Source organism: Vanellus vanellus (genome assembly GCF_965231255.1).
Source record: "Vanellus vanellus genome assembly, chromosome: 2".
Taxonomy (NCBI): domain Eukaryota; kingdom Metazoa; phylum Chordata; class Aves; order Charadriiformes; family Charadriidae; genus Vanellus; species Vanellus vanellus.
The window spans coordinates 128287414-128359502 of record NC_138906.1 but is presented as its reverse complement, the minus strand read 5'-3'; the positions used below and the strand labels follow the sequence as shown (position 1 = coordinate 128359502).

Below are 72089 nucleotides of genomic sequence, written 5' to 3'. Positions count from 1 at the left end.
TGTGGCCTTGTTCATCCCCATTTTGTGGCCATGTGCCCAGTCCTGACCCTTTGACAGAGCTTTGGGGCAAATGGTCTTACAGAGCAACTGCTGGGAGAGAGAATCCAGGACCAACACCGTAATCTGGACTTGGACCAGATCCTGGTCGAGCGATGTCCGTGCACTTATTTTAAATGTACTCCTGGAGGAGGAGAATTTCCTGGAGGTGCGCAGTTGTCCTGTTAGCTGCAAAATGGACAACACATATAGCAATCTCTCAGACAGAAAAATCTCACATAAACATGTGGGATCCTGGAAAGGCTGTACAGCGGGTAAAGCAGGGGGGAAAAGAGGCAGAAGAAGTGGCAACAAATACTGATTTATTAACAGCTGATTTATTAACCTCATTGTGTTTTTCAGTTTGCCAACCAGGAACAATTTTCTATCTTTATGCTTTCATTTACAAAGCTATCATTTACAAACAATTAATATATTAAAGGAGTGCCATATTAAAAATATTACATTTGCATAAAGTCTTCAAGATAAGTCTTTGGTGTTTTGGATGTCAGACCATGGTAGTCAGCAACTCTGCAACTGCTGTAGCTGCAAATGTATGCAATTGAAACAATTACTGGTTTTTATTAAAGTAACAGAAGCTTGGACTTATTTTAGCAGGCATACTTTTGTTTCTAATTTTCATTAGTCTGGAAAAATTATCATTAGTGTAGCAGGATTTCATGCTGTTTATTAAATGTAAACAAATTATCATGTATACAGAAAGAATCTTTTCCTCCTCACAAACAATGCTAAAATGATGAGTAAATCTGAAATACAACGTAGATAAGGCCCTAATGCACAAAAGCTGAGGCTTCAAAGTTCTGTTTCTCAGAGAATTATTAACACCATTTTCTCTCCTTGTCACATGCAGTTCTGTATTTCTGTTGTCTTTAACCAGTGAGTGGGATTATTGAAGCCCTTCCATGTGCAAGCAAATGTTTACACTCATTGCCAATCAAAAAAGCACTTCAACATGTTCCAAGACCCCACAGAAGAGATGAGGTTTCAAGGTCCATATATCTGCAGAGTTCAATGCATTGGAAATAAATCCTACATCAGTTGGGTGTATATCCCCTGAAACAGCTGTATGTATTTATTTTACAGAAAAACCTTTGATTGACCCAAGTTATGGACACAATTACAAGGTAGGTAGTAGGAACCAATTCAGGTAAACTACTGAATATATCAGCCTCTTTGATGACCTGGCCAAGGAAATGCTGTTTCAACTCTTCTAAAAACTATGGAATCAACAACACCATGAGTAGAATCAATCCTGAAATGGAAAATGTGTCCTGGTCTTAATCATTCTCGTCCTTGCTTTGAAGGAACCTAACAATTTTTAAAATGTGATCCAGTGCTGAAGAACTGAGCTCCCCAGTGCTCTCCATGGGTCATGGAGCCGCCTCTCAGCTCTGCCAGCTGGTGGGCATGTGCTTGTGGGGCTGAAGAAACAGAGAGCAAAGCCTCCTGCCAGGGTGGACATCTCTTGCACCCACTGCTCACCCCGTACAAGGCAGAGGACAGGCAGCACAGGACTTAGCGCTGCCCTCGCACACGAGGTGTCCTCTGATAGACTTTTTCCCTTTCACAGGGGGCTGGGTCTGAGGGTGGTGCAGGGATGCTCTGGAGTGGTGGGAGCAGCAGGAGTGCTCAGCCCCGGCAGCTGGTGGGCAGGGGCCCCATGGCGCCCATTTTGGTCCATCGCAGTCCTGTCTGAATGTAATCCACCAGCAAGAGCAGCAGGGCATGGGATTCTCTTCTCTTCTCTTCTCTTCTCTTCTCTTCTCTTCTCTTCTCTTCTCTTCTCTTCTCTTCTCTTCTCTTCTCTTCTCTTCTCTTCTCTTCTCTTCTCTTCTCTTCTCTTCTCTTCTCTTCTCTTCTCTTCTCTTCTCTTCTCTTCTCTTCTCTTCTCTTCTCTTCTCTTCTCTTCTCTTCTCTTCTCTTCTCTTCTCTTCTCTTCTCTTCTCTTCTCTTCTCTTCTCTTCTCTTCTCTTCTCTTCTCTTCTCTTCTCTTCTCTTCTCTTCTCTTCTCTTCTCTTCTCTTCTCTTCTCTTCTCTTCTCTTCTCTTCTCTTCTCTTCTCTTCTCTTCTCCTTCTCTTCTCTTCTCTTCTCTTCTCTTCTCTTCTCTTCTCTTCTCTTCTCTTCTCTTCTCTTCTCTTCTCTCTCTCTCCACACCTCACCTCACCTCACCTCTACCATAAAGGCACTGGGGCCACATCGCACCCCTGGTAGCCCAGGAGTCAAACACAGCTCAGTCACCCACTAGTAAAAATAAATCTGCACGTACAATGATAGAGTCAGAAAGGACTGACAGGATCATAAAGGCAGGAATAGGTGTGATTTTGTCCCGCTTTCTTTGAGAAATACAATGTAAAAGGAATTGTTTATAGCACAGAAGAGAGAACTCCTGCTGGCAGTTGACTACGGCATTGCTTCGGCCCCTTCTAAACAAGTGTGATAACCTCAGAGAACTGCAGGTATACACAGATTTATAAGGCTCCTTTGCAAGGCTCAAGAGGCAGCCCCAGGGTAGCTATCATGTCGTCATTTCCAAAACCTGAGCAGCAGCATCCCCCACTGTCCCTTTCTGGCAACCCAGGGTTAGAGGCACATCACACTCCCTCGGGCAGAGCTGCCGAGCTGGCCAGGACCGCGCTGCTTCCAGGACTTGTCTCCTCCTTTCTGCAAAACACCATGCCGAGCAGTCTGGTTTGATCTCTTTGCACTGAGCCAACCTGGACTGCTTTGCTCTTGTGGGCAGTGCAGAGAAAAAATACAAAGGTACCAGACTAGATTCCTTCTGTGTAGGGCATAGACAGTTTTGTCTTTTTTCCCCCTCCTTTTTTTTTTTTCTTCTCTTTCTAAATTATCTCAGGGGAAAGATGACTTTTTAAGGAAAGATGATTTTTTAAGGAGTGCCAATATCTTCATGTCTGAAGCTACTTGGAGGAAATCCTTGCTGTGTATTTTGGATTCAGATAATACAAGCCAATGTTAGGATTGCCAACTGACATGAACAAAAAAGGGAGGCTTTGCCTCTTTATTAAGGGAGCAGGTCAAGGAGCTAAAACTTGTGGTTCTTGTGACCTTGCGATGGTGTCTGCTTACCTTTGGACAAGCAGAGCTTCAACAAGTGCAAAGTTAAGACTGCAAAATTTGGAGCAGTATTTTTATCGAGACACATATTTTCTCCCAAACGCAGATGTATGTTTCCTATCTGGGGCCATCCTTGTGCAGCGTAGAAATGTTTCCTATAGTTAGAGTAGTATTTTAAAGGTGAAAAGCAGAGTCTGTTACACACGTGGGCTTCTTGTTCTTCTCAACCTTCTTGGATCTTTTCAATTGCCAACCCCTGAAAGGTTCTATTTCTCTCTTTCTCCTTCTCTTGTCTGGTTGGCTTTCACTCCCCTCTTCACAGGTCTGTTTTCTCTTGCTGTTTGTTTGGGTTTTGTTTCCCTGAGAAGGGCCTCCAAACCTTTCCATGCAATAGTATTATTAGTTAGGTAAAGCCCTGATAAACTTGAATCAATTCTTCTTTTAATCAAAGCTAACTCATTCTACCTTCCTTCCTCTAACAAGCTCTCCAGCTGTTCAAAGCACAGGAGCACATCTACCATGCTTTCTGGAGTGACTGCAGTCAAAGCTACAGGCACCTACAATGAAAACGCTGAAGTTAACAGGTGGCAAGGGACTACCTGGAGTAGTAAGCTACTGTGTGCTAAATTTCCACCTCACTCTTAACAGCAGAACATTTGGATTGATTTGCATTATCCACATTTCACACAGTCGCTGACCCTGGAATAGACTCCTTGAAGCTCTGATGAAGCAGGATCTCAGCTAAACTTTTTTGAAGGTGACAGCTACTGACAGGACAGCTCAGCTGAGCAATTTCTAAAGGGATCATGACACAAAATGCAACAGCAAACCTGCACCAGCCTTACTCTGAACTTCAGGAGAGCTGCAGACTGATGGGTGACCTTGCTTGCCCTTTCAGAGGATTTTAGTCCTCAGACAGAATGAAGTCATGTCTTAAAAGACCTTCTCTGAAGAGGATCACCCGTTTCTCGCTTTCGAACACAATTTTTACATGTGGAGCATGAGCTGTGGGAGGCGCTGGGAAAGGAGAGGAGAGGAAGGAAAGTCTTGCCAGCTTCTTTCTGCCAGGATTTCTTCTGCTCTCGTGAGAAATATTTCTGTGGATATCCCTTTGGCAGCAGTACCACCTTCTGGGGTGAGAGGCTTCTCTTTTGAAATCTGCCTTTTCCTGTGTGATGTCTTGTAGGTATTTCATGTGATTCAGCACATGCCCAATGCACCTGACAATCATTCTTTCCATTTTTCCTTATGATGTATCATTCAGGGGACGGGGGGAAGGGAGAACCCTAAACACACAACTGAGCTAATGGCATAAAGAGGCACTCTTTGGACTCTGTTTCTGCTGGATCCTGTGTTCACAGCAGAGAGAACTATGTCTCAGCATAGGAATTTCTGCTGAGAAAAGGAAAGCCATTGCTTACACACAAGCAAGCACTGGCCTGCTTTTTGCAGACACTGTAGACACTGGGGCAGATTTATTTTCTGTTCCTGGTGAGGAGAAGACCCTATACATAAGAAACTACCCTCATGCATGAGACAGGTTGTTACAGTGTTTGTGGACCTGACATACCTCTGCTGTTTCAGTTTCCACTACCGTATCTACCCCTGCTCCTTGGAGAAGAGCTGGTGGTACTACCTAAAGTGCTTTGGCTTGCTGCTCCCTACCTTCTTCTCCTTCTTCTCCTTAGCTCTTCCAAATGCAGCTCTAGAAAGCAAAGCAGGTGCAGCAAATTGACTTCTTGGAAGCGAAAAACAACTAAAGCAAAACACATCTTAAGCCCTAAACCAGTTTTCTTCTCGGCCCTTGGATGCTATGTCTGTTGCACTGAGTGGAGAAGATCTGGAAAAGGACATCTCAGCCAGCAGGCTTCAGCTCATCTTGAGGAGTAAACCATTCCTGCCCTGAGATGCAGTGACCAAACACAGACTTCGTGACAAGCCAGGCTGAGGAAACAACAGTCTATGTCCAGCCCCACCAGAAATGATGTTGAGGTAGGAGCATTGCTCTGGAAACATCTGCTTGATGAGTAAGTGAAGGGAAGATGTAGAACAGAGGCCATAACATTTGCTTTGTGTGAATCCTGTCACTCTGAATGTGTAGGAAGCCTTCTGGTAGGAATACACCTCTGTCAAATCTCGAGCCCTCAGCAGCTCTCACTATTTGCACAGGTGCCCAGCAGGAACACACTAAGAAACAGGACCAGAAGCCTGAGACAGTCCTCAGTCCATCCTCACACTTGTGGAGCTGGCAACGGGTGCTGATGACTCCTTGGCTGAGGGACTGAGAGGGCCAGCTATCTTCTCCTTCAAGATTTGCCTGCAGTTCTCCATGAAAAACTTCTTCTCAATGAAAACCAGTTCCTTCACCTGCACACATCAAACCATTGGTTTCAACCCAGGTGGCTGAAAAGCGACTAAACGGCGTTTCCCATTCCTGACCCTTGCTTTTGCACAGAAAGCTGCAACTGTGAGGCTGCTCTTCCAGGAAGCTACTCCACAAGCATTTTCTCGAGATAGGAGACAGTAAGGTATCTCTGAACAGCAAACCCTGGATGGGTCGGGAAAGCCGTAGCCTGAATATCCCCTTGATGGACAGTCCGTACTCCTGCAGGGTAGCCAGCAGGTCCCGCAGGGGACATAGGAGGGCAGTTGCTTGGCTGAAGACAGACCTGGGGCAGGTGAACCTTCCTTAGAGACAGGAGCATGAGTGGACAGCTCTGCTTTCCCTGGGGCAGGATGGAGGGGTGGCTGCAGTTAGGTGACATGGCACGTAAGGAGGAGCCAGCTTTGGCCCCGTTTAGCACTGGATTGGTGAACCCAGGGTGCTTCTGCTGGGGACACGGGATCCCCTCACCAGGCTCATTTACCTGGAGGGGCTGGGGCAGTGTGCTGTCCTTCCTGAGCAGAGCTGCCAGGGGCTGACCCCTCCATAGCCAGACCCTGACTGCCCAGGCACCTCTGAGGTAGCCAAGGCCTCCACAGTGCAAAGGACCAGGGCAGTTATCTCCTCCTCCTCTCGGTCCCACCTGCTGCAAAAGAAAACAGAACAAAAATTTGTGGATGACAAGCACCAGGTGAGCCCTCTCAGACTGTCCCAGCGCTGTCCTCCTGCTGCTGAGGGACACTGGGTCCCCGAGGACTCTGCTCTCTCCTGCTGCAGCAGAGGGATAAGGACAGATGTGCCCTGCGGGAAGGGCGGCAGCAGCAGTCCCAGTGCAGCAGAAGTGACTGCCTGCAAGAGGGGGAAAAGCCTTTCCTACCTCTCTTCTCAAAACTTACTTGCCCAGTGGCCAACCCCGCCATCATTGACAGATGGGACCAGTGGAGGCCACTGCTTGGGACCAGCCAGCAAGAATCACACTGTGCTTACTGAGCAGCCCCGCAGCAGAAAGAGCCACCATCAAGATGCATCGATCAAGATGCATCGACCACCTGGCAACCTGCGAGAGGTAAGGACAGGTGAGACTGGTGGCCAGGGATTTGCCACAACTCCCCAGTACGTCCTTGTCTCTCTTGTACTGAGGCTTAAGTATCATCTGGTCTGATCCTGTTGCACCTGATCTAACCTGATCCTCTGTCACTAAAGGTAAATCTTCTTTGCTCCAGACTTTCCCCCTGGTCTCCAGGGTGTGGGACTTGTGCAGGCTGGTCTTGCTAGGACCATCATTCCCCAGGAGGACTGGCAGCATCTAGATCAGCCTGAAGTACTGGCATAGCCTCGTGAAGGCCAAGAGAGTTTTGAGTCGGAGCAAAATAAGTTCACAAATGCATGATGGGTTTTCGTGGCGATGGGGAACTGGGCATTGCAACTGTTTGAGCTGCCTCGCCCTATGTTCGCTCCTGTCTTCCAGTGTGCAGTAGGGAGGGTCTTTCGCAAAATTCTGGAAAGCAAACTAGCAATGTAACGAGTTGTAATGCCATGTTTTGTTGACTTCCATATGCCAACAGATTTAGCTGAATTTTCACATAGACAGTACTTGGAGATAAAGGCAAGAACTTTTATATGACATTGCCTGTCATGGAAGTTTTAGAATGTAGGGGGAAAATCCATATTTTTAGTTATGTGTATCACACTTTCCTATAAGCTATTAAAAGGCACTCAAACAGTTTCATTTTTCATTTGAATGTCACACCTCTTCATATTGCTGATGTTATGTGTAACATCAGATCAGGTTTTACTCTCACATAGATTATTAGACAGCAGATATCGTAGGTTATCAGAGAGTAGATTATCTGCATTAATTGTGCTAATAGCAGTGAAAGGCGTTTGCATTTAGCACCTCAGCCAAAGGACAAAGATCTATCTATTGAACTCAGTGGGCTATTGATCAGCAGATTTAATTCACCATGTTAAAAAAAAAAGCTATATGAGAAAGGCATATTCTATCTTGTCTACTACAATGCGTGTTTTAGGAGGGGAAAAGACAAAAAAAAAATATAAAATGTTAGAGGAAAAAGATTCAACTTCGAGTACAATGGGGCTTTTATTTGTCAAGCAAATTTCCCTATATTATTCCCATTCAATAAACCACTTTTTCTGACATTCTGCCTCTCGCCAATAGCGATATGGGACACTTCCAGGAAAAAAACTAAACAAAGCAAAAACAGCCATTTGCCGTTTTCCCATGCTGTGCTATGGAAGATGTAGAAATACTCCCTCATCCAGATTTTTTCACTTACGTTTTACTTGACAATCTCCAGGAGTTTCTCTCATGCACGTGTGACAACAGAGTGGTTGGCAACTCCGCTTCAAAGTCAAGAAAGGCTGTGATTAAGCTTCTCTGTGTGGCCTTCGTGAAGCCTCTTTCTATGCACTTTTTATGACATTGTCTCTCATTTCTCATTTATATACAGTTCTTTTCAGAGGGCAAGAGTGTGCTCTGTGCCTCGGATTAGCAGTGACCGCTGACAGAGGAATTATTTCACGTTTTGCACTTTCTGCATTGCTCAGTGTGCATCACACATTTACTGCATCACACCAAATCACAGAGCATCTCTTCACTGCCCGTTCCAGTCTGTTCTCCCCATCCCTTATCTCATCCATCCCTGGCCCCACCTGTTAGTCTTCTCATCTTAGCCTCAATTTTCTCAGCCAGGCTCAGCCTTATCTGGTCTCCAACTCCCATACGCCCATTCCAGGTTGATCAACAATACAGTTGCTTCTGCAGATGGAGCCTTTGTTAACACAGCCAAGCTAGCTTTACACTAATTAACATAGGTAGCGTTAAGAGTGAAACTGGGACTGAAAACTTGCTAAGGCACTGAGTAAACACTTAGCAGACACCTTGGGCTGAACCCCATGTCACCACAGGGTTCAATGCTGATATGGCACTGCAATGTCTGCGGACTGCCTTTCCCATTTCCACTGCCAACTGCTCCCAGGTTCCCTCTCCACACCTATTTTCTCTTCCAATGATCAAATCAGCTTCGGTCTCCTCTGCATATGAACCCAGGATTTCCTTTTCCTCAGTGCCCTCTGGATGTCATCATGGGAGGTCCTGAGACATCCTTTTCTAGACAGCAGCAGCAATGGCAGTAATATTGCTATTCATCTCTGTGTCTCCAAAACAGCTCTGATCTCCCTTTATAGCAGGGTTTCCATTTTGTCTCAAGAGCAGAAACATCGATATGTTCAGTTTAGGTAATATTCACACATGCTGGACCCCAGACACTAGCTAAAAGTCAAAACCCAAGCTGTTGCATGACCTTGCCTTGACATTTTGTGGGATGCCAATGCAGAAAGGAGACACTTGCAAGAGCCCATCCATCAGAGAATGGACTCAGACTGTCTTATCTCAGACTGCCTCCAAGCCTGCAGCTCCGAGCGCTGCCCAGCTAAGAGACACATGCAGGGGCCTTCTGCAAAAATGCAGTGGAAAGGGGAAAGCTTGGTGCAAACGAACACGATACTCAGCATCACTGCAGTAAATGCTTATATTCAGGATGACATAAGCTCATTTTATGTTTGCTTACCCAGGATTTACTGTGTCAAAAAAAATCCCCAAAATACAACATTTTCTTCAGCTTTTTCATAAAGTTTAATTTCGATCTCCAGCTTTTATTACTTTGCAATTAGTCATGCACGTTGCTTTCATAAAAGCTATATCCGGGGAGAAAAACTCCCTAAATAATCCCTAATTTAGTCCCTCAAAAGGAATTTGGCAACCACCTCTGATGATTAAAGGGTGATTAAGCAGCTGCCTAAAACAGAGAAGCAAGATGCTGCTCTGCGGTCTCTGAAGTTTTCTGGTAAAGAGCTGAGACTTGTGTTATCCCTGTTACCCAGGGAGAAAGTCAATCATCTGCTGCATGGTGCATGGTGGAAAGATGACTCCACACTTCCCTTATTTTCCTGTCTTGCAAATGCGAAGTACGTCTGGCTCCATGTTTTATTGCTTTTGCTCTCACCCTGTAAAGAGCCCTCAGGCCTTATGCCTCTTCCCCACCATGTGTTACTGTGCAGCCGGGGCCAATGGGCGGTTCAAGGAGAAGCTACTACCCTGGTGGGTTGCCTGAGCCTATTCTCACCAGAAGACTTAACTTGAAAAGTTTCCATCAATCTGTTTATCAGATTTGGGATTCAATTAGCACTTTCATTTGAAGTATCTGCTTCACTCAAAACTGGGGTTTGTTTGTTTATGTTTTTCTTGTGGTTAGAAAAGTTTTTGGCAGGTTTCAGCCAAGCTTTGGGGGAAATTTTTCAGAAGCTTCTAGCCAGATATACATACATATGTCTAAACCTGCTGGTTTGTTGTTTTGTTTGTTTTTTTTTCAGGAGGAAACTGATAATGACTTTTGCATTCAGCAAGACACTGCGTGGGGTCCAGGGTATGGGGCTTTCCCAACAATTTTTATTCCCACAAAATACGGCTTTCTCCATCTCTAATTTGCAAGTTGATATGCTGTTAACTGTATTGAAATTGCTGTTGTGTGCTCCAATTTGTGCTTGACCTGATGTACGCAGCTGGGCTTCCCGATTTTTCCCCAATAAACCCACCAGGACTTTGCGAGGGACTGTCAGCATGGGTTCCAGCTCCACGGATAAGGCAACAAGATCAGAAACTTATTGCCAAGGGAAATGCAGGGTCTACCTAAAGACTAACCTACCCATACTTAACGAACAGCATGATACAAAACCTCCTCTGCCTCATGAAACCAAGCTTCCTCCTTTCCAAATTTTGGCAGTCCAGCTGACAAAAAAAAAAAACCACCAGACGCAAGAAGAGGAGAAGAGTAACTCAAGCCACCTGTGTGCATGCAGTCATGATGTCCTGGGCAGCCTGGGAGCTATCTACAAGGACTTTTTTAGTTATGATGTAGTTAGTATTGATGTTTCATCAGCTCCCTGATACATATAAGGAAGTTTTAACTTGCTACTGGAATTGTATTAAATGCTATGGCATAATCGTTATTTAATAACTGCATGATGTGAGAGGTTATTTGTGATCTCAGGCACAAGGTAATGCAGACAGAAGTATACACTTACCCAGAAAAGGAGTTCTACTAACAGTTAAATGCTCAAATATCTGTTTATGATTTTCAGAGTTCTATTCACTGACAATTATTTTTTAATTGCTAAACACGAGCTAGCTGTCTTCACACTATGAACTCCCTCTGCAGGGAGATAGAGGTTTCACATACAATAGAACAGATAATCTAAACACGATGTATAATGAGGACACCAATCATTCATAGCAAACTCAGACTCAGTTTCTTTAATTCCCTATGCATGAACTTTACCACTGCAGGTTGTTCCTGTCCTTAAGCAAGCAAAATGTTGATCTGAGAAGGAAGTAATAAAAGAAGACGTAATTACATTTCAATGGACATGAAATACAAAAGATTTACATACGGTCTGTAATCAGACATCAAGCACCTAAAAGCCAAATAAATAGGCCTCCTACACCGTTTTGGTTGACTGTTCTGTTTTTAATCTGGACAGGCTTCGCGAGGAAAATCCTTGTGGCCTTGGTTTCTCTGCTGAATTCAGGAGCAAAGATGCTATACTGAGGCCAGTTATAAATGTGACTTTTTCCACCACTACCAAACCTGCCAGGCCACTAGACGCGAGTCAGCAACATCTACTAGACAGCATGTAAGTGAGTGTAATTGATAGGAAAACACTCATTCAGGTACATGTGCTAGCTCTCACATGAAATCTTGTTCCCCTATTCTCTGGGATTCTCATTCTGGGATGAGAATGATGCTTGTTTGCTGCTGTGCCTTCTGCACCCCGGGCTGGGGGGGCAGCAAGCAGACACAGCCAGTGGGCAGCGGGAGGCTCTGGGGTCAGGGACACGGCCAGGGTCTGTCACTGCAGCAGTGACTTCTATGGGTTTCATGGGAGAAAGGGTCTCCAAGGTTTCCAGGCAGGTTGAATGAATTAGCCGGATTTTAGTTCTGCTCCTTTTTGGAAATTACCTTCAAAGAGCAGTTGTTTTGCTTTTTCTTTCGGGGTTAGAGGTGTGGAAAAGAGAAAGCAAAACTGGAGGAAATGGACCCAGCCTGCAAAAAAAAAAAAAAAAAAAAAAAGGGCAACTTTATTTTTACATCTTTGCACTTAGCACGCTTCACCAAGAAGATGGGAGGGGTTTTGTTCTAGTTTAGACTTTCTGTCCTAAAACAGCTTGCGGAGACGGAGAACCTTTTGGCTGATCCCTTCATAGAAAAGGTGGTGCAGTTCTACCTCAAAGTTCTGGCTGATGCAGGATCCCTCACAAACAGTTTAATACTTTTTGTATAATGATGTGAAGGAAAGATATCGAGGCAGTGGGTGGGTACATTTTTCCTTAGGGATGTGGTATAATGTGAGCAAAATACATTTCAACTGACATTAGCTATGTAAGAGCTAGCTTGTCCTCTGGGCTGCCTGTATAGTCAATAGAGGAAAAACAAGTTGCTTGAGAGAACAATTCACTTTATCTGATGAGCAGATAAATGCAGTCCAGAGGTTTCACTGTGCTTCCACTGACTATAGATAGAGCCTAATTACTGGGAATTACAAAGGTAGGTGAGATGAATCCCACACAAGCTGTCTCAACTTGAAAAATGTACATGGATTTGATACAGCTCTCCAAAATGTAAGTTGCATCATCAGGCTGCAGGGTGGTGAATGCAGGCACGTTACTGCACTTTTTCAAAATATACAGTCTGCTTCCTGGAAAACTGAGTGCAAAATCCTTGCCTGTTATAAAATTTCTATGCTTAACTGCCTCTGTAATATATGAAGCTCTCAGTCCTGACTGTCTCTTGCTATCTACAAAAAGCTTGGCTTTAGGATAAAGCATATAAGCGCCATTTGTCTCTGAAACAGTCTTCCATTCCCAAAGCAGTGATGGCCCTTGGAATTAGTGCTAGGCAATTTGGGAGATGTGTGAAAGGGAGCAAACAAAAACACGCCTTACAGCTGCAATCAGCCAGGATGCTTTCAAGCAGCTCAACCCAACAGCAACTTTCAGCCCAGTTCTTCCCACCCCCCTTATAATATCGGCCCAGATACCACTACATTCTTCTGCTGCGCGCTTTTCTCATCCCCCAGCTCACCCACTGCAATGTTCATCTGCTATTACTTAGTGGCAGTGCTGGCAAAGCCCTGTGCTGAACAACTCCCCCTTGGCATGGGGGACCCTCCTCCCCATGCTCTGCTCCCCAGTTGCTTTGAAATGACAAAAATTATAGACTTGGCTGAACCACACACAAAGAATTCCAGCAGTTTGGGGGGCTCAAAATAGAAAATATTTCAACAAGACTGCTACATCTCAAAAGCATATTAAACACAAATGACTTTCCACAACGTAACATCACTGATAGTCTTCCCTGAGCTGGTCTTCTCTGCCTGAGACACATCAGCATTACTTAATAAGAATGAGAAAGTTCCATGACATCAAAATCATACTTTCCAATCTCAGATTCTGTTCTGACTGAAGGTGGCACATATCTAAAGTAATTTCATTGCTATAATTATTCTAGGTTCAAGGCAGTGTACTAGGGAAAAAATATTTTCCAGCACTGCTAGTCCTTCACTTTAACAACACATTTAAATTTTATGAAGAATTTTAACTAATGCAATTTAAAGCGGAAGATGGAAGTAGAGTGTGGAAATAAGTCACTTTCAAATGAATGCATGTATAACGGCTCCCTGTGAAGCAGCTTGCAAGCAATGCAACTGCTCATCCAGAACAGGGTTATTTTTTTAATTTTAGCTAATGTTGATTTAAATACCATTTTAATGGCTGTGAAAGAAATTTAACACTTGATTCATTTTTATTGTGATTAATTATTCTAATATTTCTTAAGCTTGTTGTGTTAGATTCTGATGTCACTTACATTTTGTTTTCCATTAATTTCATTAAGCCCCTATGAAATTATTCCAGATTTTTGTCAGGATAACTTGGAACAAACATAGGCCTTACATAATTTTAAAAAATCATTAAAAAGTACATAATACAACTATTATTCACACCTCCTTTTATTTATTCTGAAAACAGGAAAAAAATAGTAACTCCAAGCTGCTGAACAGTATGCAAAGTGTGATTTAAACACTACTAAAATGCAGGTCTAAAGACGTGACTTTAATGCAATTAATTTTCTCTTTTATTGGGTAAACTGTTGAACAGCCAGCCCGAGAGACGCCATCAGGACAAGTCTGTTCAAAAGAGGCTTCCAGGGGGCTGGGTTAAGGCTTGACCTGCAACCCCGGAATCACGTAATTCCATTAGAATCTTAAGAAAATAAAAGGTTAAATCATAAAAATGCATAAACAAGGACTGAACATAGTGAGTACTTGGAGATGTCCCCGATTCTGCAGCCTGCATTTACAGCTCCAAGACCTATCAGCTACTGAGCAAGGGGACTCCTTCACCTCAGCAAAGGTGCTGAGTTAAGCCTCCACAAGTAAGACTTGTTTTCTCAGGAGTGAATAACTCTTTTCTCAGGAGTAAGTCTCTCCAAAATGTCCAGATGGAAACATTACCTAAGTAACATTCTGGAGTGATGCTAAATTTGCAAGGTGCCCACGGCAAGGGATACGTAGAGATGTCTGCATTTCAATGATACTTCACCAATAGTTAGAACTATCAGCAATAACAAAACAGGAAAAATAATGGTCCCTTGTGGATATAGCTTACCACATCTCTCACTGATAATATATTGACATCCAGTCTTTACTAAATGAATATTCTAGATGCAATCTGAACATCCCTACACCTCTCACAAATTAGTGATGTCCTGTAAGGGCTCAGGAAGCGAAGCACGATTAAGTCAGATGGGAAATGCAAACATCTCAGTTATGATCGCAGAGCTCCAGTGACTGATTTCAGACCTGTGAAAACACATGTGACAGACAAGAACACAGTGAGAAGTCGGGCTGGACTGCAGGAGGAGACTTTCTCAAAGAGCCAGAAATGTCCAGCCACACTTGAACTTGCTCAGTAAAGCATATAACACAATTTCTAAGCTCGTGGTGTCTACACTTGCAGTTTAGAGCTCCTTGATTTTTCAATGTACTGGTTAACAGCCACATGACATTCTGGATTGGTAAATCCCAAAAGGTTTTGCTGCCATATTATTTCATAATATATATTTATCTCTATGTACGCATGGAGATATTTCTCTGACTCAGAGCATATAAAATAAGACTGAAATTATGCATTACTGTAAGACAAGTGAAGAACTGAATAACTGAGCCCCAGAATCAGTTGTTCAGGCTCGCTAAAGCAACTCATGCAACCCAGGCAAACGGGAGTAATGGTGATGCAGCAGCTGTCTGTAACACCTCAGTGAATCCAGCACAGGCAAGCAGCAGAAGTTGGTTTGCACCTTGTAGGTACAACCACCAGAAACAAACATCTCACCCTTGCTAGAAAGTGACCTGTTCAAATATGACCAGCTGTCAACATACATTATTTAAAATGTATCTTTCTGCAGCTAGAAGCTATACCAGGCATGCTTTAAGGCTTGCAAAGTGTCTGTACCTGCTAATGGGCATGGCTGCAAAAGAAAAAGGAAAGATTTCTGCTTCCCCCAGCAGAGTTTCTCTACGCAAGCAGCAATTCTCTAGTAGCCCCTCTGGCAGGATCAGTTCCTTAGTGCCAGGAAAACAGGAAAGGATTAGACCTTAAGGACTGAGTTCAATGCATAAGATCACTCTGCCCTCGAGTGTGAATGTCTGGGATGTTCCAGCAGTCACTAACACAGAACCCCTCCAATGCATAAACTGATCTGTTCCATTTCTCTGACAGGTATTTTTCAAAAACACCGAACATCTGTATATACGAAATAATGGGCACAGGTCCCCTTTTCTTTGGATTCATTTTCCAGTCTGACCTCCAGTCATTCAACCCAGATTTATTTCTGTTTCTGGATTTCTCTAGCAATTCCATTTCCAATCAAATAGAGCTCTTACATACATCATTAATAATAGAAGGGCTAGTTATGTTGCACAAGGAAAGAAGTAAATTTATTGAACAATGGTAACAAAAAACCCCATTCAGTTTACCTCTTCAGTCATTTTAGCACCTGTCTTTACTGAAGTGCCATTAATTTACAGCCTGTGATTCTCTTAGTTTTGCTAATCCTTTTGCTGCTTGTGAAGGGTTTTAGCATTCACCGCAGTATGGGATTGTTAATGCACCCATCTTTTCACTGTTTTCAATCCACCTCAACTACCAGATGCTTCAGAGGATATTTCCACTAACAGATTCCACTAGTATTGACTGTTTCCCACATCAAATGCTTAATGTGCACTGTCAGATTTAATCATGTGTTTGCTTGAACAAGATCCATTATTGTCTTTGTGTCTAGTGCAAAGAGCCAGCTTAGTAAGGTTCCTCACTTCACAGACTATTGAATCTTTTTGATGAACTGTGCTGTTCGTAGCCTAATAACTATAAGCTTTCAGTTATTAAGAATCTTGAAGAATTCTGAATGGTACAAGATAAAGGCTTTTCAGTCAGCACTTTGGACTCTGACTTGCTCCAGCATCTCTTGCCTGCCCTATGGAGCAAGTCTGACTACACAATGAATATAAGCATCAACTATTGTCTCTGTAATGCATACATACATACATACATATAGAGAGAGAGATCCCTGAAGCACCAGCTAAACCAGTTTTGGCTTAGGCAATGTAGTGTGACAAATTTACACATGGACATTTGCTTTAAACACTTTCTAGACAAATTCACCTCTGTTGAGCTCCGTCACCAGTATGTTAAAGTGCTTGTTAAGATTGCATGTAGCCCTCTGGTGACTGTGTTGATGGATAATAGCTTTCTACTGTGGGAAGAGATCGAGTGCCTAGGGCTGATTCTTTCACATGTGTTAGCTTTTTTTTTTTTTGACCATGAAGTTTTGTTCATATGCCAGTATCCTAGCAACGGCAGACAGTCTGATTCAAGTAAATTCACTGTTCCCTCCCTGGGAAATTAATACAATGATGACATCCCAGTTTAATCTTCTATTCCACTGCCTTCTGGGGTATAGAAGATCAATTTATTTAGTGCTGTGCACTACAAAGAAACAGCTCCGGGAGCAATCAGCCCAGAAAGGGTCTGAATAATGTTGCTGTGATAGGATAAGCAATCATTAAACCAGAAATATAGCATCAGTAACACATAGCTCTTTGGCAGACTGGTAACTCTGCAACCTAGGTGTTTTAATTTCCTAAAATTAGGGACCAACAATAACAAGGTAACATGCAACTTGATGAAATATACAGTGCAATATCTTGAAGTGCATCTGCAAAAAATTAAAAGTTCATAGAAATAATGTATTACTTACACTACAGTGGAAGAGAAATAAACTCTGTGGGAGGTTATACATGTACAGCAGTAGGACTGCAGCCACGTTTGGCAAAGTACTATTTGAATTGTTTGGAAGACAGCATTCATCTATATATCTCCACCTATTTTGTGCTTAAGCAAAGATTAGAAACCAAGCATAAGGCTCCATTTCCTTCTGACACTGCTGGCTCTTCAATCGAAGGGTATCTCTTACCGCATGGGAAGGCACTGCTAAAGTTAAAAGGAAGAATAACATGACTTATTTTAACTGCTTGTTCCTAGATGTCAATCTAAATATTTAACATTAAAAAAAAAAAAGAGTTGAGTAGTATAGCTGAATAAGCCTGTCTTTAAGGTCCTGCTTTAAGACAAAGTTTTTTCCCTACCTCTTTGTCATCAATATCCAAAAGTTTGAGGTTATGCTGTAAGGTATGCTTTGAGAGCCCAGTTCTGCAGCCCCTATTAACAAGAGCAGTCCTGAGGATGAAAGCTGAGCAGTATATCTGTGAGTGGTGCTGGTCTCACATACACAAGATAGGCAAAAAAAAAACAACCCAGGTATTGATTCCAGGCTGACAGGTTCTTGTTCAAACAAGAATATGGTGTATAATGTGCTTTTAATATCTGAACAGCACTGTCAGTGTGTCTCCATCTCCTCTTGTTCAGATTTTCCAGATGCATCTAGAGTCCGGAGCCACATATTTGGTCTTACTCAGTTTCTAACACACCCTAACATTTTTGTGCGAGTTTCAACAACGCTACACCTGTCTGATGTAAATGCAAGAATCTGGCTGGTTAGAGGCTTGCCCAGTAGGCACTAACCGACCACAGTGAACTTGTATGGGGAACCTGAGCAGCATCAGCCACATGAAAGCCAGTCTCTCACCTTCTGAAACTACGAGACACATTTCACAGCTCCCTGACTGTTAATTTGCTTCTAAACTCAACATTTGCACACTGTGATTGAAAAGCAATCACAAGAGGCCTTCCTAGCGCTCTGGCAATGTTTTAAAATTGGAAATCTGAAGAATTAAATGTTTTCTTGGTCATGAGACCACACGCTGAGGAAAGGATTAGCATGAGATGCAAACTGTTTTAACACTGGTGGTTGTATATAGATTTTAACTTTCAGAGAAGTGTCTTGCTCTCCAGAAAACATTCACTTGCAAGAAAAAAGGTGGCAAAAGATGGGGGGGGAATCTTTACTGCATTGGATTCAATGTGCTTGAGGCCTTGGCTCTCTAAGTGCCTTGGAAGACACTCAATTTATTCCAGAGAAACATTGTCATTAGCAGAAAACTAGCCAAATTTTGTTTGCAGACAGTTATTCTTAGAAGTAAAATCAGATTAACATGAGGTGATTGCAGAAAAATAACTAAGACAATAGCAAAATAAGGAATACATTTTTATGAGGAATAATTTTTTTTTAAAATATACTTTTAAAGCTCTAATGTCAAAATACATGTATCGGCCAATAGTACATTCTTTGTCTAAACAGGAAAAATTGTGTAAGACATCAAATTTTAGTCTATCTAAAAAATATTCTTACTGCTCACAAGAATATTATTAATAAAACCCCATATTCTTATTCTAGAATATTTTGTGAGGATCATAACTACATGTAAAGATAAAATGCCAGACTGTAATGTTCAAAAAAACCATAGTTGTTTAGGAGCAATTTTTCAACTAATATCTAAAGATACTTTGAAAAAACATCCACTTGACTGATGTGATCCCTGCATGTAGTTCTACTCTGCTTAACAGAATATTTTATATGAATACATTAATATGCATTTTTATGGGCATGAGAACATTGCCTCATGTCTGAGAGCACTTTTTTTTTTACTTCTGTGGGGAATGGAAGCCTGAGTTTGTGCTGCTCCTATCCTTAGCCTACTATTTCCAAAAATCTTCATGGAACAACGTTTCACATTCAAAAAACAACAGTCAGGCAGGCAACAGTTTGACTCTTTTTGAGGCAAAGGTAGACAAACAAGAACCCCTTTGTTTACAGACGTTTCATTGATGTGAAGATACCATGACAGTGCACTGTTTTCTTTTAGAAATGGGGAGCAAGGCACTGCCTACACAATACTAGTAAAAACCAAAAGGACACCATTCTTAACAGAGCTCCACAATTAGGCATGCATTACAATAACAATATTAGTACAAGCAGAAGGATAACATTTTTAACAGAGTGGCCCTTATTTACTTAGGATTGTTTCAGCAAAATGTTTGTCACAACTTCTAATGATACCTACAGAGACAAATAAAGTTTCCCATAAATACTTGAGAACAGCACGCACTGCTACTTTACACTTTTCATCCTTCAGCTAACATGCTCCTCTCTTCCCGCTGCTCCTTTTCATCTGCCTAGTCTTACAGCTAGAAAAGTATTAAAAGGACAAAACAGCAATTATTCTTTCAGTTATGCCTTCTCAGGTAGTCTTTAAATCTCGCCTGTGATCTAATTTTCCTAATTAAAGTCATAAGACTGTGATTTAAAAACATATTTTGGAAATTAAGTATTCTAATCAGGATCATATTAGAAAAATAGTCAGAGATAAACATAAATATTTCACACCGTCAGGACCAAAACTAGCATTATTAATGTTATTAACAACAAGGTAAACCAGCGAGGACTTGATTAGGGGAGTTAGAAGATAAGAAACGAGAAACAGGCGTGGCTGAAGGATAAAGCCAAAAGCAACTAATTACCATGGGTTTCAAAAAGAGAATTATAATGGGATTAAGCTCGTGATCACTTAATCTTACTTCTTCCTTTGTAAATATACCCTTGCAGCTCTTTATAATCAGTATGAAACCCCTTGTGGAATATAGAGAAGAGAAGAATGGAAACTTTATCTTGAGCCTCTTCTTTAACCATTAGCTGGATCTCTGTCATACTGATCATCTTCAATTCACATCAAAACCAACAGGCAATGACAGAGCTGCGGAGACACGCTGCGTATGAGGCCTTGTGCAGGGAACACGGACAGGTATTTCTGATATGGCACTGCAAATAGAGTCAAAGACACCCATTTGATGACAGTCCCATATCACCACCTAAAGCCCCATCAGCTGTCCGTGGAAAAAGATTGAAATCCAAACCCAGGCACCAGCTCCGGATACTGAGCTGCTGGACACCTAGACCTCAAGCAGCTCTTTCAGTTCATAATTGCTGTAAGCCCTGTGGGCCATTTGCACGGGAAATCCTGGTTACTATATAGAAGATCTGGGGCCATCCCACATGGAAGAGTACTCCAAACTACATGGAACCACAGAATCATAGAATGGTTAGAGCTGGAAAGGACTTGAAAGATCAACTAGTTCCAACTCCCCTGCCATGGGCAGGGACACCTCCCACTAGACCAGTTGCTCAAAACCCCATCCAACCTGGCCAGAGCAGAAACCTCTGCTAGTGCAGGCAGAGTATCCACTCAACCCTTGTGCAATTCTCATAAAAGACACTTCATGTGTAACCTGTAAATAAGCAAGGAAAAACAGCAATATCTTCCACGCTAAAGAAACCTTTATAGATGAGCAAAGAGACCAGCCAGTAGCCATGAGACCTATTGCTCTTGGCAAGTTAAGAATGAAACACTGGCTTTTCCCCTTTAAAAAGTATGTGGTGCACAAGCACCAGCTTCTGTCTGCAAACAAGTCTATCTTTGTGTTTCTCCTGGCACTAGCCAGCATATGAGCTGGATCTCCAGCCTACCTCAGCAGCCGTATTAAGTAAGAGTAAACTAGAGTCTGTGAAATCATCACGCCAGTTCCTCTCTCGCTCCTTCTCAGATATCCCTATAGTCATTTCTGAATATGGACTTCTGTTTGCTGAACCACGTGATCCATGCTGGCTGTCCCCACACTGCCTGAATCCTCCTTGTGCCTGAATTCCTGATGTGGTGAGCCAGTGTTTGCTCCACACTCAAGCCAATCTCAATTAACATGGAAGCTGCATGAAGACTTGGAGAGCACGCACTCAAGTGCAGAGCTGATGTCTCTGCTGACCTGATACACATATATAAGCTGGGCAGAGAAGAACCTAATGAGGTTCAACAAAACCAAGTGCAAGGTCCTGCACCTGGGGTGGAAGAATGCAAAGCACCAGTACAGGTTAGGGGCGGACCTGCTGGGAAGCAGCTTGGAGGAGAGGGATCTGGGGGTTGTGGTAGACAGTAAATTATCCATGAGCCAGCAATGTGCCCTTGTTGCCAAAAAGGCCAATGGAATCCTGGGCTGCATAGGGAAGAGTGTGGCCAGTAGGTCAAGGGAGGTCATTCTCCCCCTCTACTCTGCACTGGTGAGGCCACAACTGGAATAGTGTCCAGTTTTGGGCTCCCCAGTTCAAGAGGGACAGGGAACTGCTGGAGCGAGTCCAGCAAAGGGCAACTAAGATGATTAAGGGATTGGAGCATCTCCCTTATGAGGAAAGGCTGAGAGAGCTGGGACTCTTTAGCCTGGAGAAGAAAAGGCTGAGGGGAGACCTTATTATGGCGTACAAGTATCTAAAGGGTGGGTTGAAGGAGGATGGAGCCAGGCTCTTTTCAATGGTTCCAAGTGACAGGACGAGGGGCAATGGGCACAAGTTAGAACATAGGAAGTTCCATTCAAATACACGGAAAAACTTCTTTACGGTGAGGGTGACAGAGCACTGGAACAGGCTGCCCAGGGAGGTTGTGGAGTCCCCTTCCCTGGAGATTTTCAAGACCCGCCTGGATGCAGTCCTGAGTAATGTGCTCTGGGCAATCCTGCTTTAGCAGGGGAGTTGGACTAGATGATCTCTAGAGGTCCCTTCCAACTCTGATGATTCTGTGATTCTGTGATTTTGAGAGTGATGCCAGACCATTAGGGAAGTGGAATTCAGACCCAGGAAAGAATTAAATCCATTGTCAATATTTAGAATAATACTTCTGTATAAGGGGGCTGACTTGCTCATAGAAAATATTATCAATATAATAGAACCTGCTATACACAAACTATAAATCATTGCGTAAGTTTAATATAATAGTTATGTTTAAGTCATTGTTACTTACATGAAAGTGAAAAGGATACAATTTTCTTGAATAGTTGGCAAACCAGTACCTGTAGAAATATCACCTTCCCCCAAATAATCTCACAAATACTCTCATCAATTTTCACAGGATCCAAGAATGGAAACTAAATAATATTGATTCATCCAATTTTTGAATGGGAAGGCAATCCCTTCTTAAAAATGTGATCCTGTCACATAAAATTTTGTTCCCAACAGCCCTGATGCTACTTTCCAGTTAGCAGAATAGCAGCAGGAGCAGCAGAGTAAAGACAGAAGCTATGAGATATTCAAAGGAGCCAAAGGAAATACAGTGCTGCATAGTTTCCATCAAATCTTAGTGCCAGCTGGCTGTCTATTGTCTCTAGGCACACAGGATTTCAAGGTGAGCACAGACTGGTATACAGCAGCCAAGGGAAGCAATTTTGTGCAGGCTAGTTTAACATTCCTATATTTAACAACCTTCTCATTAAAGCCAAGACTATCAAGTTTATTAGTCAGTTAAGAACAGTCTACAGAATAAAAAATAAATAAATAAACCTTAGAAGTAGTAGATGGCATATTAACTGTTATACTGTTATCCCTGTCTACAGTCTCATGCAATATTGTTAGATTTTGTACTAGTGGAAACTCCGGATTGTAAATTACTTAAGAAATTAATTTAATTTTAATTGATGTATATAGGATAGACGCTTGTCCTCAGCTTTTGACTGAGAATATATAAAAAAAATCATCTTCTACTTAATACATTTGCTTGATATTGTTCTGTAATGTTACTACTAGATCAGTGATTGGATGAGGAATGGTTACTGAGATCAGTGAAACTGAGTAATTATCAGTAACATCTGAGTTCCCCCACAACAACCTAGTAAGGTCTCCATTTGAGTTTCCTCTAAATCCCAAAACTAGACTGTTGGCCAGTTAAAGGTTATAAAAGTTTATAAGTATTAAGTAGGAAAAGCATTACAGCATTAAGTATTAAAAGTTATAGGTTGAAAATTATTTTGAAACAACTACCATAAAATCATAATTTTTTCAACAGTGTCCTCCACAATCAAAGGTAAAAATAATTATTTTATTTCAACATTTGTTACCCAAATAAAGCTAGCACCTCAGTATACCAAAGTAAACATCCCTGAAGGTGGTGTTGTAAAGCAAGTTTAAAAGAGAAGACACACACACACAAAAAAAAAAGGCAGCTAGAGTAGAAGACCCAAAGAATTGCTCATTGCCACAAACTAGAGAGATGCTTCAGGGAATAATGGAGTTTGTCCAAGCTCCTGAACTTTCAAAGTAAAATTTCCCTAAATTCTGTTATATTACCCCTTCATAAAAAATTCCTAGGCAAAGTTTGCTGGGAGTCTTTCGGACAGTATCTTCTCCCCAGAGGAATATCCACAACCAGGAGGCACTTGCCACTCAGGTGTTTCTCATCAAGCGCAAAGCATGAGTATCCTGAAACCAGATGTTAATTTTGAGGGCTGAGGTCAGGAGTGCTGATCCTGAGATCAGGTGTTAATTTTGAGGGCTGAGGCCCGGACTGCTGAAGTAGCCTGGACTTCAAATCTGCCTTCTTCAAATGCATTAACTGAGGGAAGACCTGGGTTTTATTACTTCCTTTTGAGGTAACCATCCTCAGATGTTCAAAGAGCACAGGCACTTTTCTTAAGGGTATTCACACTCTTTCACAAAGCTATTTTGGAGCTGCAATAGGAAGCACAGGAGGCAGCTTCGCAACACGGGACTGCAGAGATGATACTCAGCAGCCTGAAAGTGTTCTTGATCCTCGCTCCCAGCCCATGGCATGACATCCAGTTCCTCAGGACATAGCAACTTCAATCGGGAAAAAAATCAATTTTGCCATCCAAAAGAGCAGCGTAACACTCGATGTCTGTGCCATGCCCAATGCTTTCTGTTTGTTTTGCAGGGTTAGTTTTCAGATGGATGAGCTCCCTGGCCCAGCTCCCTGTGTGGCTTCACTTAAACTAGCCTGCGCGGAGGTGCACACACAGCTGGGGACTGTGGGGAGAGCAGGTAGGTTTGGGCTTGCACCAAGTTAAAAAGCTCGGGTGGGCAGTGCCAAACAGGGACATAAAACTGCTTTAACTCTGGCTCAGTTCACTGTCCCATTTTGCAGGAGAGATTCTTGAATAGCTGTGCTGGTACAACTGGGGGAAGACGAGGAATGTGGGGCCAGAAATGAGCAGTATGACTGGATGGAAACTGAGGACCAAAACCACCCTTCAGCTGTGATTGCCTGAACTACTGAACAATTGATAGCACCCAGTGTAATTTCTGAAGCCTTCTGCAGTGGTGGAAGCAAGAGGACACGCTATCCTGTTTTGGTTGGACCGGAAATCTGTGAATAAACATGACAGCTCTGAGAAGTGACTCTGTAAACCAATGTGGTGTTAAAATGAAGTTCTGCCTAGCTGAGGGGATTTTACCACCATAACCCTTTCTGGGTGAGCCTGTTAGAGTCCATCAGCAATTAAACCTCTCAGGCGATATATAATAGACTTTTAAAGGAGACTCTCCACAAAGCTGTGAAATAGGATATTTCACTGCCTTGTACTTACATAGTCATCTATTCCTTTATAAGTTGAATGGGTATTTCACTTTAATGGATATTTCCAATTCATATGTAAATGCCGTTGTAATTTGATAGCATTTTTACTCATTTTACTGACTTGAGGACTTTGTATTTAGGACCAGAAATGACTATCAGGTCTTTTAATATCATCTCTTTATCTCAGACCCCTAAAATTTACTCAACGCTAAGCTGTTTGTTTGATTGAAGTGTAGGTTTGGCTTGACAGCTGCCACAAACTCCCTTAATATTCCTGCAGTTCAGTGTCTTCCCTGCTGTTTTATCATCACAGCAGTTTCCTTACTGCCACCAGCAGATTATCCTGGTTTTCCTGATTTTTGCAACACTCTCTCAGGCTGCTCTGTACAGCTTCAATGCACTTTTCCTGTGCTGGAGTGCCGGGCATTTCCTAAGCTGAAATGCCAGTGCACTGTGGTTCAGATTGTCCACAGCCTTGGAGCTCAGTTACCAGTGAAATCACATTTAACTCTCAAGCTGTTTACAATCCAAACAAAAGGATTTCTCTGTACAGCATCCAAAACTGACAAAGTTACAAGTGCCTAAGCTTTTTCCACCAAGATCAAATAAAAAAAAAAATCTCCCTCCTTATATTTCCTGTGGTTGCAGTCTTCTGCATACCATACAGCTTAGGCTATATCTACAGAGCCTCTTTTTATGTATTACATAAGCTTTTACAGATAAGCTTGCTCTTCTAATCCTCTAAGGGTTCCATACAAATTCAGTCTTTTCCATTCTAAACTTCTTAATTTCTTACTTATTCTATTTCTACACTTGACTTCTTAAAAGACTTTTTTATTTCCTTGGAGATACAGTAATTTTTTTCTGCAGAGTAGCTGTTAAGCTCTGTACCTAACTGTCCTATTATCAAATTTGTGACTCAACAAGGTAGTAAAATTCTACCCTTTCCCCTTATCCTAAACCAGGTTTGACTGTACCCATAAGATGGCATAAGGTCACGAAGAAGCACATTGAAACTTCGGCAGTCAGATGAGTGCTGATCTGATTTATAAACACTGTGTCCATTAAAAGTTGTTCCAGACATTTTAGCAAACCAGTTTTGTATCAGATCAAGAAGCAGGTGCCTATATCAGAATTCCCCAGACCACCCACAGGTCCTTTCAGGCCCCTTCTCATTCCCTTCCCACTCCTTGATTCCTGAGCTCACGGCACCTGGCTGCAGCTGCTCTTCCACAAATGCAGGCTTGGACCATACTCTTTCTTCCTGGAGCCTCACCATAGTCAGCTCTCTCTGTCACACTTTGCATGCCACTTTGCATCTGTCTTTCGCCTTGGATGCCCTCTCTTGGACCAAGCTCTTCTGCTTTCCCTTAGCCCTTTTCCTGAATTGCAGGTATTGCATTTAATAATCTTGGCATTGCCGCTAAGCCAGAACCAAGCCCTAGCACAGAGCCAGACTTGCCATAAGCAGCATTCCCTGGATGCAGCTCAGCGAACTGAGATACTCATGGGAGCGAGCAGGCAGGAGGGCAAAGCAATCTCTCCTGGCAATCAGACAATGAGGAGCTTTGCTGCATCGCTGCTGGCTGAATTTCTCAGTATCAGCACTAAGCGGACCTGGAGCAATGGAGGAGACAGGCTCTGAACAGCACACACCAGGGGACTGTGAATGCCCCTGACAGCTCTAGTTCTGGCAGTGTGACCTGCTGCAAGCTCCAGGAGCTGGATCCTGTCCTGGTGAGGAATACAGACATAATTCCCACACGCACTGCAGATTATGGCCCCTTCCCATATTTGGATTTGGATCCATTTCTTCTCCAGTAAGGAAAAGGAAGCATCCATAGCCAAGGAGCACACTGCTATGGGGAGAAAACCCAGGCTATAGGTACCTTCAGACTCTTCAGTTCCTGCAGGAGCTCAAGACAGATCCAGGATCAAGACCAAATAAGAAATTCACTCTGTGGGACCTTTCCTAACATAGGCTTTTTCCCTTTTTCTCTTTTGGGGATGCAGCCAGGCCTCAGGCATTGAACCAAGAATGATCTAACACAATAGCCAGGATGCCTCACCTCCAGCAGTGCCCAGGCCTGTTGTCTTAACCATGCTCCAGACCATTCCTGCAGCTGGTCTCATGCTTTTAATAACTATCACATTTAACATGTACCACATATGCTTTGGCACCGGTCCGACTAATTGACATTTTGTTGCCAACTATGAAAAACTGACCTCCAGTGCCCACAGAGAGAGGTAAAGGTAATAGCCTGTATGTTCCACAGGAAACCATAGTGGATAAAATTGAGCAAGATGTCACACAGCCTGTCTCTCTCAGTGACTTCCAAAATTGCCCCAAGAATGCATATTACTTCAGATGGCAAATCCACAGCAGTGTGAGGGCAGAGAGGACACTGCAGTAGTGCTGAGAAGAAATGGAGAAGGAGATTTTCATGCTCTCATCAGTGGTGGGTTGTTCTATGGCAGCCATGGGAAGTCACGTGGCAAGTACACAATTTTTCTTACTAATAAACATAAAGTTGGCCTGGGAAAGTGAACAGATACCAGAAGTCATCTAATCAAGGCCCTGCAGCAGTGAAGTCCTTCTGTACATCTCTTTCTACTTCAACTGTTGTCTTCTGTACTACACATGCAGCCTCTACATCAGGAGATTTACATGTCTCTCCCATGCAAACCTCTGAGCACTCACTTCATGCTCTTGTTGAGTGGGTAGTATAAAAAGCATAGTAGAAGCATTAGCCCACCCCTACTTGGGATACGCTCTAAAATAGAGAAATTCATCAATCATCTTTGCCCTGTTTAGTCCACCTTCATCCTTCACACATTTTGTACCATTCTGCTTTTATTTTACATACTAATTTAAATAAAGCCCTTTAAAAATATCCTCAAGTTAAATATGCCTCTGCACAGCCCTCCTGAGGCTCTCTGCCCTGCAGAGCCAGCCAGGAAATAAGAAAGAGCTAGCTATAGCCGGGACTGCTGCTGCAAATAAGATCAGGTGAGGTGGTGTTACAAGAGAAATTACCAGGTGAGAACAGGAAATATAAGGAGAAAAGAAAGGAGAGGAAAAGAAGGAAGAACTCAGTTGCATAAACCCAACAACGACTATTCATAGCTCCCCATACATGCACACTGCACCAATCAAATACTCTATGCAAGGGAAAGCTACCCCACACTACAAAAGACTTTACACTCAATAGTCAGTAGGGGCCTCCCTCATGGACTACCTTCCCAGCACTGACAGGCTGGGAAGTGGCTGCAGCTGGTGCTGGCACTTGCACAGCAGGTTCCCCTCGGGTACTTTGGTCCCATCCGACAGCCATCTGCTCTTTCTTGGCCTCTCAGAAGCACAGGCAGAGCAGATCTTTTTCATGTGCTGCAGATCAAACTCAGCTCTGACCCTGAGGGACTCCCCGTCTTTTCCACAGACACAGTGCAGCTGCAGACACAAAAAGGGAATGCTCAGGGAGGTTGCTCGTGAGTGGCTTCATAAACCATCGGGGTTAGGCAAGAGTCACAGAGAAACAACCAGCAACATAGCACTTCTGTTGCTGCTGACAGACCCTGTTAACCTGCTCGCATGGCTGGAGCGGTGGAAGATGCGGGCATCACCTGCTTTTCCACATGAGTCAGCACTGACCCCGGCAAAGCAGCTATGGCAATACACTGCCCTGTAAAGTACTGTTGACAAAAAACTGCTAGCCGACTGTTTCTGTGGGAGGCTATAGGGGCACATTACTTTTAGCACATCAGCATGTTGTTTGGGTCCTCAAAGTCAGGGCTGCCTTCACATGATGCTGCTTCCTAAGATGGCAGCTGACACAGCTCCAATAGGGGTGTACGTTACATCAGATTTGCATTCTCAGTTTCCATCCAGGTTGGATGGAACCACCCTTTTTTCACTCAGTTAAGGAACACTTCAATATAGAGATGGATGTAATCTTCCTGTCAAAACCACAAGTATGTTTAAAAACTTGGCTTGATTCAGGCAAAACTATTTTTCCAAATGTGTCAAATCATTTGTCCCACAATTAAAGTGTCCAAAAGAATCACTTTATAATTTTAAAAGGACCATTTCCATTAAATTTTTACCTCACTCCTCATGTAAAGGGATAAATCTCCTTTTGCTAGGAATGCATAGTTTGCATACATTTTGTGCCTACATCATGGTGTCCTGAAATCCATCTTACAGGTTGAAGCCACAAAGAAAACCTTGCCTAAACTCCCTTTATGCCATCTGCCAGGAGCACTTCCCAAAGATCTCTGTGGTGTTCTGCAGCCCATCTGAAGTCAACAGCACCCTGGATAAACATGAGGAACCCGATCTAGGGATCCTGGGAAAACAACACAGGAGGTGTCAGACTAAGACCTTAAAGAATTGTATCAGTAATTACAGAATAAGATTGTTACAGGGAAAGAGGATGCCAGCACACTCTATTGGTTATGTGTTTGCATTCAGTAATACACACAGTTTATTCTGAAACCTAGCACAGATGGTACATACAGTATCACTGAAATAAAGAGCTCTCTGTGCATTGTCCTCTTCACAGTTTACATTATTGTTAATATTTACTGTCTATATTTACTGCAGGGATAGAAACGTCAGCAGCAAGTAATAAATTCTTAATTTTTCTATGCCTCTGTAAGGTCTTTGCACACTGCTGTGGGATAAAAAGCCTAGTACTTTTCCTTTCTTTCCATTAAGTAAGAAACCAGTTCAGGAAGTTTCAGGTTTTCTTCCTTCTCCTGGGTTTAGTCCACCAGTAGTTTAAAATACCTGTTTACTGAACACACATAAACTGTTACTGATAGCATCAGCCAGCACAGCTGTTGACTACCTTGCCCAGCATTTTTTAAAAGGAGACACATTACAAGCACACCTGGTTGTTAGTCTTACGTTCATTGCTTATTACAGATGTAAGTTTATTCTTTTTCTAACATCAGCCCTGTGTTGCCACAGTTTTTTATCATTAATTACTATATGAAATGCTCAACTGTGAAATTAGTATTAAGGAAAATGATCAGTGTATTCTTTAATGCCTCTTTTCTGCCAAAGAAGCAACCGCACAGAAAAAAATCTTGCACCGTAAAGAGAATGGGAAGATGGAAAACATGGACATTCTAGCTGTCATCTAATAGCATATAAAGTTAAATCCCAGCATAGCTAAGGGTAAAATCCAGCTCTTTTTAATCCCATTTCAAATGCAATGCTTTCTCTTCCTACAGTCCTTTCTTTCTTTTGCAGTCCCTGCACATACATGTACACTTTGGAGAGGGTGTGAACCTGCAAGACACTTGGTATGTAACCATGTAATTGAAGATGCCATTGAAATGGAGATGTGGAGGAGATGATATGGCAACTTCAGTTTGCAAGGGAAATCTTAATTTCGGTCTTTCCTAGTTTTCACATTCTTGATTATGTTAAATTTAACACTTTAAAAAAAAAAAAAAACCAACCACAAGATCCCAAGAAAACAGTTATATTGTATATTGCACGATCCCTAGTAATTACTTGTTTCCAGAGTTATTAGCAAGGTCTGTTTCTACAACATGTATATCAACAGACAAGAATATTGATCGAATAAAAGAACGTGTAATTAATTCAAACAATGATGAATCAATTTCATTCTTTTGTTTCTGATATAACTTACTTAAAACTACTAGAGAGAATTAGAAAAGTGAACAGGAAAAAAATAAATCACAGAATCGTCCTGGTCTCCACACCAGACGTCCATCCTGGTCATAAACATGCAGTTTCACACTCCCCTAAACCAGCAGATGTGCAAAGAAAAAGTATAAATTAAAGCAGATAGGCCATTAGCACATCACTGGGCTAGGAAAATGGTTGGATTTGCTTCATTTTACTGACTGAAAGAGTATCTTAACCTCGAGCCCCTTTCCTGCAGGCTGTAGCACAGGCGGGCTAAGACTCCCAAAGTTCCCTAACCGGCGTGTGAAAAACAGGAGATGCTCAGAGCTGCTAACAGCAAATCTTCAGAAATTGAGCAGCAACATACGCAAACAGCAATTTCCAACAGAAAACTCCTCCCCGGGCTGTCGAGCCGTCCTTCCGAGCGGCCTCCGGCTCCTACCCCAGCCCCAGCGGGCAGCAAGGGGAGGGTCGCCAGGCAGGGGCAGCTCCGTCAGCCCCACCACTGCTTAGTGGTGCGTGCTCCTTGTGTACCTGCTACCTAAAAGGAGATAAAGCACAAAAAAACCCCACCCCAAACCACACATTTCAGAAGGACCAGCGGGTGAACGGGAGTGAGTGCTATCAAGTATATAGCCCACGGTAGAAAACGGAGAAAATCCTCCGCCTCCTACCGGCACACCCACAGAGGTGGACACCGCCACAGACGAGACTGCGCTGCCCGCCAAGAGGGCGGTGGGCGGTGGAACATGCTCAGTGCGAGCGGACGGGCCCCGCCTCCGCCTGACCCGGATACAGACGGCGCTGCCTCCCCGCCGGCCCGCTGAGGAGCGTGGAGCCGGGTCAGTCCCGCTGCTACTGCCACCGCAGCAGCAGAGGAAGCGGAGCGCCCCGGTCGGCACCATGGGGCTGTAGTGAGCGCCCCGCACCGCTGCCCGCCCACCCCGCCGTGCCTCCCCCCACCCCGCGGCCATGGCCCCCATGGGGATCCGCCTCTCGCCGCTCGGCATGGCCGTGTTCTGCCTGCTGGGGCTGGGCGTTCTCTACCACCTCTACTCCGGCTTCCTGGCCGGCCGCTTCGCCTTCTTCATGCTGAGCGAGTCCGCGGCCGGCGGGCCCGAGGCCCCCCGCGGCTCCGCGCCCGCCGGCGCCGTGGACCTGCGGGAGCTGCTGGCTGTGTCCGTCCTGGCCGCCGTCAGGGGTGGGCAGGAGGTGAAGCGGGTCCGGGAGGGCAACGTCCTCAACGCCAAGGCGAAGGGGAAGACGCGGGAAGGGGCCGAGGAGCAGCTGACGAGCGGCGACCTCCTCTCCAACCGCAGGATGTTCTACCTGCTGAAGGGCGCCTTCCCCGCCGTGCAGGTGGGTGCCGGGCCGCCTCCCGTCAGGCGGGGGAGGGGGGAGGGCGGGAGAAGGCTCCGCCGCTCGCGGCAGCCGTTACCGGCCGCCTAACGTTCGCCCTGAGGCGAACCGCCGGCTGCCGCCCCGCCGGGGCCTGGCCGTTTGCGGGGGGGAACGTGTCGCCGCCCCGTTTTGTAACCGCCGGCGGGAAATGCTGCCTTTATTCTGCTTTTTTCCTTCTTTCTCCACCCGACCCCGGTAGTCCGTTTCTCCTCCACCCCCCCCCCTCGCCCGCCTTGCTGGCTCTGTGGCAGTGCCACCTCATGCTTGTCGCCGTGGGTGTTGGGTTGCAGGGGAAGGGGTTGGACCGCGGGTAGGCGAAGGCACGCGAGGTGAAACTCTACGGTTGAAATAATACAGGTATGGGGAGTGAGGGGGGGGGGAACAACACCGAGTCTAACCGTTGTGGAGTATGTGCTCTCTGGTTAAGGATAAAGGTAACTTCATAGCCCTAATTCTGTGTATGTTTCTGGTACTGAGATGAGCAATGCTGTTATTTTAATTAGCCCTCTTGCCAGTTGTCCTTTCCACCTTAAGTTAAGAGGGAGAGCCAGGAACGGGGAGAAGGGATTGAGAATTTGAGGTTTAGGAACGTAGCGTTATAATATCTGAGTTTCTAGCTCTTGTGACTTTGGGACAGCAGATAAGCGAAGAGCTGTGTTACGCTGTGGATCACTGCCTACATGAACAAAACAAATTTACTTTTCTTTCAGAGGTGTGCACCCCTCCCTGCTGTCATTTGCTTCTGCAATCTGTGTCTTAATGCTTCAGGTCAAACCCAAACTAGAACTGTATTTTGAGGCTTTTCTGGTTTTGTTGGCTTTGTTTCCCCTTTCACTTCAGTAAATGGGAACTTCTCTTCAGCCTCTTGATGTTAAATTCCTTAGCTTTGCACAGCCATTTGAAACGGATAGAAAACCCTGAGTTTGGATTTCAAAGGTGATGATTGCATGTTTTTCCTGGACAGGTTGAGAAAGTAGTGTAGTTAAGTTTATTTTTTGGTTAAGTTTAGTTACTATTCAGTAAGTTTTCAGTGGCTGTTTTGGAAATTCCTGAGAGTGGTGTGTAGTGGTGGTTCGTGGGGTTTTGTTTGGTTGGGGTTTTTTGTAAGTGTTGTAGAGAACCCGTTGAATATGAAATCTAAAGGAAACACCAAGTTGTTCAATATTTTAAATAAACTTGATATAGGATTAATCTTTTTCTGCAAAAAGATTATGAAGGCTATGTTCTGAAGATTGCTGGGTTGTCTGTCAATGGCAAGCCACCTTCTCTGGCCCTGTGTTAAAGGAAGAAAAAGTATTATCCCCTGTTCTTAGGCATCCTTACGGAGCTTGGCATTACAGCATCCCTGTAGCGCTGCCTGAAACCTGTATGCCTTCTCCCCTTCAACAGATGGAGGGACTTAATTAGTTGAGATAGAAGAATGGTCTGTGCTTGTAGAGAAGGCTAGGGGTTCTGTTTGGGCTTCCAAGAGCTCAGTGAACTGTATTGCCTCTTCCATGTCTGTGGTCACTGTGTGTAAACTCTGTTCTGGTCCCTGGGATGTATAGCAGTGACAGTCTGACTTGTGTGTCTTCCTCTCAGAGGGAGTTAACTTTGAATGTCTACTTTTAAAAAACTTTGGTACTCCTTTTTATTTTCCTTGCAGTTAACTTGTGCTGCTAGTTTTTAAAAATAGATGTTACTTTCTAAGGTGCAGATGTGTTGTCAAACACAGTATGAAGACAAAAACGCATCTGTGCATCTGTGGAACTGGAAAAAAATCAGTCACGTGTCTTCTTTTTCTCTTCGTTTTTCACCTCTCCCACCCCCCCTTAGATTGATTGAGCTTGAGAATTGAGGGTGACTAGGAAGAGTTTGTTTGACAAATCTTTCAGCTAATCTAGAGTTATTCAATCTGACAGATCAGCTCTGGGATACTTAGTATTCTGAGTCCACGATCTGGATAATAACATCTGATCTCATGCAGTATTTAAAACATATCCACTAATCTGCATGTACTGGTAAGACTTGCTGTCTCTTAAAGTCAGGTGAAGATGTGTTTGTAAACATTTGTCCAAGCCAAAATAAAACCTTTGGTTTACTATATACATGTGGCATGCTTCTCAGGTGTGAAGACAAGGTCTCATCTCGATCTGCAAATCCTTCATGTGTAGCTTCAGCACAACACACCTAAAACTGCTGCTGTTTCACAGAACAGACCTGCTGCAGTTTTGGTGTGAATAGGAGGATTATAGAGGATTTCCTGAGACACCTTTCATGTGAGTCAGTATAAAAATGCATCTTGTAAGATGCATCGTAGTTTATTTCTGTAGTCTTATCCCCATGTACAGTGATACTAGAGAATAAAAAACATTGCTGAAGTCAAATAAAACCCCTCTTCTTGCTAGAGAAGATGCTGCTAACAAAAGCTGTCAAACAAAACCTGAAATAATTCCAAGAGTAAACTTATGCAAAATGCTGATTTACTTGCATCTGGAGTCCTTGAGCCCAACTGGGGTACATCAACATTTAAATTGGTGCCAAATGCTGCAGCCAGGAAAAAAACAAACCAGCACAAAAACTGGGTGCCAAAATATGCCTGTAATGCAAAGGAAATGATCCATTAATTATCCCCTAAGAATAGCTATGGTTTTCCAATGTTTAAAAATAAACAGGGGGAGAAGTCATTTGATTGAAATAAACTGAAGTCAGTGAGCAACTTTGGATTCCCTGTATTGTGCTGCTGGACATAACAAGGGAAAGCATGCTAACGGTCTTTCTGAAGCAGATCTTCTCTTAAGCTATGATTATTAAGGGAAAATGAAAGAGTTAGGCTTCTCACTTGCGGAAGCTGAAATGAATCTGGAAAGAGTCTTAGAATCCTGACAGTTGTGATCTGTAGAAAAACTTTCAAAATTTGAGGGGAGGAAGAGAGGAAAAATGTTTTGTCTTTTTTTTTTTTTTTTAAGTAAAGACATTGTCTCTACAGAGGAAGGGGAATTCCACTGCCTACGTCACCTGCTCTATTTGATATAAATAGATGCATTTGCATCAGTTCAGGACTTCAGCAGCTAGATTAGGTAAGACCAAAGAGGAGCAGATCAATTCTGTTTTATCACTGTGTAGTAGATCGAGTGTATTGAGTGTTGATGTTATATCCCTCAGAAATAGGCGTGAGAAAGAAAAGTGAGGAAGGGGCAAGTCAGTTATTTCTAACTCAAGTATTGCCAAGTGTTGTCTGATCACACTCGATCTCCAGCAGTGAATATTTGCGTGCATCTTCTATGAAGTATGTTTGTGCAGTTGATTTTAAAATACATTTATTGCTAAAATATATGTAGTGATTTCTCTTGATAAAGTCAACAACTCTGGTTACAGGCTTGAGGTGTTTACTGCTTCTGCACTACCAGTGGGTTGTCCTTGTCTATTTCTTTGTCATGCTGAGAACCAGTTAAAGCTCTGATGCAGCTATATCATAATTTTCATTTCTTTATCTCATATATGTTTTCTGGTTACTTCACTGTTCTCCTGATTGGTTCTCCATGCAGCCCCATTTATTCCTTGTGCTAGCACAGTGGTGGTGCAGTAAGCACTGGGGTGGGAATCAGGTGAAGGGATTTAGGAGATGTTCAAGCCAGCCCTGCTGCTGGGGGGAGAGGGGACTGGGGAGGCAGTGTTTCCAAATCCAATTAGAGACTGGCCAGAAACACTGGTATGTTCTGCCCAGAAGAGCTTCTCTGTTTGAAGAGATGATCTCATGATACCGGGGCTTCGGCAGCATTACATGGTACAAGAGCCTCTCAGGGCCATGCATCAGGATCTTCCATTTTTCTAATGCCACTTGTCCAGGGGTCAGTGTCAGGAGCTTGATATCTGAATGTATCCAAGGTAAATAAAGATGACTTAGAAATACCCTGGGAATATACCTGAGCACCCTGGTCTAGTGGAATGTGTCCCTGGTCATGGCAGGGGGTTGGAACTGGATGATCTTTTAAGTTCCCTTCCAACTCTAGCCATTCTGTGAATTCGTATTGTGGCTCTACCAACAGCCTGTGTCAGCACATCTGAAGGAGCAGCCCTACTTGCTCACAAATGCAGGAGTGATTTACAGAGGAAGATGTGTGTTCCTCAAACCAGCACTTTGGCCAAAGTCCCTTTGTTCTTCAGCTATGAAAAAGCCAATTTTAAAGTGACCACACAATTTTGCTTCTGTGCTATATTAGCATTATTTTTAGAGGATGCAGGTTTCGGTCTTATTTACCAGAATGAATTCTGCCCTGTACTCTCATTTTCAGCTGTTTGGGCTTATTTTTGACCAATGCATTGATTTATATTCTATAGTTGCACCAGCTACATGTCTTGTTTCCTAGTGTAAATACTGAGTAGGGAAATATCCTTTCTTTTTTATTATTTTTTTTTTTATTGTGGCCGTGATGGAAGTGAAGTCTTCTTCTGTCACAGTCTTTCTTTTCAAGAATCTTTTTATTGGCCTTGCCACTGCCCTAAGCCTGAAGATTCTTCTCTCTCTTTCCCAGTTAAGACACATGATAAATACCTCATTTGAAGTTTGTGCATGATAATGCTGGAATCGGGCATCAGTGTTTGAAATAGAAATTCAAGAATATGTCAGATTTATTTTTGATGAGATTTTCTTCTAAATTAATTCCACTTTTTGAAGATTAATGTCTACAAGCACTCCTTTTTTTTTTTTAATCAGGCTACCTGAAGCACTTTCTAGGTTTAAACCTGCTGTTTACAGGCAGGTTTAAATAGTATGATAGTGCCAACTATCATGCTTTTTGAAAACTGGAATTTCATCTGAGACGGCAAGCTCTGCATCTGATACTGGTTCTGTGGGAAAGATAGATATGTTGAAGAAGTAGGTTTAAAAAACAAAATGCTACTTAAACTTCAGAAGGATTTCAGTGCTTTGAAAATTTTCAGTAATTTGTTTGTCTCTTCATGTTGTGCGAATGGCATCCTCAGGTCTTAGGGTTTTTAAGAAAATAAACATTCAAACATTCTTCTGACCCAGATGACTTTAGCAACTGCTGACATGTTTCCAAGTAAAGCATGCAGTGTGAATGTTAATCTGAAATCTCAGTAATAGGTGTTGTCTGGAGATGCATCTCTTAACATGGATTTTAGTTGATGCTAGATGACTTACACTGGCTGTCTACATAAAATGAAATTAAAGCCTGTAACTTCATGCTAATGAGTTCTGCGATTATCTTTTCAGGTGTAATTACAAGTAGTTCATTTGGCTTGTGTGTATACTAAGGGTGTTCAATCTGTCAGCTGAGCATCTGGAAATTTGAGTTTCTTAGTGTCGTGGTTTGGCCTCAGCCAGCAACAGAGAACCACGCAGCCGATCGCTCGACTCCCACAGCCGTGGGAAAAATCAGCAGAAAAGGGCAAAACTCGTGGGTTGAAATATTATAATTTAACAGAACAGACAAAGGGAAGAAGAAAGAAAAACAACACCACCGGTAAAGGAATATAAGAACGCGATTACAGTACTGCCGCGCAACGCACCGACCGGACCCGCACCACCGCACCCCGCCCCCGAGTGGCGACTACCTCCCTCTCCCCGGCTAGCGCCTCTTATAGCTGGGCATGGGTCACGTGGTATAGAATACTTGCCTCCCCTGCCGGCTCCTTGGGGAAATTAACCCCATCCTTGCCGGAACCAGGAGAATTAGTAGCGTAGCCACTTGCTAACAGCAAAAGTTTTCTTGGTGGTATTTATTGTATTGGTAGACTTCTATTGTGGCCTTATGTGGTTGTTCTTTTAAAATGAAAAGGAGTGTTGCAACTCTCGTGACAAACTAGTCATCCCTTTTTCTTTGCTAGACTTGCATCTGTATAGAACTGTAGTGGAGAATTTTACCACCTACTGCAAGAACTTGTGTAAGCTCATAAGTGGCTTTATTACGTTTACCAGTTTTAAATTCTGTTTGTTTCTACAGATTACTGGTGGAAACTGTGAATTCTGTGATCCATGCTGATTCCCTCTTGCATTTTTGTTGTTTTCACCAACTTCTATTTAGCAGAAGCAGAGTTGTTATCTGATACATCTTTACCATTTGTGAAAATCTGTTTGTTTCACTCCGCTTCCTGCTGGCTTAATGGCCAAAGCCATGTAACAAGTTTTGATAAGCAGTAATGAAGCTATTTGACATTTAGGCTTGTCCATATTCTTCTTTGCAAGCTTTTAATGAGCTATTTATTTAACCATGTGATTCGGCAAGGTCCTTTCTGCCCTTTCATAACAAAATCTACCCTGCTAAAACTCTTTGTAAATTGGACCCTAGCAAGAGGAACCTTTTTTTAAAGGTACGAAGATCACCTGTAAAAGCTCATTTTTCCTTTCTAATGTGTTGTGGTAATCTAAGGAGGAAAATAACCCTTTCAGAAGGAAGCAACTGGCTTTAAAAATGTCAGTGTATTGAATAAAATTAGAATTTCTGACTGTGCTGGCAAGGCCTACTATTCAAATTGTTTAAAGCTTAAAGGCATTTTAAACTTCGAAATGGAAGTGATGCTTTGTTCTGAGTTTGTATTCTTTTCAGTGTTAAGTACCATAAGTTTTCAGGAAGCAGCTTTCATTCCTAGTGAAAACTGCTACTTGCCACCTCCAAATTAAAAAGTTGGAAGGGAGGGATCAGGAGTGGTCCTGGCTACAGCTCAGCTGTCCTGGTGTGACTGAAAGTCCTTCCTTCTTTAGCAGATTCTGGAGCCCTGTTTTGTAACCATGATAAGTTAGATACTTTCCTCGGTTATTGGAAATGTGGTGCTTTGACCCTGCTTCTTGATCTCTTGGAGAGTGTTCTCCTGTCGAGCATATTTTTGTGTCCTGACTTGCTGAGTGGGTGTTTATGTTTAGAGGTTTTGGCATATAATTCCTTCACACAGTTTGTGTGTGTACAGAGGCTGTGAGAAGATGAGACAGCTTTCATGTCTGATACATTTGAGGGAAAAAACAGAAAATTTAAGCAAATGGAGGTAAACCAGTCTGACTTGTAGTGGGTGTAAAGGCACATAGCTCTTCAGAGCAGTGCGATAGCAGTGGTTGGAGGGGTAAGGTGTGAGGCTTGATTTGTAAGCAGGTCAAAGCTGAAAGGCTGCTGGTTGAACTGCTCTCCCTGGAATTGTGACATTTCTGAAGCACAGTCGAATAACAGCAAATCAAATACAGTCCCGTGCAGCTGCCTAGTAGATCAGTACGCCTTTCAAGATGTGTAGTTGTGGGTATCCTCTTACTGGTTGCTTTGGATATTAGTCTAGAGGGTGCATATAGTGATAAAATATCTTCCACTGTCCCCAAGGAACATCTGTCAGTCAGAAAGAATGTATGAGAATCATTGTTGGTTTATTGTTTGTAAATGTTTGCGTTTACTTCTGTCCCTCCACTCCTTTCCTCTGTCTCCTGTCACATGAATACAAAATGGCGAAGTTAAGTTTCAATCTTGGGTACGCGTAATGCTTATGTTGCTTAATCACTGATGAAGTGGCTGTGTATGTCATGCAGAGTTAGTGCCCTAACAAAACAGAAAACCAAAGTCAAACATCTATTAATGTTTTACAAACGTTCCCCTGTGCATGCTATTTTGGCTGGGCCTCCAGGCTTTTTATTTTCGTGGTCCGATTCAATGGTTAAGTCTATTGATTTGAATCATAGAATGGTTTAGGTTGGAAGGGACCTTTAAAGGTCATCTAATCCAACCCCCTTGCAGTGAACAAGGACATCTGCAACTGGATCAGGTTGCTCAGAGCCCCCTCCAACCTGACCTTGAATGTTTCCAGGGATGGCACATCTACCACCTCTCTGGCAGCCTTTTCCAGTCTCTGTTCTTGAAATGTAATACCTGGAATACTCTTATATTCATATTCTGACTAGTGAATATTTTCTTTTATTGTTTTCTAAACTGTGGGGTTTTACTGTTTTGTTTTGATTTATTTTTTTTTTTTTTTTAGCTTGCATAGCTTAATTAGTATTTTTTCTTTATCATACAGGTGGGATAGTGTTTGTAGTGTTCTCATTCTGCTTTTGATTCTAATAAAGCAGCACTGAGATTTCAATTTGAGGTGACTTAATTATCAGATGGGTATATTGACATTCTTGGGAATAAAGAGCTGTGCTACCACATCTTTTTCAAGATGTTGGATTATTTGCGTATTAAAATAGATAATGAGTATTGGGATGGGTAAGGATGTGGGGAAGGGGGGAGTAATAAATGTAAATAAAATTCACATACTACCAAACACTTTCTAAGAAAAGCATTGCATTTTCATGTACTGATGTTTATTTAAAAAAAAAAAAAATTATGTGTTTGAACAGAAACTTCTATTTAACTTTTTTAGTGTATTTTCCCTTTAATTTATCTTTAATATGTGAATTCAAAGGCAAAACTGCAGCTGTGTTCTACTCTTTCATACCAGGAAAAAGCCTGAGTTTGTTCACCTCGCCACAGACAGCTAGCTAGTATTCAAGCAGGTTTGTTGGGTGGTGAGCTGCCACAAAGACATGGTGAAGTGCTGGTAGGGAGTAGTCCAACACAGGACAGTGAGCCACTGTGAGGTTTCTTGAAGTCTTTACACGGTCAGGACTGTTGGCTGTTTGTTCAGAGCATTGCATTTATCCACACAGGTTTGTAGTACACTCCTGAGTCGCTTCACATGTCACTGAGCAGATCTATATTCCAGTCACCAACATAGAATCATAGACTGGTTTAGGTTGGAAAGGACCTTGAAGATCATAGAGTTCCAAACCCCCTGCCATGGGCAGGGACACCTCTCACTAGACCAGGTTGCCCAAGGCCACATCCAGCCTGGCCTTCAACACCTCCAGGGATGAGGCCTCAACAACATGCTGGAGGAGAGTGTTTTCTGTCCAATGGATTTCTGAAGGCTGGGAACACCTGAGTATTTCAGAAAGCATGCCATGTGCTGATCCCAATGTTGCCGTTGGATATCTGCTGCTGGCAGCTCCTGTGAGCAGCATCCCTCATCCATTATAGGATTCCTGCACCTCACAGACTTGTTTTGAGGAATCTTTGCTGGTGAGATACAGCCAGACTGCCTCATTTATGAAATCTTGTTTGTTTGTTTTACTTTTCAGCAGTAGTCCATTCACCAGTTTACATATATTGTATTAAATCTCTGTGTTTGGTGCAGTAGTTCTTTGTGAGGAGGGCTTTCTCTTCAAGCATGACTGGGGAAGATTGCTTGTGTCAGTGGGCAGCTTGCAGAACATTCTGAGACAGGCTTTTACAGCTTGGAGCTGCTAGGTGGTTAACCCCAAATAGCTGTTTATGTCTGCCTTCTGCTTGCTGTATCAAGTTCTTGCATGATTGGTTGCTATCTAAATCTGAAAGAGAAAGGGATTAAACTGGGCTTGCTAGAGATAAGCCTGGGGGTGGCACACCAATGTTTGAGGAATGTTGTATTAGCGGGGTCCTTCAGTTTGTTGTATCAGTGGAGGCAGGGGATGGAGATCCACGTGGCAGCAAAGACGCAAGGGTTATTGATGTGTTAGAAACCATGGAAGCACCTGAGAACGTAGGAATTAGGACTTCTCCCCCCAAAAGGTGGTGGGATTAATAGCCAAGCTGAAGTGCCCTTACATCAATGCATGCAGCATAGGCAACAAACAGGAGGAGCTGGAAGCCATTGTGCAGCAGGAAAACTGCCATACAGTTGCCATCAGAGAAACATGGTTGGATGACTCCTGCAAATGGAGTGCTGCAATGGGTGGCTGTAAACTCTTCAGAAGGGATAGGCAAGGAAGGAGAGGCGGTAGGGTAGCCCTGTATGTTAGGGGGTGTTTTGGTTGTCTAGAGCTTAATGATGGTGATGATAGGGTTGAGTACTTATGGGTAAGAACAGGGGGAAGGCCAATAAGGCAGATATCATGGTGGGAGTCCACTATAGACCACCCAGCCAGGATGAAGAGGCAAATGAAATGTTCTGTAAGCAGCTGGGAGAAGTCTCACAATTGCTAGCCCATGTTCTCATGGGGGACTTCAGCTTAGCAGATGTCTGCTGGAAATATAATACAGCAGAGAGGAAACAGTCTAGCAGGTTACTGGAGAGTGTGGAAGATGACACAGCTAGTGAGTGAGCTAACTAGGGAAGGTGCCCCGCTGGACCTGTTTGTGAATAGAAAAGAACTGGTGGGTGATGTGATGGTTGGAGGCTGTCTTGGGTATAACAATCACAGGATGGTAAGAGTTTTCGATTCTTGGAGAAGTAAGGAAGGATGGTCAGCAGAACGGCTATCTTGGATTTCAGAGGGCAGACTTTAGCCTGTTTAGGAACCTGGTTGACGGTGTCCCTTGGGAGGCAGTCCTGAAGGGCAAAGGAGTCCAGGAAGGCTGGACAGTCTTCAAGAAGGAAATTGTAAAGGTATAGGATCAGACTGTCCCCATGTGCTAAAAGACTAGCCAGCAGGGAAGACCGGCCAGGCTGAACAGAGACCTTTGACTGGAACTCAGGAATAAAAGGAGAGTTTATGACCTTTGAAAGAAGGGGCAAGCAACTCAGGAGGACTACAAGGAGGTTGTAAGATTATGCAGGGAGAAAATTAGAAGGGCCAAAGCCCAACTAGAACTTAATCTGGCTACTGCTGTAAAAGACAAAAAATGCTTCTATAAATACATGAGCAACAAAAGGAGGGCTAAGGAGAATCTCCATCCTTTATTGAATGTGGGAGGAAACATAGTGACAAAGGATGAAGAAAAGTCTGTGGTACTTGGTGCCTTCTTTGCCTCAGTCTTTAGTAGTAAGACCAGTTGTTCTCTGGGTACCCAGCCCCCTGAGCTGGAAGACAGGGATGAGAAGCAGAATGAAGCCCCCATAATCCAAGGGGAAATGGCTGGAGACCTGCTACACCACTTAAACACACACAGGTCTATGGGGCTGGATGGGATCCACCCAAGAGTACTGAGGGAGCTGGCAGAAGTGCTCATCAAGTCCCTTTCTATCATTTGTCAGCAGTCCTGGCTAACCAGGGGTGTCCCAGTTGACTGGAAATTAGCAAATGTGACACCTACCTACAAGAAGGGCTGGAACGAGGATCTGGGCACCTACAGGCCTGTCATTCTGACCTTGGTGCTGGGGAAGGTTATGGAGCAGATCATCTTGAGTGCAATCATGCAGAATGTACAGGTCAACCAGGTGATCAGGCCAGTCAGCATGGGTTTATGAAAGGCAGGTCCTGCTTGATAACCTGATCTCATTCTATGACAAGGTGACCCACTTAGTTGATGAGTGAAAGGCTGTATACCTAGATTTTAGTAAAACCTTTGGCTCTGTTTCCCACAGCATTCTCCTGAAGAAACTGGCTGCTCATGGCTTGGATGGGCATACGCTTTGCTGGGTAAACTGGCTGGATGGCCAGGCCAAAAGAGTTGTGGTGAATGGAGTTAAATCCAATTGGTGGCTGGTCACAAGTGGTGCTGGGCCAGTTCTGTTTAATATCTGGACAACACGATTGAGTGCAACCTTGGTAAGTTTGTAGATGACACCAAGTTGGGTGGCAGTGCTGATCTGCTTGAGGGTAGGATGGCTCTACAGAGGGATCTGAACAGGCTGAATCAATGGGCTGAGGCCAATGGTTCGAGGTTTAACAAGGCCAAGTGTCGGGTCCTGCACTTGGGTCACAACAACCCCAGGCTACAGGCTTGAGGAAGAGTGGTTGGAGAACTGCAGGGTGGAAAAGGACCTTGGGGTGTTGGTCCACAGCTGGCTGAATATAAGCCAGCAGTGTGGCCAAGAAGGCCAATGGCATCCTGGCCTGTATGAGAAATAGTGTGGTGAGCAGGACTAGGAAAGTGATCGTCCCCCTGTACTCAGCACTGGTGAGGCAAGACCTCTAATACTGTGTTCAGTTTTGGGCCCCTCACTACAAGAAAGACATTGAGGTCCTGGAGCCTGTCCAAAGAAGGACAACGAAGCTGTTGAAGGGTCTAGAGCACAAGTCTTATCAGGAGCGGCTGAGGGAACTGGAGTTGTTTAGTCTGGAGAAAAAGAGGCTGAGGGGAGACCTTATCGCTCTCTACAGCTACCTGAAAGGAGGTTGTAGCGAGGTGGGTGTTCGTCTCTTGTCCTATCATTTGTTACCTGGGAGGAGAGGAAACAGCCTCAGGTTGTGCTGGGGGACGCTTAGATTGGATATTGGGAAAAAGTTCTTCACTGAAAGGATTGTCAAGCATTGGAACAGGCTGCCTGGGGAAGTGGTTGAGTCACTGTCGGTATTTAAAAGATGTGTTCACGTGGTGCTTAGGGACATGGTTTAGTGGTGGTTTTGGCAGTGCCAGGTTAACGGTTGGACTGGATCATCTTAAAGGTCTTTTCCAACCTAAACGATTCTATGCTTCTGTGACTTAGGAGTGGGTAAAGTTACGTATGTGATAGCAAGCATGCAGACTTTATAATTATTTACACTAATGTACCCGTTTAATTGATTCAGAGTATCTTGCTGGAACAAGCTCTGTTGTCTGAAACATTTGCCATTGTGATTGTCCTTCTAACGTAGTGTCATGGTTTGACCCCAGCTGACAACTAGGACCACGCAGCCATTCACTCACACCACCACCGCCACCCCCTTCCCCACTAGGGTAGGGAGAAGAGGGAGAAAAAGGAGGAACAAAAACCCTCGTGGGTTGAGATAAATACAGTTTAATAGCACAGAAATGGAAGAGAAAATAGTAATAATAATAATAATGGTAAAAGAATATACAAAATAAAGTGATGCAATGCAGTTGCTCTCACCACTCAACGATCGATTGCTCATCCTGTCCTGAGCAGCGATCAGGGATTCCTGCCCCCTGGCCAACCCCCATTTATATAATGAGCATGACATATATGGTATGGAATATTCCTTTGGCCAGCTTGTCCTGTCTATGCTCCCTCTCAGCTTCTATAGAAGCTGAAAAAGTCCTTTACTGGATATATTACTTGGCAACAACTAAATATATGTTATCAACATTATTATCATACTAAATCTAAAACACAAGAGCTACTAGGAAGAAAATTTAACTCTATCCCAGCTGAAACCAGGATGCATAGCTACACCTAATTTGTGAGTGAAGACTTGGGAATGCAAGCAACTACATATCCATATCGCTACAGAAAAGCTTGAAATGTTAGGTCATGGCCTCTGGAGGCCTCCAGCACTCCAGCAAATGGGACTGACAAGTAGGAATGGAACATCGTATTAACACAAAGGCTTGTTTTCCAGGTATGTTCTCATGCATTTTTTTTTTAAAAAAAAAAAAAAAAGGGAAGATGACCCCAGGTGGGGTTTCTGCTCTTGTGAGACCCCACCTGGAGTACTGCATCCAGTTCTGGAGCTCCCATTGTAAGAAGGACATGGACCTGTTGGAGCGAGTCCAGAGGAAGGCCGCAAAGATCATCAGAGGGCTGTAGCACCTCTCCTATGAAGGCAGGCTGAGAGAGTTGGGGTTGTTCAGCCTGGAAAAGAGAAGGCTCTGGGGAGACCTTATAGCAGCCTTCCAGTACCTAAAGGGGGCCTACAGAAAAGGTGGAGATGGACTCTTTATCAGGGACTGTAGCAATAGGATGAGGGGTAATGGTTTTAAACTGGAAGAGGGTAGATTTAGATTAGATATTAGGAAGAAATTCTTTACTGTGAGGGTGGTGAGACAGTGGAACAGGTTGCCCAGAGAAGTTGTGGAGTCCCCATCCGTGGAAGTGTTCAAGGCCAAGTTGGATGGGGCTTTGAGCAACCTGGTCTAGTGGGAGGTGTCCCTGCCCATGGCAGGGGGGGTGGAACTAGATGATCTTTAAGGTCCTTTCCAACTCTAACCATTCTATGATTCTATGAAGTTCCCAGTGTTAAGGATTGGTGATTCTCTCTTAGGCAACTATTTCTTGCAAAACCTAAAATGTAGCTTCCTAAGAATAAAGAAATTTAGTAACTGCATGTGGAGTAACGGTTATGAATTTCTACTTGGACTATGACTTGTGGAGCATTTGGCCAGGGCTACAGAGTGAATGGTCATATGAATGTAAGAATTAGTGACCAGTGACCCAGGGTTGGTTGTTTTGTTTTGTTTGTTTTCTTCCAGATGGCTCTGCAACCTCATCACTATTACCTTTTTCTCCCCGTTTTTTCTTTTTTTTCTGGCTGACTAATCACAGCTGTTGAGAGAGACTCCTCACAAGCATTATAAATGCTGCAGTGTCATGGCTACCACTACAAAATCTGAACTAGTAGGAGGTCTTTGTCTGAAAACAACACCTTTCAGATAGTTTCAGTCTTTTAATTTTAGTTTACTGTTAGAACAGGTTTAACAGGATATTAATCCTTTTAAGCATTGTTTCCAACCCTTTAACTTTTTAGAGGCCTCTTTCTTCTGTTGAGGAAATGTGTTCTTATGGTGGTGCATGATATGCTGTAGTGGAACTTAACTGCCCAGGGGCTGTGTTGAGGCTGCCAAGTCTGTGGAACTAGTCATCTTGACTTTGTAGGACTGCTTTCCCTTGGGGAAAACACAATCATCAGGTTTATTGTACAGTGACAGATGTTTAATTTGTAAATGTCACGGCAACTTCAAGGACTTTGTGTTTGGCATACTATGCTTCACATACTGGTTTTACATGAGAAGACAGCTATGATGTATGGCTCGAGTTGCTGCAGTTCTGCTTGCTTTCTTGTTTTGAATTCTCTTAGAGAAGATAGCCCTTAACCCTTTGCTAATAATCTGTTACAGTTGATGTGTGATGTCTTTTCTTGTCGTGATGTGAATTGTATAGAAATCCTGCTGATATGAAGCCTGTAACATTCAAACATAGTCTGATTGTTTCTTTATTTTCATTGCCTTTCAATGTCACTTTGCAACATCTGTAATAACAAGTTGGTTTAGTCAGAGAGGATTTATCTGTTCTAGCAGTCAGATATCTCAATTTGAGCTAGCAGTCTCAATTCCATCTATAGTAAGTAAGGGGTATCAGTGGTTCTAGGCTGTAGACACGTTGAACCTACTATTTTGCCTTGACTGGACATCAGAGCTAGTCAGTTTGGCATCCCTTTAGAATTATATTACAGGGAGCCACCTTTAAAGTTAGCAAGAATAAAAAAGCTTGTGTTCCTAATATTCTGAAATGTCCTAAACCTCCAAATTGGTTACACCCAACTTCAGACATATAACTGACATGTCTAAGCCATGAGCATCATTGTCTTACGGAGTAATTAGTGGAGTGATGCCTTTCTGAAGGGTTCTCACAGGTTGAAGCTTGAAAGGCACAGTAGCAATGATTTCCTTTTTATTGGCTAAAGGAGCATAGAAATGCTAGTCTCCTAATGTAACTAAAAGTAAATGGGATGAATTTGTATGAATTCCTGTTAACACTACTTATGTCCACTTGCATTACAGCTGTGGACATGTTTGCGGTATGGTTTCTAGGTATGGTATTGTAAGCTGGTATGGATGGGTTAAGGCAGGTTTATCTGTATTTCCCCAGTAGTTCTTCCTGCCAGGTTATGTGATGTTGTGTAACATGAGAGATCATTATGTGCAGTCTTTTGTGATAACTGTATCTCTTGTGGTCCAAAAATATCTTGCTACTGCAGTCACAATGACATTGTATTGGGTTTTGCAGAGTGTTCTTCCATTCAATAGACCGGGACTGCGTGCTCCACTACTGGACCAAATTGTTCAGCATACTGAAATCCCTCTGGTCCAGAATAAAATTCATTAATTTAGGCAGCAAGTGATAATAGGCTTAAATGTGACCTTTGACTGCTGTTTATAAATGTTCTTCATTGTCCTTCTTGTGTCCCTAGCCTAACCTACCCTAAAGACAGATATAGAATATTATTAACTTATTTATAAAAGAACATACATCTGGCTGTGTAGCGGTTACATCTGTTTGAGCTGCTTAAATTGCTAGTTGTAACTCAATGCCAGAAGCAGGGATATATACTAGGATTCCTGCTCCCCTAAGTCATACCGCAGTCTGCAAAGTATTTGTTGATTAAAATATCTGTACATTTCAATCTGTATCTACTGATCTGTATAAATGGAGTATTAGACCCCTGCTATATCTGTATACTGCATGATTCTCCAAAGTCAAATGTTCTGCTTGTAGTCTTTGAAGCAATTGCATTTAACTTCTGATTTTAAAAAAACTGCGATTCATACTGTGAGAAGATTCAGTAGGAAGAGCTGCAGCCAAAGAAATAGCATTCAGTTGTGGTGTGGTTCACAGGAAAATTCTGGATTGTGATTTTTTCCATTTCTTGTCGCATGAAGATTATAGCTTGGAAGTTGTTGAAAAATTACTAATTCATGCACTTTTAGCTGGAGGTAAAGGGAGAAGGAAAAGATATGAGCAAACCTGTAATTTTCCCCGAGTACCACAGCTACTGTATCTGATAAGTTAATGCAACTACTTTTGTTGTCTTACAGATAAACTCTGAAGAGCGTGTTGATACAGCTGATCAGGAGACAGTCTCTTGGGATCGCAGTATTCCTGAAGATATAAAACAAAAAATACAGCCTAAAGAGGTTCCAGCAGAAAGTGTTACTGTCTGGATTGATCCGTTAGATGCTACACAAGAATACACAGGTAGCTGATTCTTGTTGACAAATCATGTGTGTAATTCTGATGTCTGCCTTTTATACTGGAGACAAAATAGTAAGTATTTAAAATGGCATCTCTTGTTTAAAGTGTGTTACGTCAAAGTTTGTGTGATTTAATTGAACAAAGTGCATAATGAAATCTCTATAGTTATCAGACTGTGGCATTTACTTTTATATATACCAACTCTGAAATTACTTCAATATTCCTTGAAACTAAGTAATTGCTAAAATAAATGGTAACTGTCCTTTATGAATTCTGGAATTACACATTTCTTTATTTCAGTTATTATTGTGGCAACACTAAGTATCTCAGGATATTTGTTGTTTGTTTATTTAAAGGGAATACTAAGTGGGTATCCTATTTAACTTGATTTAAAAAAAATTGTTATATTTTTTCAAAAAGCACGTGTAATTCAATCTTTCCCATTTTCAAGTGTTTTAAAATGTCACATAAGCAGTTCAAGGCAATGCAACTAAAATTACTGCAGATAAATACTGCAGAACAAACAGAAAAGCAGGGATTATTTTGCAGATATTCCACTGATACAATCACCTTTTCAGGTGAATGTTCTTTAGTATTCGAATTACCAGTTTTGAACCAGTAGACGGTAGGAGGTGGGACAGAGAAAGGAGAATGTAGGGGCACACACTTCCATGAAAATATATGCGACATAAGACACATCTATTAGTGTTTGATCTGGTAGGAGTATAGGTCACATCTACTCAACAGGAAAAATTGCTGGAAAACTGAAATGTCTTTAAAGTCTTAAAAACTGCAAGGTTATTTGAGGATACAACAAATTTACATAATAAGAGGTAGAATGCAGACTAGTCTTCAAAGAACAACATTTAAATGAAGTCAGGTCTCCTTTCTTTTTGTGTTCTTGGCATCTAGCTGTAAACTTGTTCAATTTCTCCTTTTGTCCACAGAGGATCTTCGACAGTATGTCACAACAATGGTTTGCGTGGCTGTAAATGGTAAACCAGTAATAGGAGTGATACACAAGCCATTCTCATCATATACAGGTACCTTTATGCCTTCACATATTTCCAGTATCTTCAGTCATAGTGTTAATTAAAATTTGATGTTTGAGAGAACATCTGTAGGTATAAACGAGAAAAATAGTACTTGAGGCAAGAGAGCACTGCTGCAGACCTCGGAATTAGAGCTGCAGATGTGTTCTGTGCTACAAAAACACAAAAGAAAATGCTGCCCTTGTTTAAAATAAAAATGATGTATTTAAATCAAACTAGCTGAAAATATGTTTAAAAATTAAGACCCCTTCCATCGGAGTACTTATAGCAAACCGAAGAAAGTGAAACCTATACCTGCTGACCAGTCTTATGTGTGCTCTTAGTCTCTAGCTACTTTGAGTACTTTGCTAATTCAGTACTAGAGTACTTTGCTAATTCAGCAGAAGAACTTGGGTTTGTGATATTATACTCAGGAGCTGGTGTTTATTCAGTGTGAATAACAAAGGTAGATTAAAGATCTCGCTGGCAACTGTATGTAACAGGCAAGGCTGTCTATCATAGCCTTATTGATTATCTGACATACTTTTAATGCCACAACCCTCAACTAATGAATTCTTTAGTATTAATGATGTACCAGTGAGGATGACTGCAGGTTTGGCAATATGTATGTGCTTCTGAAAGCTTCAAAGTAGTTCTAGTATTCGTGTCTTACATACTGTGTATTTGAAACAAGAATTTCTGTTTTCATTTTCCCTTAGGCAATACTGACCTCTAGAGTTGTGGTTATGCAGTAGCTCTGGCACAGAAACTAAGACTGAATAAATATTATTTTTCATTTGTTCTCTTTTTTTTTTGCCCACTGAATGCTCAATATTTTGTGCTAAATATTGTACTGTCTTTAAATATGAACTTAATTTTCAGTCATTGAAGTATATGCTATATTCTAATATGCTTTAAGAATCTTGGGGGTTTTTGGAATGTATTTTTCTGAGTATCAACTTCTATCTGAAGAAATATATTTATTTTTTTTTTTTTTTTAGCACTGTAATTTTGAAAACTTATCTCCTTTAATAATAGTAAAGTGTGAAATGTTCAGACACGGTATCAGATGAGATGTCATGAATTCTGTCACTGTATGCAAAGAGTATTCATTTCCCAGTCTGGAAATACCAATATGTTGTGAGTAGGATTGTTCCTAATACTACCACACAAATACAAAGCAATAAAGGGCAGTCAGCATTGTTATTACATGTAATTCAGCCTGTTGCTATACAATCTGACTCTCCTCTGAGATGAAATTGCTGGTTAGTCTGTTAAGTAAATGTCAAATTAATGGTTAGGGGATGCCACCTACCAAGCTTGGCTTTGAACCTCATGAGGAAACAAGTGGGAGGTTGTGTATTCTAAATCCAGTCCTCCAAAACACACCATCACAAGTTTTCCTTAGTATTACTAACCTCCTGAGCTATTTCCTTCCTTAGCATTACTATCCTTCTGAACAAAATGACTCAATATTTTTGCTATCTGCTTGGAAAGGTAGTGGGCCTTTTTGTTCTTGTAAAAAGGATATATGAGGAACTATTTGATCTATTTCTGATTCAGAGCCATCCTTTTAACTTTGGTGGCTTTCAGTCAGAGATTCTAAATATTACTACTTGGGTTTTTTCCCCTCTTCCTCCATTTTTTTGGAAGTGTGACACAAGAATGGTCAGGCATGGGGTAATGCCACATGCACAACAGTGTGTGTGGGGAGGACTGTTTATGTTCACGTGTGTGCACACGTGGGCGCGCACCCCTTTATTCTGTCAGTCCTAACTATCTCCTTTACGGAAGGGAGGGAAATTAAGTCAGAGGCATCAATTCCGTTTTCTCAGGTTAGTATCCTTTTACCTTTACACTTAACAGATTGCCTTTGGTAAATCTTAGCAGAATTTGTGTTTCTGTTTTAGCCTGGGCAATGGTGGATGGCGGGTCAAACGTAAAAGCTCGTTCCTCCTACAATGAGAAAACTCCAAGGATTATTGTATCACGCTCCCATGCAGGAAAAGTTGAGCAGGTTGCACGGCAGACATTTGGAAATAAGACTGTGATAATCCCCGCTGGTGGAGCAGGTTTGGTTTCTTAAGCATCCTATTCATTTTGTTGGTTTTGAATGATTTTAATGGGATAGCTGTTATTAGAGAAAAGGACTAACTGTGGCATCTCATCTTTTTCCTCTTACCTTTTGTTTTTCACACACCTAAAAGCAAGCACTTGACAATAGGCACACAATTTCTCCTGTGTATAGAAACCTACACGCAAGTTCAAGAAAGACAGGGAACTGCTGGAGAGGGTCCAGCAAAGGACTATGAATGAGGACTATGAATGATCGCTCTTTATCCGCTCCCAGGGAGATTATAGTTGATCTTCTCCAGGGCTTGACTCTGTATAAGAAGCTAAAGAAAGGAACAGTTTAACGAAACAAGGATATTGGCTGAACAATTGAAAAATTGAAAAAATTCCATGAAAGAAAGAATACTATTTTGAGCAATGACTTTGTACTGCATAATGTATGATAAAGGGGAATGCCACGGGCTGAGTTGCTTTATTAGAGTGGGGGGGAAGGTAGACTTCAGCATACACAGAGATTGAGAAATAAATGAGTGAATGTAAGAGCAAAACTATATTCAAGTTTCTGGTCTTGTTCTGTTAATGTGTCTCTAGAAAAGCCAATGTAGCATATTGGTAAAGGCTGTCTAAAAATAACGTGTCCCAAATACTTAAGGCTTTAATTGGGTGCAGTGGAAAAATCTTGGGGGGGCGGGGGAAGTGTTCCTTTTAAAATTTTCTCTACAGGTCAGAGGACAGACAAAGATTATTGGTGCCTTTGCCATCATACTGGATGGCATGATATAATTAATGACATTGCTTTCCTAAATCTTGCACGTGCGTAAATCTACTTACTAGTAGATTTATCCTTTGTGATGAATAGGAAAACTTGGTTTAACTTTTTCACTTTTGCCCATTTCTTCTAGGTTATAAAGTGTTGGCCCTCCTTGATGTGGCTGAAAAGAATCAAGCAGAAGCTGATGTGTATATCCATGTCACCTACATTAAGAAGTGGGACATATGTGCTGGAAATGCAGTGTTGAGAGCTTTGGGTGGCCATATGACTACCCTGACTGGTGAAGAAATTAGTTACACTGGCTCAGATGGCAATGAGGGAGGACTTATAGCCAGTATCAACATGAACCATAAAGCACTAATCGAAAAACTTCCAGATCTGGAGAAAACATCACACAAATAAACTAGACTGATGGAGAAGTATAAGTCATGCTTTTGTAGCCTCCAAATGCTCTGTCTGAAGAAGCAGGTGTGAAAACCTGCTGGGGAAGATGCACAGGAAAGCAAAGCAGCTTGGTGTGGGTTTGGGGACTATAATCATGCATTGGGTTTCTTCAGTGGTGGTATTTAAAAAAGAATAAAACAATAACAATCAGAACTAGGAAAGGGACTGACTGCCTCACAGTTCAGTTTCCGTGTTGTTTGGGTTTTTTTTCCAGACTGTTTTCATGCAGTTCTTATACTCAAGGTGCATATACAGTATACATTTGTGAACGTAGGTGAACTAAAGAAAAATCCAAATTGATTCATAAAATAACCTAAGTAGTTCTCACAGGAATTTCTTGAAACCTTTTGCATCTTGTTACTGTAGTTGTAGCAACTCCATGATGAATTGGGTAGAGAAGAAGGTTGATTTATATAGGCATCTGATAACTCTGTAAACAATTTAGGAGGAAACATGACCCCGTGTTCTATATCCCCTGAACTGACAGCACAGGAAGGTTGACATGAATTTATATGCAGCAACAGTTTATCTTTGGCAGTGTGGCACTCCTGTTTTTTAAGAGGAAAAAAAGAAATGTTCTGTACTATTTTGACTTTTTTCCTGAGGGTGTAAACCAGTTTAGTTCAGATGCGTTGTGAATATCAGTGTTTTATTAATCAGTGTAATTATTTCTATATAACTTTTTAAAAGAAGGCAACATTTCCTTGTATAGTTTTTAACAGTTACTTCCTGTCCTTGATTTCTGTGTATGGTGTTCAAGATGCATGCTAGATTTTTCTCTAATGTAGGACTGGTTCATCATTTGATGTTTGTGCCTATAGAAGCAGCCTCTTCCTTCAGTACCTCTTTTTTTTTTGTGGGTTGGTTTGTTTCCATTGGACAGGGTCATATGGAATGAGTTTAGCAGAAATAGTAAATTGATTGATAGTTTCCATTTACAATATGAGATACAAACCAGCAATTTTTCTACAAGCCCAGAAATAGCTTTCTATCTTTTTAGGTTAAGGCACACTCTTTTCTGCAGAAAGGTCTTGAGCCATCCCAAACAGCTTGCAGTTACTTGGTTTGTGGAAATGTACATAGAGAGAGACCGTCTGAACTTGAATCCCTTTAAACAAGTTTGAAGAACATGTGGCGCTTGAAGTACAGCAGGGTCTGCAAAACTTGACTAAAAAATGTTCTTTGTCAATCCAGTATACACAGAATAGAACATGGGCCCTTTTGATATCAAATGATGAGTTGTTGCATCTCTAAAATATGTGGATTTCTAGCTGCAAAAATGTAACCATCTGTATTGTTGTTCTCTGCACCCCTCTGAAGGGTTTCAGAAGGTTAAAATGTACCTGTTATTTGCATTACTAGTAGATAACCTTCCTATCTGTCCTCAAGAAAGCTAAAATTCTTAGTTAATACAGATGTTTTCTGCTCAAAGTTTATTCACTATAAGCTCAGACTGTTTAAACGAAATTCTTAATTACTTTCATTTTAACTCCTTCCATCATACTGCTGTTCTGATTAAGAAGAGGTTTTTCTCCTTATGTCAGTAGCAGAGCATGTCTAGATACCTCTTTTAACTTCTAACTAATGTTCACATTTCCAAAACACCTCCTCAGATGTTGCATAGCTACAGATACAGAGTTTGGTTTTGTAAACTTACTGGCAAAGTAGACTGAAGCTTAGTGCTACTAGCCTTTTGGTACGGGTAGTTTTCTTTAGCTAACTGTTTTTCCAAAATCAACACTATTGCTGCTGTTTGAAAATGCCTTTTACACATGTAGATAATACACAAAGCAAATTAATTTCCAGTTTTTAATTTTAATAAATATTATATGCTGTGACGAGTAAGTGAATATGCCCTTTTTAAAAAGGGGCTGACCTATTTTGGAAAACTTGTTGAGCTTCCAAACCTCAGTGAAGAATAAAAATCCAGATACTTATCAAGGCTTTAGTAATATTTTACAAGAAGACTGCAGCTTTTTTTCTTTCAGGCTGATGTAAATTACTTAAAGCCTAATAAAAAAAAAGCAGCTATTTATTTAAAGAACACAGATTAACATTTAAATATGACAAACAGCCATAGTTAGCTTAGTATAAAAACCTAATTGTGTCACAGAGGTTGAATGCACAATATTTAAGTACTCAATTAAGACAAAGTCTGTGGCAGGTTATGGTTTTAGATTTGGGTTGAAATCATGTGTAAACTTACGTTGTGAAAATGTGACTGCTTTTATTTTTGGTATGATTCTATCACTGCCTTGTGTAAGTTGTGATCAGACTTAGCTTCTGTATAAGGACTGAAAAAAAAGATAAAGTTACATATCATGCAAGGGCTTACTTGCATCTTAGTTGAAAGTCTAGAGCAGCAAACAGAAGTATTTGCCTAAATAATTTTTCCTTAGGAAGATAAGGTACAAAGAAGAGCTTCAGCCCTCCTTTCCTTCTTCCCATATGCTGTCTAAAATATTTAGTCTTCCGCTAGGAAGACATGTGCTTGTTTAGACGTGTTTATATCCTAAATTGCTTTGTTGCAATGGATCTCAATGTTCAATACCTTTCACTGTGGACCCTTATTGGCACAATCTCACTTTTTGCGAGAATGAAGAAAAGGTGAGAGTGAGGTGCCCAGTTAATTATTCCTGGTACAGCCTGAGCTCATACAGCCTTCCCACAGCTGAGATCTAAGGTGGTGTTTGGGGTCTCCCAGTCTAGGTTAAAGAGGAGCTTCTTTGATAGGAGAATAGGTAAGCACCTGGTGACCATCTATTTCAGATGTCATTTTACAGTAAATGCAACTCTTATGCAGACCAGCAGGTATTCAGAACTGTTTACTTGGTGCACGTGTGCCAGTGCACTTCAATATTTGTTTGTAGAGCATTAACACTCAGTATATTCTATTTCTTTAACTACGTGTACGCTCCATTCTAAAACATTCTGTTATTCTGGCTCCAGTACTTGTTTGGTCCCAGCTGCATAGATGTGACTTAAGCTTATGCTGAGAGTGGTAGGAAATCATACCATACCCATGTCTTGGTGATGGGCTAGAACATTGTTCTTTGCATTCTAGCCTTTTTCACATAAAACTGCCATACCGTTTTTAGGGTTGCTACTTAAAACAATTGCACAGCATAGGTGATTCCTACAAAAGGACGTCTTTTCTAAAAATTTAAAAAATTCACAGTATCATTCTTGCCCCGAACAAGGGAAGTAGGAGAATGTATTGGTTTAGCATTGTTTTTTCCAATGGTGCTTTTATTTTGTTTGAGTGGCTTTTATGATTAAGGTAATTGCAAGAGAAATTATTCTAAAGCTGTATGTATTTTCTCTTTTTCCTTCTGCTGAACAGAGTGGATGGTAGCATAGATAATACCTAGTACTGTACCAGGTGTTCTAATTTGCATTCCTTGAATTAATGTTTTCTAAATAAATAGACACAGATTTAAAAGGGTTGAATATTGTTACTGGTTTTGAGTTTAACCTATTTGCCAGATGTTTACAGATGGATTTATGTATGGTGACTGTTCTGATCTATAGAGCGCGTAATATTGAAAATAGCCAAGATATCTTACTCAGATAGTGAATTGCCACTCAGCTTCACCTGTATGGTTCATCTAGTCATGTTTTTTCATGTGCTTGGTTTTACAGTCATTACAGTGGACAGGTTTTCTAATTGTTTTCAGGTGTGAGAAGGTGTGGGTTTTTTTAAATAGACAATGCTTGGAGATCAGAGGTATGTAGGGGAGTCAACACTGGAGTTTATCTCTGCTTTCTTGTTTATAAACAAATGTACACCAACATCTTTGTAGCATCCTTTTATCTGTTGGAGTTGTACAACAGCGGTGCAATACTGAATACTTCTCGTTTAACAGCATAAATCAAGGAGCCCCCATTCTCCAAGAACAGTGCAATGAGAAGTGACCGAGTGTTGTGCTGGACCTCTTCTGTGTTATGCCAGCTGAAGCTGGCTGCTTCGTTGTCTCGTGGATGTTGTTCCAGTTGCAGTTTCTCTGATGGCAGAACTGCTTTTCTAGGCCACTGTCTCCCCAGTTATGCCCAACCCCTTTATGAATCTGTTTCCTAAAGTAAACTGGAGAAGTGGAGAGGAAAGCAACAGATGGCTGTGCTGGAGAAGTTGTAACAGAGAACACATTTCCATTTTGTTATTTAATTGATAGTTTAATTTCTCTTGTCTTTCAGGGGTTAGATAACAATACAGTTAACTTTTAATGGACCACAGATAAATGCTTGCGTGATTTTAAGCCCAAGCAGGATGAGAGTGGGAGAGACTGCCTCCAACCAAGGAGAGCCTGGATGGATGGCTTCCTGTCAGGCCATTCGCGCTGAGCCTTTTTTCAATGCTTCGTTGTATAGATTTAGGCCCTTTCACACAAACAAGTACAGATTTCACTTTGCCAAAATATCATTCATAGTCTGTCTTCTGACCTGCTATCTTCAACAATAAATCTGTGCTATATCCAGTTCACTGTAACATAACTTTTGGAGATGAGACATAACTTTGAGAGGACTCCAAGACTCCTTGACTTGAACCACACCTTCTATATGGCAGCTCTTATAATGAAGTGCTAATACTTGCTGCGAGTCTCTTCCCACCTCACAAGCAGCTTGTGCCACTTATGGGTCGTATTGACAAGTTGTTGAAGCCTTATATTTCATGGTTTTCAGGTGCCATACCAGCTCTTTCAGCTCATCTGAGAGGAGTTCAGAAGTGCTTGTCTGGTTTCCCTCTAGGTTCCCTCTGGAGCCAGCAATTGGCAGCCACTTTTCCCTCTTTGCTGTTCATCTTTCTCTTCCTACCTGATACTTGCTCCATATGGAAAAGATGAAAGATCAGAGAGGGAAACAGTTCCAGAGTGAGAGGACCACAGCAGTAAACTGTACAGTTTATCCTCAAGCTGTTAATGTTTGGGACCACGGTCTAAGGATCCTACCAAAAGTCTGATAGATGCCAACAAAATAAAGGCATCTTGAAGAGAGGTTTTGTGATTGGTGGTACTGAACATGCAGAAAAGATGCAAAGTTAGGAGAAGTTAAACTGTCTTAAAAAGGAGAAGAAAACCGTTTCTTAGTGTAATGTTACAAGCATGTGGCATTTCTATTGCTCTGAGTGCAGAGCTTCGTTGCTTATGAAAGAGGCTCCATTGGCCCTCTATGAAAGAACCAATTTTATTGAAGTCAGTAGCAGCATTCCCACTGAATTCGTTGTGAGCAGAAGCAAGCCAGATAAAACACAAACAGTAAATTAAGCTAAGTTCTGAAGAGCTCAGCTTTTGCCAATAGAGCAAACAACCTGGGTTGTGTTAAACTCACCTCTGGTGGCTTCAGTCTATGTTACTAGAGAACTTGGAAACGTCATCCCAATGTCTCAAGGTTCTAAATCTTTCGGGTTTTGTTTTGTTTTTTTTTTTTTTTATTGTCTACAGATGATAGAGCCCACTTTCAGCTAATATTGTCTTCAGACCTGATTGTTCCTTGTTTGTAATTCACATTTCTTTTTTCTCCCCAAAGGACCAACAACAGTGGCATTTTTCCTGTTGTCCCACCAAACTGTATTAGCATTTTCCAATTGTGTGCCAAATTGAAATAACAATTCTATAAATAAACTCTCTGAAAATACTGGTCTGTAAGGGTGTTTTCCTATATCTTGTCCTTCTGTTGGCCATTTATTGTTTCTTTGTGCAACAGATATTTTTCTTCTTTTTTCTGATAATGCATGTCAGGCTGCTTCAGCTGTGCTACATCCATGGTGGGTGCATGTCTTTCTGCCTGAGGGATTATCATTATTGACATGTCCAGCTAAGTTAACGATAAATGTAATTCAGGTTCTCCATTGTTTTTGCTTTCATATGTGTGTTTCATTCTGAAAGCTGGTGGATTTGTGTGAATGAAAATGAGTGCTTAGAAATCCCCCGTGTAGTATTGTTCCTTGGACCCAAAGAAGCTTTCCTTTTGACATCATCTCCAAGACTTCCTAATTATGATACTTCATTTGGCTTGAGTCTCTTCTTTCTGTGATTTTCTGATATCCTGCCAAACTGCCATCACTAGCCCTTCTTCTAATAATGTGCCACTCTTCATAAGTGAAATCATGGCATAGTTGAAAGACGCTTTAATATCCTACATCAGTATGGCTTTTGGGGCTGTTCTTGAGTGCAGCTTCAATACAGTTTCTATCATCCCTACTAATATGTGCAAGATTGGATGTACAATGAAGTTGTGTGTCATCCTGGCAATGTTGACCTTGATGGGCTTTGCTGATACTTGTCTTTCCCCAGGTATGCTCTGAAATTGCCAAGCAGCCTCTGTGCTGGCATGGGTTGGTTGGTACTCACAAAAGCTATGTTTTAGCTTGCCTGAAACTGTGCTCTGACACCAACACTGATTGTTCATACCACTAAACACTTTCAGGCTCCAAAGCGGGGTGGCATGTGGACTGCTCATTGAGAAGTGTCCCGGGTTCATGAAGACTGAACCGTGCCTGGGAAATTGTTTGGGAAGAAGCTGGTTTACTTAGGCCAAAAACATGCTGAGGATCGTGCTGTAGTACCAACTAGCAAGCTGTGGAGTCCAGGATCATTCTGGACTGTATAACTCTTGTGTGGACGTAGGCAATGTATGCCACAGGAGCTGTATGTGGATGTTTTGAAAACCATTGTTGATCGTATGTGATCTAACCAGATAATCAGTGTGGAGTATTTGACAGTAATTTGGAAAGTGAAATGTTGGTTGTGGTGCTCTGAAGAACATTTTGGGGAGCAACCCAGAGGAGCCAGGATTCTTCTCATCTTGCAAAACGTGTGTGTGTGAAAATGGATATTGGCATTTATCGGTGACATTGACGTTTTCCCAACTGCCTTTGAAGACACTGTGCAGCAACCTGGACAGGCCTAGTGGCAGACTTGTCTGAGGGAAGCATAGCGTGTGTCCAGTTGCTATTTCATGTGGCTAATTGCCAAGCTAGCTGATTCCTACAACCAGTATGGGAACTTTGCTGCACTGAACATACTGTCTCTTCAAGTACACTGATTAGGAAAACATCAAAATAGCCCTTTACTGTGGCTTATGTTAAGGCACGTGAAAGTCAAAAGCACAAATATGGTGGCACTTGGACAACCAAGAAAATTGCAAAAGTTGAGTAAATATGTTAACGTTCTTAAAAACAATTGTATGCTTTGGGAGGTCTGAAGGATTGAGTGGTAGGCTAATGCCTACTCCATGCTGTCAGCCGTCTACATTAGACTCTCAGGCTTGCTTTTCTCCCACTTGGGCTGTCGCTGCAGCATGGCATGAGAGCTGGGTCGCTAGCAGTGCTTCTTCCAGGCTCGGAGTGCTGCCAGGTTATACTGGTATCATACCAAAGACTTGACTTGTGCTTAGACCTGGAGAAGGCACACACTGGCCACCAATGCTGGTCCCAGTGGCAGCCTCCAGCCTCACCTCTGACCAGGCTTTGCCTTGAGCCACAGAACTGCCCTGGGGACGGCGTTTTTGCAGGTATCGTTATTCGGAGCAGCATGATAGGTATCACAGTATCACAGTATGCTAGGGATTGGAAGGGACCTCAAAAGATCATCTAGTCCAATCCCCCTGTCGGAGCAGGAACACCTAGATGAGGTTGCACAGGAAGGCGTCCAGGCGAGTTTTGAATGTCTCCAGAGAAGGAGACTCCACAACCTCCCTGGGCAGCCTGTAACAAGCGTACACCATGTACAAGGTAACAAGCGTAACACCATGTACAAAAACTAAACAGCACACAGTGGCATCCTGTTCCTCAATATAAAACCAATTTATGGCTCCCTTTTGCCTGTTGGCTCAGTTTCTCGCAGATACTGTGTTCTACACCTTTTCATTTCCTTCTTTCAGGTGGTCGTGTTGTCCATATGCTATTCATAAATGCAGGCTAAAATCGTTAAAAATCCCATAAGATCGCTTCAAGTTGTGCATGCCTAAGAGCCTTTTGCACATTTCTTTCTTTGTACAATAGCAAGACTGTCCTGAGTAGACTTCTCATCTGTTGGTACACAGCACACTTGACTAATGTTTGAGGGCTTTTCAGTCATGGTCTCCAACTCCAAATGTCAGTTCACTTGCAGTGCTACAACAATTAAACTCTGTTTTTCAGGATAACACTGCACAGCGCTCTGTTAACTTGGTCTTGTCCCTCCCTCGGTTGCTTTAAGGCTTTGTAGGCGTGTCTGTCAGCCAAAGAGGAGAATTTCTCATCCTGAGGTAAAGGGTTGGACTGCCACTGCAGAGGATGGAAGTTTGACCTGGTACCACTGGTGGGTACAGAAGTGGTGAACGTACAGTTGGGCAGCGGGGACAGGGCTGTGGGAATGCCTTGCACTCGGGTCAGACGAACTGGAGTGGGTGCTCATCATATTTGCTCTGGGCCTGGATTTGGTGACCCTTTATTCATCACACATCTGAAGTAAAATGACTTTAAATTACAGGGATTCTTCCAAACAGATCTAAATGAGAAGCACAAGCAGCACTGTGTTAGTCTATAGTAATTCTGTTGGGGCAATAGACTGAAGTGAAACCTCACAGATTTAGATTTCACATCTTGTAAACGTATTTTTCTTTTGAAGGGACATACTTATTGTAGAGTTATGAACGCATCAAGTTTGCACTCCTCTCTCCTGAACTCCAGCCAGGCTGGGTCAGTATGGTGTCTTATTTGCAGAGAACAAGTAGCACAGCGCACCCTCTATTGCTGCAAGGGGATAGTGTTCAACTAAAATAGGTATAGGGGATCAAAACCACATGAATTCTGTACTAGGGGAAAGGCCCTCATTTTAACCTGCTTCCCATAATTTTCCGAAATCTTAGTACCTGAATCTGTTGGAAATATTTGAATCAACAGTAAAGATTTGTCGATTATTTTTGCAAAAGAAAAATTAAGCATCTCTTGTCTGTAATGTTTCCTACAGGAATGAACTGACACAGATCTGCTTGCTATTCTGATAAGATCTGAATCTTCTCTTACAGGAATAGATTCATACAGATGTGACAATGGCTTTTAGAACCTATATTGCATTCCATCCTAAGAGATTTAGACCAAGAAAACTATGTATGCCAGGATAACTTTTAGCACTGACACTTGGATTTCCTAATACTGAAGGACTCGGAGGGGGGGCGGGGAGGCAGAGGCCAGTAGAGGGCTCTGTCTTTTCATGAACGCCCTGAAGAGCCAGAAGGATTTTGGAAACTATGAATCTATATGACTTTTATTTTTTACCAAGAAATGTCTTTTACCGGTTTTGCTCAGTTGTGGCATATGTTTTTAGTTAAGAGGGCACCCGCAGAGTTCTAGGGTCTGATCCAGAGGGCTGCACTGAGTTGTTCCTGTGCAGTTTGACAGCTCGCTGTTATTTCTCTTGTATTTTTAATTTGATTTAATATTGCAGTAAAATTGCATACTTTTGTACAGCGTGTTTAAGCTACCGGCTCTATACTTTCTGTTAGGTAGCTCTTTTCAGAGTCCTTAAAACTTATCCCATGAATTTACAGACACCTGTAACTATAGCTCGAGTCATGGTGTGAACTTCCCATGAAGATGTCTGTGTGCATTTCCTAGAAGTTTTGCTTCTGTAAGTCATGAGAATAAGGTCAGTTGTGACAACTGTACATCCAAGCTTTGTGTGATTTTTTTTTTTTTTTTTTTTTTTTAAGTACATAACGACTCCACCTGCCACTTCAAGTTAAATGCTCATGTCTGATATTGTTAGAGGAGTGATGACTCCACATCCCTTAGATCAACAACTTCTACATTTCAGTCTCATAGAAATAATATCTTTTCTCACCCGCCATCAGCATGACTCAATGACCCTCTGTAACCTTCCCCCCCCTTTTTTTTCTTTCTTAAAATCTAGGTGTTCCCCACCAGACATTCATATCAGTTTAGTTTAACAAATAAAAAGCCTATTCTGTTACTTAAGCAATCCAAACACCCCATCTTACTGCCATTAAAATACCAAGACTTGGTTCTCTGGCTAATATAAACGGCTATATATTTTGATATCATTTGAAATTCCTCTCAGCTAGCAAAGAATAAGCTTCTGTTTTGGCCTTTCTTGCACGAGAGCTATCGTAAACTTCTTTATCTGGAAATGTTATGTTTTGCAGCAGTATTTTGGGGTCTCTTGAAGCACCTCCATCATACTTACCTAGGGTCTTTCTGGCAATTGTACCGCAAGAACAGAGAGAGCGCTGATATTTTATCAGCTGCTTGTTACAGAAATCATTTGGAGTGTTTTCTTATTTCTGTCATTGACATTTGTTGTCCTTTGTGTTCATTTTTCAGATGGAGGAAAAAAAAAAAGTCATTTTCTCTTCCAGCCTTTTACAGGAAGCTTTCAGTGCTTTTCTCCACAACTGTCTTCCAGTACTATATTAACAACATAAAAACATAATTTTATTGCTTTCTTTGCATTGCCTTTTATTCATACCACCTGGACTTCTAGTGACTGTCACCTTCTGCCTGTGGAATAGAGAAAAAGAAAAGGTCCACGTCCCCCATGCTCCAGCTGCACAGACAAAGCAAGTGTGTGCTGCTCTCTGCCTCTGCAGACTCTCACTTAATCAAACCTGAGGTGAGACAAAAGAGAGGAGTTTGAAGAAAATCCATTTGGTCCAACCCAAACTTCAGTCTTCAGCTGCGGGGATTGTTGCTCCCATGGTGAAAGCTAATGTAAATGGGTCCTTGCCTGCCGGAGGTATGGTACGGACGCCAGAAAGTTAACCACCATAAAAACAACAAAAAAAAGAGCTTGAGAAAAACAGGCATCCTAATTTTAAAGAAAGAACTCACGGTGAGGAAAATAGATTGGGACTTTTATGGTTTACATTTGTGTCTAAATATGATGCTAATTTGGGAGTAGTTATTTGCGTGTGCAAATAATTCCTTCTGTTAATTATATATGGCTGCATGTTTAAGTATAATACTTAAAAATAATATGAAAACTAAGTTCCTTAGCTATTTCAGGAGATGAAAGAGAATTAAAAAAAGAAAGCTAGTGTTACATTTGGAAAAAAAAAAAAAGAAAAAGCAAGCATTTACTGTTTGGACAGCCGTCCTCAGTATAATTTGGAATTCTATGAATGACTGAGTCTCTCTTGGTCTGTGTTCATCACAGACACTTTCTGCAACCCTGACCACCTGAATCAGGACTTGGCTGAGCTTTGCTGCGTGTATCTTGTGAGTGTGGGGCTGGGCTGGGGACGGCGGTTTGTCGTTCTGCACACTGGCTGGGGTCATCAGAGAAAAGTCCTTACTGAGTAACGCCCTTCGGATTCCTGTTTCCGTGTCTAATACATTCACCTGTGGAAATTGCATTAGGGCAAACAAAGTCCTACGGAAAATGATCTCCATGGTGAGGTGCCTGTTACAACGATCCCTGTTGCTGCCTTCAGTTTGGCACGGTTTCTGTCTCAGCTTGCTGTCCTCTGCAATCTTGTTGAGGGTGCACTCAGTTCCACTGTCTATGTCATTGATTAAGATACTGAACAGTACTGGTCCCAATACCAACCCTTGAGGGACACCACTTGTCACCAATCTCCATCTGGACAGTGAGCCATTTATCACTATCCTCTGGATGCAACCATCTAACCAGGTCCTCATGTGCTGAGCGGTCCACCCAGCAAATCTATACCTCTCCAATTTAGAGAGAGAAGGATGTTGTGGGGGACAGTGTCAAAGGCCTTGGAGAAGTCCCGATAGACAACTTGCATATCTCTTCCCTTGTCCACTGATGCAGTCACTCATAGATCACTCATATCAAGTATTTAGACTGCTAATTTCTTACCAAAATGAGATAGATGAAAAATTATGATGATGACATATTGACAGCCAAGATGAAAAGGTCTATAATCGCTGGTATTTTGTGAAACGTACCTTTAAACCAAAACAGAAAAATGGCATAATTGAGCCACTTAAGGTTTGCATCGGGTTTTTGTCTCTTGAACCAACATCCATTAACACAAAAATTAATTAAAAATACAAAGTTCATTCTTGTATGCTTCAATATTTCAGTATCATGCTGTAAATATAAAATCAAGAAAGCACAGGGAATTTGCCTGAAATGCTAATGAACAACTAACGTTTCAAAGATGTTTTCAGTGTTGGAGGACCTACTCGTCACTGTCTGCCCTGTCCTAGTTTATGAGGAACCCTATGGAACAAATGGGGCAAATAATATAAAATAAATATTTTCAGAATCAGTAGTGCAGTCTTTGCAGCATCTAGAAATGTTTTCTCTTAATGGAAAAATCTTATATTTCACTTTATTAAATATTAAAATTCTTGACAATAACAGACTATTCCCATGTCTTCCTTTTTCAGCCATTGAGTTTGGTTTTTTTTTTACTCTTTCAAAGGTAAAGATCTGAACAATATAATATATCATATTCTCTGCCTTTTGTTAACACTTCTGCCTCCAACAAGTGTGGAATAAAAATGGGCAAGGGACTACCTGAGATCAGTGTGATCGTATGCTTCTTGTTTTAAGTGGTTAATTGTAGTAATCCTTTAAAATGGCTGCCTTATCAATAAATAATTTAAAAGACAGACAGAGATTCAGGCTCCTGGTGTTGGGAATTTTCTGCCCAGACAGTAGGGACAGAGAGGCTCAAGCTTCTCCTACGTCACCGTTACTGTGTCATTGGTTACAGAATGGATGGAGCATTTCAGGTCTGAGGCACTTAAGATGATGGATTACATTCATTTCCCACTGCCTCAGCACAGCCATTTTTCCCTAAAAAATTTTTGAGCACTAGCCAAAGGGCATAACTGTATTGCGTTAGGTGGAAATTCAAGTCATCCTCTGTGTAAGCAGGACATGAGGTGGGCTCAGACCCATGCTTCCTTCTCATGCTTCTGAGTGGAAATCTTTGCTGTTTATGCAGGTGACAGTAGTTTTGTCTCAGGATTTTTTCATGTCTTGAAGACTTTTCCAAGAAGTATTTCATGGTGGGGGCCGACTGGTACAAGAGAAGGATTTGTGAGTCTTTAATGAGATCTGCAAATACTTGAGCCCTTTGAAAACCCTCCCAGGGTGGAGTCCCACAGAAGTACCTCGAAAGAAAACTCAGCCTGGGAATTTAAAGGAAAATTAAATCATGATGTTATAGTTTTTGTCTCAGGTATGACTGTGGTTTTGGCAAGAGCAGTTTTTCACTTTTCCTTCTTTGTGTGCATGGTAGAATAGCTCTATTTTGAAGCATTTTTTATCAATAAATCTGTTAGACATCTGAAACTTTGGAGACAATGCTGCTTTTCTATTTCCTCTTAGAGCCCATGGGGACTCCAAATACTTTGCACATAAAAAGGAAGGGGAACAACTCTGTGGAACAATTTTTATGATAGTGAAAGTAGATTTGTAGGCAAAATCTGTTTTCAATTTCTGTCTTGTTGTGAGACATTAAATTATTTATATCTGATCTAAAAATCAAAACCTTTCCAAATTGCCACTTCCTCCCTTTTCTTCAAAGTTCATGATGCACGCATGCATCCCAGCAAGAAGAAAGCAATGCTGGGAGAAGATAACTTGGAAAGGATTGGGCTGATGTTAGGTGAACTTGAGCAGTCTCAGCTCTTCCTTTGCTATAGATAGTAGAAATGGAGACAGGAGTGCATTTATCTAGAAGTACAGCATGTCCTCCACTTTGCACTGAAAGGACTGAATTGCAGGGAATTAGCAGCTCTTCCTCTTTGTGGTTATATGCCTTGAGTTTGGGACTGACTTGGCTTGTGTCCTTAGAGATCAATTGATTCTACCCTGCCTGCACTTTGATGTAGAAAATTTTGAATTACGTTTAGAAAATTCCTTTTAGAGTACAATATAATGGCAACTTTAAAATTGAGCGTGAATTTATACCTCTGTCGATCTTACTAAGCTCATTGCTGTGCCCTGGCAATGCAATTCACTCTTTTGGAGAGTGCTAAGGCATCACACAGTCATTAAATAAGTGCTAAAGAGTAGTGTCAAAAAAATGATGTTCCAATGCTTTCCTTTTTTTCTTGTGAGATGACAGGATGATCTTGAACATTTCCAGGGATGGGCCATCTACTACCTCCTTTTTATAGAAAAACAGGCTTGTGGTGGGCACCATAATATAAGCCCATAACACTGTCTCATTGCAAAAAAGGCAAAATGCGTGCCAGGTGTATCAAGGGAAATTATTACTGTCCTTGGTGACAGTGAGACCATATCTAAACAGTGTGCCCAGGATTGCCCCCCACCTGCCTGCAAGAGAGCTATGGAGAAACAAGTCTCCAGTAGGAGACTGCTAAGGAGGTAAGGGTCCTGGAGCACGCGATGTACTAGGGAAGTCGGGGGGGCGGGGGGGGGTGCTCATTTAGCATGGAGAAGAGAAGGCTAAGGGGCAATTTAATAGCAGCTTGAAGCATAGCTACAAAGATATCAGGGTTGTGCTCTTCTTGGCAGTGACGGACAGTGTAACAAAGGGCATTCACAAAAACATCTTCACTGTGGGGGCAGTACATGCCAGGAGAGGTTGTAGAGTCTTCAGGCATGGAGATTTTCAAGACAAAGCCACAAGCAACCAAATCTAGAGATGCTGACAGTGTGCTTGTGCAGTCTCCAAGGAAATCCCTTCCTCCCAACTTTTTTTGAGCATGTCAGTTTAAGCTTAAAAAGTTCCAACTACTGGTGGGGAAAGCCCTCTGGCAGGGCTTTTGGATCCCTTAGTATTGTAGCACAAATTTCACCGCCTTTTTTAAAACCATGAGCGTTTGGCATTTCTGCAACTCATGGGTCGGATCAGCAGAGAATGACTGTAGAAGTCGACACCTGTAGATTAATACAAGGCAAAAGGACAGATGCATTAAAGTTCCTCAGGAGAGAAATTCCAGGATTTTTTAGCGATTTTTCACTGGACTTCTACTTGCCTTGTTTGTTGGTTTTTTTTTTTTAGTGCAAATTTCTCATCGGTTATTTAAACAGTGCCTAGAAGTTCAGAAGAACGTGAGCAGGAGCAATATACATGAACTTCAGCCTTTTACAGAAATAGGCCCTTTACGGACGTTCTCTGTATAACTGAGTTACTTCTATAAACTGTAGCTAAGCTAAGACAAGCAGGGCAAACAAATTAGTGAGAGAGGACAACAGGCGAAACTGGGACTGTTTCCAAATTCAGCTGTTTCTTAGCAGAGAAGAATGGAATTTGATAGACCTTTTTGTGCTATGCAGACTACATGTCCCCAGCAGAATAGCTCCAGTTCAGGCACAGGCTTAAGAAGGAAAATGTAGTTTGTCCCTACAGTTGAGAGGCTGCAAGGCTAACTTTCACTGGGGTATTTGCTTTGCTTATTCTTTCTCCATTTCTATGAGGCAGATGTAACAGAGAAAACCTTAGCAAAATGCCCTCAGAAATACCACCAAAGGCTTCAGGTCAACTCCTTGCCACTTAGAGGAAAGGATAGCTTCAGAGTTCGTTATGCTCTTTACATCTCCTTCCCTACATCCTTTACCCTGACCTTGGCACCCGGCGCTGCTCTCCTGTGGATTAAGCTGTTAGTGCCACAGCAGCCCAAACCCATCTGACCACATCTGCTGCCACCACCCTTCTCTGCCTTCTTGCTGCCTCGAGCGCTCGCCTGACTCCCTGCAGAGCTGTTTGAGCTCTCTAAGGCAACACAGCAACTCACCTGACAAAACATAAGGAAATGCTTCAGGTCAGGGCCAGGCAGCAGCTGAATTGCTCTCGCGTGCCACAAAACTGCCTGCACGACTCTGACCCGCTGTCACTTGGTGCTCATAGCTCCTGAAACTCAATTGTACCATCACACTCTTTTTTATTTCCAGTGAAGTGAAGAAGCAATGTGTAGCTCTTCTGGCACCTGTGTTATGTCAGTCTTGGAAAAAGTTTCACCTTCATATTGCTTGATAGAAGAGTTCAATATATTAACAATTAGGAAACAACCGTACATCATCTTTATAGCCTCACTACTAGTCCCATAAAAAGACTTACGGCAGATGCTCGTGTGACGATGCTTTTGCAACCCTCACACTGTGCTGCTCTTGAAAAATCCCAGGCCGGCTGTCCGCTCCTTGAAGATGCTGTTTTGTTGTTTCAAGTTTTGGATTGTAATCCGGCAGCATCAGCGTCTAAAGGATCAGAGAAAGGAGCTTGGACTGTCCATCTCAGCTTCAGCTGTAAGATCAATATGATCCTGGGTGCTGACAAAATGTTAAGTTCTCACTTTCCTAGAGATGTCAAAACATTAAAGGAATGGGATGCAATTCTAGAGATTCAAATTCCTGCCTGTACTTTCTGCAAGTTTGCTACCCAGTGCAACCAGTAGTAGTCTCCCATTCACCCAACTCTGCCACGATGAACGTGCCCACATTTTATCAGAATATTTTCTACATTTTACTATTGCTGATTTATTCAAATCCTTGTGCCTCCATCCTATGACAGTCAATTTTAAGTGCTAGTTTTGAATCATACTGTTGGTGCTCAGAATACCCTCCCAACCAACTTCTTACGTACAGATCAGTCCAAAAAGGAACCATAGGATATCTAGCCAGGAATCTCCCACAATGGCCACCTTTCAGTTAAGAGGTCATTAAAGCAGAGTATTTCTAATGTTCCAGCTTTGTTCATTTCTAATTAGGGTGTACAAAGATGTCCCACCACACCGGTCCAGCTGTCCCACCATGGTGGTACAGCAACATGCCGCAGTGGGATGTCACACAGATGTACCGACTCGGGCCCTGCAGCAGCAGCATGTGGGTATGGCAGTGCTCAAATCAACAAGCCCTACAAGGGCAATCATGCCCCTTTCAGCCCCACATGTGGCTGGGTGCAAGGTGGGGGGTGCTGAAGGCCCCCACCTCCAGTGCGAACCAACCTCCCCGCGGTTCTTCCTCTCCCACACAGCTGCGAGCCCGGCACTTGGAAGTACAGTAAGAGGAAGATTTTCGAAAACCTGCCTTGAAGTGCAATATACGGTGACTGAAATAGTTTTGAAATAGGTGGAAGATGGGAATAAAAATGAATGACTGTAATGAAATGATGAATGCCATTGAAACTCTTGATATTTATTCCCGATTTCTTTTTTGGTTTTTTCTCATGAAATTTCTTTGACAAGCAGAAGTACAAACCTCCTCCATCCCTTGCTATATTGCTGCATGACTAGTGAGCTATCACACTCTGCCACAGAGGGGAAGTAGAGTATCGTTGTAAATCCGTGTCAGTGCAAACAACAGCTCCTGCTTTCCGATGGAGTTAAAGCTGTCAGTAAAAGCTGAAATACTGAACCTTTTCCCACATCAAACTTTGTTTTATTTAGAGAAAGAAAATAAAAAGCGTGCTTTTCTGTATTGTAAATTGTAAGTTTTGCAGTATTACTCTTTCCTTAGCATTTGTTATAAGAGGAGGGTGCTCACCGGTTGGTTCTCCTTTGGGACTGTAAAGTACTGCTTGGGTTCGGAGAACTTCCCCAGCCTTCTACTGGGATGGCAGGATTATGACTTAAAATGAAAAGTGGTATTTTAGAAGGTACTGATTAACTGTGCAGGTGCCTTTTCACTGAAATGGCTGATGAGGAACGCAGAAGTTTAATCTTGGTGGAACAGAAGCATCATTAATATCTAAAGAGCATTTATTTGTATAAGTCACTCACACGAACAGGCTTGCAAGTGTGACTGTTATTGCATGATGCTTCTTATTGTCAGACCTTTGGGTAAATATTTGCTAGAATGGACAGCTTTGGAGGTGAATGTGACCCAGACCAAACTCTCTCCATACAGAACCTCTTTTAAAGAAATCTTTGAGGTGTTGGAGGAACCTGGAAGTTCCTGTGGCTTGGGCCATGTGCAAAAGGGATGTAACAGTGTTGGGGACTACGTATGCGCAAGCTTGTTGCTTTTGCTTTCTAATGTTTGTGTGTTCACGCTTCGGAGAGATTGAAAATCATCTGTGATGTTAACAGTCTGGAAGGCTGCAAGGTGCCTGCCTGGAGCTTTTTTGCCTTTTGCGAAGGAGAAGAGACTACAAATGCCTATACAGCAGGAGGGGGGAATAGTAAAGAAGAATTGCAGACGTTATTTCGAGCAGTCTCTGCTACGAAGAAGCTTAATTTGGAAACTAGGTCCTACTAACGCCATCAGATTTACTGACGCCATCAGATTAATATTCTTATTCTTTTAGAATTACAAGTGTATCAACACGGAAAGCTAATAATAGCCCTGCTGCCTCTGCTGGGACCAGAATGTGCTCTCAGATAAACATAAAATTGGTGCTGCAGACCGAAGAAAATCTCATGTGGAAAACTGTCCCCACTGAAGTGAGTGGGAGGGATTGTTTTTTGCACAGATGTTAACATGGCAGGACACCGTCCCCTGATTCAGGCTAGCTGCTTAGGGGTTTGCTAACAGGCAGCAAAAGCTTTCTTTGAAACTTCTGTTTTATAATTTGCTGTCTGGTGAAGGCTAATACGAAAAGCCCGATTGTTGGTTTGGGTAAGGCATTAATTACTTTCTTGCTTCTTCCTGGCTCACAACAAATTGTGGAGAGCTTTGAGACCCCAAGGAAAAAGAAATTCATCTTAAAAGAAAGAAAGGGGTTAGCACACAGCATCTGCACAGGTGAGCCAGCGGATGGACTGTACTGCAGCTCTCGGTCCCCCCAGGGCTGTACCATCCATGTATCACAGTATCACAGTATCAGAGTATGCTAGGGATTGGAAGGGACCTCAAAAGATCATCTAGTCCAATCCCCCTGTCGGAGCAGGAACACCTAGATGAGGTTGCACAGGAAGGCGTCCAGGCGAGTTTTGAATGTCTCCAGAGAAGGAGACTCCACAACCTCCCTGGGCAGCCTGTTCCAGTGCTCTGTCACCCTCACTGAGAAGAAGTTTCTTCTCAAATTTAAGTGGAACCTCTTGTGTTCCAGCTTGAATCCATTACCCCTTGTCCTATCATTGGCTGCTACTGAGAAGAGCCTGGCTCCATCCTCATGACATTCCCCCTTTATATATTTATAAACGATTTGAGCTGGATTCTCCTCCCAGCCAGGATACAGGACAGGGTTGGGTAGTAGATCTGAGCAATTGGTCAGGATTGAGGTCTTCCATCTCACACGCAGGAAGCAGGGGCTCTTTCTGTAATCCCCATAGCAGGTTGAGTGTGATTTGTCACTGTAGCACTCAGTGAAACCCTGAGGGCATCTTAGTTGCTGACCTGTAAGCCTCAGGGATGTTAAGTGAACCTTTTTTGCTCCCATTAACCGGCGCTCTTTCCACGGCTGTAATGCGTATACATTTAGCCCATGTTCACACCTCGCTCAAGGGTGTTTCCCAGGGTGAGGTGCATTTCTTTAGCAGGCTGCGCTATAGCACCGGTGCTGCTCCCTTCAGGTGCGGAAATTGGTCATCCGTGGCAACTCACACCTCAGCAAAAATGAGTTTGCCTGCCAGGATAGGGTGCTTGCCACTGTCCCCTTGAACGGGGAGAGAACTGGGGCCTGTGCCACTGGCACCACCAGTTTGCATACTCACACTTGCCCCCTGGCAAGCCCAGCCTGCCTCTGCTGGCTCTCTGCTTGCTTCCAGTCATTTCTGAGAGTCCGTTTCATTC

The 72089-nt window shown here is 42.3% G+C and overlaps 1 protein-coding gene across 2 annotated transcripts; it reads left to right on the top strand.

Annotated features, from left to right (window-relative positions):
* The first annotated feature begins 30984 nt into the window (after positions 1–30984).
* On the top strand, positions 30985–52720 carry BPNT2 (3'(2'), 5'-bisphosphate nucleotidase 2). 2 transcript variants are annotated; one of them, XM_082479694.1, is made up of 5 exons: positions 30985–31536; positions 47994–48153; positions 49098–49193; positions 51092–51253; positions 52157–52720. In XM_082479694.1, exons 1-5 carry the CDS (start codon positions 31150–31152, stop codon positions 52426–52428), a joined length of 1077 nt encoding a protein of 358 aa, XP_082335820.1. In that variant the 5' UTR covers positions 30985–31149; the 3' UTR covers positions 52429–52720. The 2 variants fall into 2 exon arrangements, with proteins under 2 accessions (XP_082335820.1, XP_082335821.1); XM_082479695.1 differs by lacking the exon at positions 51092–51253.
* Positions 52721–72089: the final 19369 nt, after the last annotated feature.

Excerpts from the sequence above, each read along its gene's own strand:
- BPNT2 (XM_082479694.1), top strand. The coding sequence starts at position 31,150 with ATGGCCCCCATGGGGATCCGCCTCTCGCCGCTCGGCATGGCCGTGTTC. Across the intron at positions 31,537-47,993 it reads GCGCCTTCCCCGCCGTGCAG|ATAAACTCTGAAGAGCGTGT; the intron begins GTGGGTGCCGGG and ends GTTGTCTTACAG. Across the intron at positions 48,154-49,097 it reads TGCTACACAAGAATACACAG|AGGATCTTCGACAGTATGTC; the intron begins GTAGCTGATTCT and ends TTTTGTCCACAG.